General features: G+C 42.9%; 4 protein-coding genes and 1 non-coding gene across 8 annotated transcripts; 2 read left to right on the forward strand and 3 right to left on the reverse strand.

The window, feature by feature from the left end:
• Nucleotides 1–5391: 5391 nt before the first annotated feature.
• Nucleotides 5392–25783, reverse strand: brd1a (bromodomain containing 1a). Of its 3 annotated transcripts, none has more exons than XM_036148863.1 (13): nt 25671–25783; nt 19445–20867; nt 18576–18732; nt 16921–17052; nt 16709–16837; nt 15223–15535; nt 14398–14697; nt 11310–11876; nt 11050–11191; nt 10653–10786; nt 9312–9421; nt 8832–8986; nt 5392–6110 (listed from the first exon to the last, which is right to left on the reverse strand). In XM_036148863.1, exons 2-13 carry the CDS (start codon nt 20848–20850, stop codon nt 5927–5929), a joined length of 3729 nt encoding a protein of 1242 aa, XP_036004756.1. In that variant the 5' UTR covers nt 20851–20867; nt 25671–25783; the 3' UTR covers nt 5392–5926. The 3 variants fall into 3 exon arrangements, with proteins under 3 accessions (XP_036004756.1, XP_036004755.1, XP_036004757.1); XM_036148862.1 differs by lacking the exon at nt 25671–25783 and adding an exon at nt 23318–23960; XM_036148864.1 differs by lacking the exons at nt 9312–9421; nt 25671–25783 and adding an exon at nt 23318–23962 and having other exon boundaries at nt 5972–6110.
• On the reverse strand, nt 15636–15708 carry trnak-cuu. The gene has a single exon. It is a non-coding gene; the product is annotated as a tRNA-Lys (tRNA).
• Nucleotides 25764–36137, forward strand: zbed4 (zinc finger, BED-type containing 4). 2 transcript variants are annotated; one of them, XM_012873538.3, is made up of 2 exons: nt 25764–25885; nt 31314–36137. In XM_012873538.3, exon 2 carries the CDS (start codon nt 31509–31511, stop codon nt 35244–35246), a length of 3738 nt encoding a protein of 1245 aa, XP_012728992.2. In that variant the 5' UTR covers nt 25764–25885; nt 31314–31508; the 3' UTR covers nt 35247–36137. The 2 variants fall into 2 exon arrangements, with proteins under 2 accessions (XP_012728992.2, XP_036004754.1); XM_036148861.1 differs by lacking the exon at nt 25764–25885 and adding an exon at nt 25910–26020.
• Nucleotides 36138–38292: 2155 nt separating this feature from the next.
• On the reverse strand, nt 38293–42947 carry alg12 (ALG12 alpha-1,6-mannosyltransferase). Its single transcript, XM_012873553.3, has 9 exons — nt 42752–42947; nt 41045–41177; nt 40805–40978; nt 40520–40714; nt 40138–40241; nt 39785–40008; nt 39522–39691; nt 39299–39374; nt 38293–38604 (listed from the first exon to the last, which is right to left on the reverse strand). Exons 1-9 carry the CDS (start codon nt 42908–42910, stop codon nt 38358–38360), a joined length of 1482 nt encoding a protein of 493 aa, XP_012729007.2. The 5' UTR covers nt 42911–42947; the 3' UTR covers nt 38293–38357.
• A 248-nt stretch (nt 42948–43195) lies between these two features.
• On the forward strand, nt 43196–48466 carry creld2 (cysteine-rich with EGF-like domains 2). The gene is made up of 10 exons (XM_012873554.3): nt 43196–43580; nt 44173–44255; nt 44419–44529; nt 44715–44806; nt 44891–45067; nt 45171–45263; nt 47233–47316; nt 47480–47575; nt 47967–48101; nt 48181–48466. The coding sequence occupies exons 1-10, from the start codon at nt 43440–43442 to the stop codon at nt 48237–48239; spliced, it is 1071 nt and encodes a 356-aa protein (XP_012729008.2). The 5' UTR covers nt 43196–43439; the 3' UTR covers nt 48240–48466.
• The last annotated feature ends 22255 nt before the right edge of the window (nt 48467–70721 follow it).

Genomic DNA, 70721 nt, shown 5'->3' on the forward strand with positions numbered 1-70721 from the left:
AAGGGAGACTAAAATTGTCACATCTGACAGATAAAGTGTTTTTTCTGTGCTGTTGGGTGGCTTGTTTTCTCAAAACTTTACAAATGTAGGTACATCCACTATTTGTTGTTGCATGCCTGAGCTTGCAACAACAAACTTTAAAAATGTTTTTTTTCTTTTGAAAATGGACATGTATTTGTTACATCCCTCGTTTTGTACCGCCTCCATCTTCTTGAGGTTTCCCCCCTTTTTTTTCCCTTTACTGCCTTTCTATATGGTGAAGTTTCCTCCTATTTATTTTATTTTTATTTTTTATTTAGTTTTACCTGTCATAGCGTCTGATTTGACTCAGATAATAAACACGTCCCTTCTGTCAGGTGTTTTCCCCCAGTCCCTAAAAACAGCAATTATCAAACCACTGCTGAAAAAGAACAACTTAGACAAACTTCTACTCCAGAACTACAGGCCTATCTCAAACCTCCCCTTTATCAGTAAGATTATTGAAAAAGCTGTATTTCAACAATTAAACACCTTCTTAACTACGACCAGCCGCTTTGATGTTTTCCAGTCAGGTTTCCGTGCTCACCACAGTACAGAGACCGCCCTTATCAAGGTGTTTAATATCCATATAAAAGGTGTTTTATATCCATATAAATACAGACTGTGGAAGAACCACCGTGCTGGTACTATTGGACCTTAGTGCAGCATTTGATACTGTCGATCACTCCATTCTGTTAAAGCGCCTGGAGAACTGGGTCAACCTCTCTGGTACAGCTCTCAACTGGTATAAATCCTACTTAAAGGACAGGGAATTTTTTGTATCAGTAGGTAATTTTACATCAGAGATGACAAAAATCACTTGTGGGGTTCTCCAAGGGTCCATCCTGGGTTCCCTCCTATTCAATATCTACATGCTCCCTCTAGCCCAGATAATAAAAAATAACATCAGCTACCATAACTATGCAGACGACACACAGCTCTACATCACCATGTCACCAGGTGACTATAAACCAGTTCAAGCACTGAGTAAATGCCTAGAAGAAATCAATACGTGGATGTACCAAAATTTTCTTCAACTGAATAAAAACAAAACAGAAGTAATAACATTTGGACAAATAGAGGAGAGATCAAAAGTTAGCACACAGCTTCAGTCGCTTCAACTAAAAACCACTAATCAGGCCCGAAACCTGGGTGTAGTGATGGACTCAGACCTGAACCTCCAAAAGCATTTAAAGACAGTTACAAGGTTGGCTTTCTATCACCTGAGGAACATTTCCAGGATTAAAGGATTGATGTCTCAGCAGGATCTGGAAAAACTAATCCATGCGTTTATTTTTAGTGGAATACATTACTGCAACAGTGTTTTCACAGGTCTGCCTAAAAAGTGGATCAGACAGCTGCAGCTGATCCAGAACGCTGCTGCCTGCGTCCTCACTTAGACCAAGAAAGTAGAGCACATAACCCCAGTTCTAAAGTCCTTCCACTGGCTCCCAGTATCTCAGAAAATAGACTTTAAAATACTTCTGTTAGTCTATAAATCCTTAAATGGCTTAGCACCTAAATACATCACAGACTTGTTATCAGTGTATCAACTACCCAGACCACTAAGGTCTTCTGGCTCCAGCCTACTCTGCATACCTAGAACCAGAACCAAACATGGAGAAGCAGCATTTAGTTCCTATGGTCCACTGATCTGGAACAAACTTCCAAAAAACTGTAAAAGTGCTGAAAGCCTGAGTTCTTTTAAATCAAGATTAAAAAGACATCTGTTTAAAATTGCCTTTGACTGTTCTAGTTAACTGTTTTACCGTTTTTAATGCTCTTTTTTGTTACTACATTCTATCCCTACTTGCTTTTATTCTATTTTCTATCTACATTTTATTATTTTGCTATATCTTAATCATGTAAAGCACTTTGTATTGTCTTGTACTGAATTGTGCTATATAAATAAATTTGCCTTGCCTTATTCATCTCCAGCTGCTGACTGGCAGCTTCCTTCTCCTGGTGGCCTTTAAGGTCATCTGTCTGAGATTTGGCTTTTGAATTGCTAGTACCAGCTAGCATTTGCACTATAAACATACTTTCCTCTCACAATAATCATGTAGTCTATTCATTCCTTTTTCATGTCAAACTTTACACTTAAGTGTAATTGCATTATGTGCATACATTTATTTAACTTTTTTTGTGGCTTGTTTTGTCAAGGTTGGCTTGATAGTCCTTGTTAACAGTTGCGCTCCAAAAACAGAAGTGGTCTTCAGAGCATAAATATATTTTTACTAAGCTCTAACACCTTTATCGGTGACAGATGTATTTAATTTGTCATAGAAGGAGACAGAATATAAGCTTTTAAGACGGAGATTGGAATTAACACCACTGATCTTGCTCATTAAAAAAAGTAAACAAATGTTTGTTTTAGCAAAACTAAACTACAGCCTAATTAAAACATGTGCTGGAATGCACATAAAAAACACACAGATTTTCTTTTGCATTTTTATTTTGCTACAAAAAACAGTCCCAACAATATTTTGTCCCGCCAATCCCACCCCCCCTCTTAAAAATAACACTACAGTAAAGTACAAAATGAAGTATATCAAAACTACCCAGTGATACCCAGAAAAAGATAGGCCATCATATTAAAAAAAAAAAAATGAAATGTCTTCCAAGTCTACAACTACAAAAGTTAGAAAAAGGTTTACGTACAAAAGAAAAGGCAAATATTCACCACAGAATGTGTCACTTCACAATCACTCTGTATGTTAATCCTCACATATAAAGGAATGTGAATACTTTACAATAAATTAACGGAGGCACATTTGTTTACAGCAAAAGCAAAGTAACAGTCAAATCTTTTACTTAAAAAAAAGGAACAGGGTGGAAAGAAAAATTATTCCTTCTTTTTTGGCAACAAATTCTAAATATTGAAAAAAAAAAAAATCAAACGGCAACAAACATCTGGGCAGCAACATTTTTGGTTTCTTTAGAACAAAACGTTCCGTGTTTGCAACATTAGACTGTTTATGAGCTTTAGAGACGTATTGAGGGCCAAAAGTGGTGCAATCCAATACATAATTTGTTACATACATATTCGTCTGCAGATACTGACGCAATTGGATTTAATGTTAAAATGAATACAGATCAGGTCAAAATAAAATTACTTATCTGTCACTATGCCCTATTAAATTGACCACACCTGACTTTAATGAGCAAGACTGAAAGAAAATCAGAATGTGCTGCAGCACAGGAAATGAAATGCATTAAATGAATCCAAATGTTAATAAATAATTTTCACATTTTCTTTTAGATATTAAATAAGTGAAATGTTAACAGCAAAAAAAATGTATCGAATATTAAAGAATTTATAAATTTCTGTATTGAAATTAGATTTGAAATAGTGACCATTGTGGATCAGGAGGCCAGCAAAAGGCAGATAATCCTGATGAAATACCTGTGGAGGTCTGGAAGTGTCTAGGACAAGGCTGTTCAATGAGATCTTAGAGAGTGAGAAAATGCTCGAGGAATGGAAAAGTGTGCTTGTACCAATTTTTTTTTTTTTTTGTACACACAAGCGAGATGTGCAGAGTTGCAGCAACTACAGAGGAATAAAGTTGACGAGTCATGCAATGAAGTCATGGGAAAGAAAAGAGTAGTGGAATCTAGACTGAGGTCAGAAGTCAGCATCTGTTAGCAGCGGTATGGTTTCATGCCAAGAAAAAGTACTGCATATGCAGTATTTGCTTTGAGGATGATGGAGGAGCACAGAGAGGGGCCAGAGGACGCTGCATTGTGTTTTTGTACGTCTAGAGAAAGCATACGACATGACGCTGAGAGAGGCGCGGTGGTATTGCACCAGGAAGTCTGGAGTAGCAGAAAAGTAAGTCAAGAGTGGCACAGGGCATATATATATATATATATATGCAGATGACATATATATATATATATATATATATATATATATATATATATATATATATATATATATATATATATATATATATATATATATATATATATATATATATATGTAGTTTTAAGTAGACACAGTGATGCACGGCGTTTGAATGTCCTGCATTTTGTCACATTGTAACCACAGCTTTCGTGAGGCCATCTGAAGCTGGACTAAAACCCAATGTTGCAAATATGGGGGTTTACTTAGTTTTTCAGAAAAATATCCTATTTTGGCTTATCAGTACTTGGAAAATGTTGTAGATGATTTTTACCCTAACTGTATGCTTTTTTTTCTCAATTCCTGCAGCTCCTGAAACTGTATTCTTTGCAGATGACACTGTCATTTTCATGCAAAAAAAAATTAAAGTACACAATATAAGTTCATATATATATATATATATATATATATATATATATATATATATATATATATATATATATATATATATATATATATCACCAGGGCATATATATATGCCCTGGTGAGGTGTGCTGTTGTTGTGACAGAGGAGTTCAAGGTGGGAGTGGGACTGCATCATGGACCTTTTAGTCTGACAGATGAGGTTAGACAGGAATCTTTAGGGTCTATGACGTTTGCAGATGACATTGTGATCTGTGGTGAGAGCAGGGGACAGGTGGAGGAAAATCCTAGCGACGGAGGTTTGCCCTGGAAAGAAGAGGAATGAAGGTTAGCCGTAGCCGGAGAGAACACGTGTGTGAATGAGAGGGACCTAAGTGGAGCTGCGAGGTTACATGGAGCAGAGATGAAGAAGGTGGAGGATTTTAAGTAGTAAGGGTCAACAGATAGTTAAGGCCCCCCCACATACAGGTATGTGCACAGCTCAATTTTTATGACCACGTATGCAGTGTCACACTATAAACTGCTCGGCGGCAAGAAGTCTTTACATCAAACTGTTCTATATGTGACACCGAGCTTGACACACGGAGCTGCAGCCTGCTGGGAAAGAAACGGCTTTAGGTGCTCAGCTAGCTAATCACAGAGTTTACCATCCGTTCCGCCGCTTTGTCCCTATGGCAGAAAGTGTGGGAATAGTAGGAATTTGCCACAAGAAATGAAGGCAAGAGTACGCTCGACTATGAAGGGTAAAACGTCCGCAGAGAGTCAGCGCGGAGTCCCCGCAGTTCACAGTATGCGCACCGTACGCCCGAGTATGTGGGAGCCTTGAGAGAAGAAAACGCAGAGGACAGTTGCTGTGGCGACCCCTGAAGAGGAAAAGCCTAAAGAGGACAAGACGTAATAAAGATGTATCCAATTGAACTTTTGGCCCCCAATAGAGACAGACATACAGCATACAATGTATTTAGATATAAATACTGTATTTATATGAACAAAAAAAATATACCATAATGATTTCCATACAAAAAATGTTTTTAAAGAAAGGTTTATAATATAATAACTTAAAACAAAAAGGGCTTTCAGGGCTTTGTTCTTTTTTTTTTTTTTTAAATGACATTTGAACCCCAATTTTTCATTGTTTTTGATCATTCAAGCAAAACAGATCTTACTAAATACTAAAAAAAAAAAAAAAAAAAAACTGTACAGTATTAACAGTATGTATGTTCAAATACAAAATAAGTTAGTGTCAGGCAACTGTACAGATCATTTACACTTTTAATACAAAGAAAGTGAACAGACTTAAAGATGTGGGAGTGGCATGAGCTCAATTAATGTTTATTCAAATTAACGGGATTTGGTAAGGCGACCCAAAACACACCGAATCAGCTGTTCCTGACAAAAAATGTGTTTGGATTGAGGGTGGAGGAGGCCAAAAAAAAAAAAAAAAAATGGAGCCTCTGCCTCGCTGTCTTGGCACAGTCACAAGCCTGAAGGGGGAGAGGAAATACAGACACATTCATTTCTGACACCACCTGTTACAGCAGGTGCCCAGTAAACATCCGATTCTCCTGCAGAGACAGAAGGAGGGGAATGAGGGTGGGGATGAGGAGTGTTGAGGAAACTTTTTTTTGGTTAGTGGTCTTATCAGTCTACGTCGCTGAGGTCGCTGACTTGCTCATCCTGCACCAGGCTCAGGTGGTTCATGGCGCGGCTGAAGGCGATCTGGACCGCCTTGCGGATGCTGGACGTGCGGCCTTCCATCAGTTTGATCTTGTCGATGGTTTTGTCTATTCCAAGAGGAACCATCTTGGATCTAGGCAGCCATTGCCTGAAGAGAGAAAAAAAAAACAGCATCACAGCAGAAGAATAGCAGCTAAATGCTGATGTTAACTCTACATTATTGTCCAAATAATACTTTTTTTTTTTTTTAGGAAAGGAACAAAGCACCAGACCCTTGTTATTTTCTAAGCTTTAGCTTATGTTATGCATTTGAGGTTTCCTGGATATAAATTAAGCATTCAGCAAATTAAGCTGAATGAATCGGTTGATTATTTTTTTAATTAAATCAATGAATTGAACATAAACAGTTTTATTTCCAATTCTTTTTTCCTAAGTAGAAGATTTGGACTGACAGAGCAAATAAGTGCACAAAAAACAAGTTGCTACTTAGGTGTTCTGTTACAATAATATTAGGTAGTAAATCATTTTGCTTCAAATAAAGAAGTTTATGTTGACTAGATTGTTAGTCAATCATTTTATAGTGAGTGTTGTCTGTATGAACAGAGATCTAACACAACAAAAGTGAAGATGCAAAGCTGGTATCAATGCACTTTGGTTGAACCTCACCCTTGAACTAGAGCATCTAGGGAAATAACTGGACAGAACAATGCAACCAGAGCAAAAACACAATTTCTGACAATCAAATAAACCAGCAGCCCATTTCATAGATTGTTTCAGCACAAGCTGCATTTTATGTAAATGCTTCATGCTACATTTTTCTATAAGTATTTTAATTTGGGTCTACCTCTTATCATTCTGAGTGTCTCACCAAAATTGAATTACGGTTACATAACAATAAAAACTAGAAAAGTTCGTTTAGATACCTGCTTCTCTCTCCCATACAGCACTTCCACTCAAATAAAAAACTTAACGCTTAATCAACAAATTATCAGAATGAAATTGTATTCCGATTGAGAGGGCTGGTTTATGATCCATAACCCGATCAGCGTCCATCTTGCTCCGATTAACTCATGAACTCACAGCGCCTGCATGTGGAGGATGGGGCTGCAGCGTTGTGCAGCAGAGAACATTTTGGATGATCATCATTTCCTCCCACTTCCTCAACAGCAACAGAAGGAGTTCTCAACCATCTCAGAACCTGCTGCGGGTTCGTTCTGTGCGCTCACAACAGTCAGGTCCAAAACACCTCTACATTTTTTTTTTCCCCCCACCATGAAGAAGAATAAAATGCAAACTGTGCATTAAGAATACTGTCTTTCCTTTTAATCCGAACACATTTCCATCCGATCAGGGAACGTTGTGCATGTAAACGAGCTCCTATCATTAACCAGCTAACAGCCACATTAGACGAGCTATCAGGCAGACTGACATTCAGGCGTCACTCCTCTCAGAGTCCACGAGCCAAGCGCTGTCGGCTTTTCCATACTTTGAAATTAAACAAATGTTGGGTATTGTAACGATTTACCCTGCTGTTCAACTCCCATTGCGCCCATCAATGACTCAATGTTGTCTCAGCTCCTGTTTCATCACTGTGGCGCTCTCGTGCCATGCCACGTCTCACGTTACTTATTTTTTGGTTTTGTGAAAGCGACGTGCTCCCTATCTTTTGGAGGACTTGGTTTAGGCCGTGTTCTCTGTGTTGTCACTTATAGAATTTACTACAAAAAAGCAGTCAGCATTGGTGTCCGCCCGCAGGTGAGGTAAACGGCTCCGCGACGTGGCGGGTGACGCATTAATTACAAGACACAACAGAATTTTGTTTCAAGTTAAAAAGTTCCTTTTTAACAAGGTATTTAAAGAAAGAAGCCTTTTGTGATACCACTGCTCTAAACCACTGTTAAAAATGGGAAAAACAGGAGAACATGCTATTTAAAGGAGCAATAAGCCGGGTGAAAGGGCGGGGGTACAGGTTGCAGCTGGAATGGAAGTAAAGTAGTAGCACATCTTGTTTTGGTCTACACAGCGCTCAACAGCACAACCTAGTGGTGAAATTTTGCTTTTTGCACCTGAAATGCGTTGCCGAGAACCCTGTACATCCCAACAGGTTGTTTGGGAGGCATGCCAGAAAAATCTATTTTCCTCTGACCCTCACAAGTGTACACATTTGGAGGTAGATAGATAAACTGTACAAGGCATTCACCTGGAACTATGTCCTTTGGTCAGATGAGATTCTTGTATTTTCCAACAAACACTCCACAACAGAGCGTGGGTCATTGCTGAGTTTTTGCCCACAGGATAATGATCTAAAACATAACTCCCAAACCAACACAGATCTGCTTCCCGGACCTAAATCACAGAGCAACGGTAAGCTGACGGGAAGAGGATATAAGAGAGGAGGTTGATCTAAAAAGATATGGCAACATGTTTTAGAAGGAGACTTAAACCTGTCCTACTGGCAAAAGGAGATTTTAAAAAGTAGCGATTGAATGTGCAATTTATTTCCTTTCATTCAACAAATTTACTCAAATTAAAAAAGGTGATATTTATTTCAATTTTTCAGCAAGAGATTAAAGCCGCTGCAACGGAAGGCGGATTTATTCGAAGGCCTTTTATGCACCTCCACCAGGGCTGCCAGTAATTGTGGAGCGTGCTGTATGTATGAAATCGCTTGGCACCCTTTCACAATATTTTAATGGGAGCCGAGGTGAAAATATCAAGTGCCTCTCGAGGCGAAGCCATTCGTTCTCTCCTGACAACTGATGCTCCGCAGCCAGAGGAGAATAATGATCAGCTGACGGGGAGGTTGACAGGTTTACCCTTGTAGAGGCCCGTGTCAGCCTAAATCACTCAGACGAACAGCGGCACTCACCAGCTGCGCTTGTTGTCGAAGAAGAGGACGAGGTGGAGCTTCTCCTCGGCCTTGTACTGCATCTGCTCTCCGATTCGGAGCACGTCCATGGGGGGGATGGGGATGGACACCCCGTTGTGCTGGCAGCCGACGCGTGGCATGTGGGGGTCTATGATCTGCTCACAGCAGGGAGGGGGGAGAGAGAGAGACGCGGCGGGTTGGGTTCTTGTGTTCGGATGAGGTCACAGTCAAAACTGTTAACGCAAACAATCCTATGCACACAGGCAGAGGGATTCTATAGCTGTCTTTTAAGGCAAACATTAAATAGTTGATCTGCAGTGCCATCTAGTGGACAAACAGAACACAGTCACTGCCAGTGAATTTCTCCAGCCTCAGGAGGAAGGATATTTACAATATGGCTTCAGTAAGTCCTGAACAAAGTGACATTTAAATAAAGTTAAATAAAGAAGAAAATGATCAGTTTCTGCATCGCACACTCACCAAAGCAGGGTAGGAAGGGTATCCACTACATTTGGCCCAGACTAGCTTTAGGGGTTCCAGCGCAACTGTTGCAGCACTAGCAGGCATCCAAATGTTGCTGTTGCCAACCTCTATGGGGAAGCGGGAACGACACCAGACAAGTTAAACTCAACATCACTTTTCTCAACGCTGAGCTGTTGGTGGCGCGGCGCAAAATTAATCAGGATGGGAGAGTCGCTCGAGAGGGGTGCGGAGAGGGGCAAATCCTTAAATTTGCCAGGACTTTCAGCGCTTAATTAGCCAAAAATGAGTTTGAGATGAGGCCGAAGCATCCAGATGCAGACTGGGTTCCTGCCACGGCGGCAGGCGGAAAATAATAATTTGCCGGCCACTGCCAAAACTGGAGAGCCCCTGGCCTGGAGCTCAGGTTCATTTCCAGCCTTGCTTTTTATGCATGAATTAAAACCAGATGTCTGCAGGTTTTATCGCATTAAGTGCCCAGAATTGTATTAAACACTAAGATAATTTAGTGACATCTGCAGTTATTAGGGATGCTGCACATGTATTTGGTCCATTATGCACCTGATACACTCCCTTACAAAACTATTTCTTCCCCATGAACTTTTCTAGCTATTGTCACATTAAATGACAAACTGTGTATTTGTATCAGGATTTTACACAATAGACCAAATGATCTAAAAGTGTTTCCTTGGTTGTCCGCTCATAAAAACGCTCTTATTAGTTCAACATCTAACAAAAGAAAAACACACCAACAGTACTGGATGGTTTTGAAGTGCAAAGAAAAGCGTACAAGACAATGACTCCAGCGAGGACTACAATGAACTGGGTTAGATCAAAGCACATTTGTGTATAAGGATGGCCTAGTCAAAGCCCAGAGCTAAAGCAAGTCCTAAAAAGTGATGATTACGGATGCTCTCCATCCGGTCCAAATGACCTGTCTTTCTGCAAAGAACACCGGCCAAAAGGTCCAGCAGGATAGAAATGCACACTATTCTTAGAAAAAAGAAAAAAAAGTTTTATAAAAGACATTTTTAAAACCACTTGACAAAAATCCTAAACATTTTTCAAGCCAAATAATATCCCGCAGTTTGTGCTTGTTGGTGGTTGTAACGTGACAAAAAAAATACCCTGTGGAAAAGTTCCAGGCAATCAATAAAAGGTGATTAATCTGCTTTTTATGACCAACACATGATTTGAGACAAGCTGATGAAACATCTCAGATGGAATAACATCATCATAATTTCATCATAACCTAATGATCATTTATCTCGGCTTATGAGGGGGAAAGAAAGCAAGCACGCATAAAGATAGGATTCATAAACCTTTCAATGAGGTATTTACCTGCAGCAATCCGTGCAGCTTTTGCAAAGTTCCCCGACTCAATGCAGGCGATGAGCTCGCTCTTGTCATCCACCGTGTTTCTTCGGACCAAAGCTGGTTTCCCCTTGCCGCATTTGGGAAGGCTGAGGATGGTGCTGTGAGCAGAACAAACATATTAATTCAATTCAATTCAATTTTATTTATATAGCGCCAATTCATGAAACATGTCATCTTGAGGCACTTTACAAAGTCAAATTCAAGCATATTATACAGATTGGTCAAAATCTTCCTATATAAAGGGAACCAGTTGATTGCTTCGAAGTCCTTAGCTCAGATGGACGGAGCCATTGGACCAGCAACGGTAACTGAACACAAAGGGCTCAGAGCTGTTAGTTTCACCAGCACCGGCTCGGATTACCTGGCGTTTGCCTGCAGACTGCTGCATGAAGATATGGAGGACTCTGAGGCACAGCGCCTCCGTGGCTCCACTGGCCTGCTGGTCCGCCGCGGTCTTTCTAGCTCCTTCTCCCCGTCCATCTCCAGAAAACCTCTCGACCGGCCTGGGAGGAACCAAGGCGAGATTTCAAAGGCAATCTCCAAAAGCTGGATACTTGATTCTGCTGATTCCTTCCTGAATTCCTCAACCGATAAACATAAAGCGTTTTCTGCACGCGTTACCGGTGTCGAGTCTTTTCCCAGGAGCCGCTTCCTCCTCTTTGTGCTCGGCCTCCTCTCCTTCCACCTCCTTGCCCCTGCCGTCGCCGCGCTTCCTCTTCTTGCCGTGAAGCAGCGTCTCCAGCCGCGGTATGACCACAGACAGGAACGACTTGGACACCAGCTGGTCTCTGCTCTCCTCTTCCTCCTCTTCCTCCTGCTCGCTGGCTCGACCGCCGCCGTCGTCGTCCCCGTTGCACTCCTCGTCTTCGGCGGCCTTCGACTTGCGAAAGACGACGGCCGCCTGGGGGCCGGCGGCGCCCGCGGGCTCTGCGAGGGCGGACGCGGCCAGCACGCTCACGCCGCCGTCCAGCAGGGCGCTCTGGAGGGAGTGGCCGTTGAGGCGGGGGGCCGGGGGGAGCGGGTCCGCCGCCTCGCCGTCCGGCTTCAGGCGCTTGCTGCGGATCTTGTCCTCGCGCTCCGGGCCGTCGTCGATGGGCTTGAGGGTGGGGGGTTCGGAGTCCGTGTCCGAGCGGAGGAGGGGGGGTATGGCGTCCGGCGGCTCCAGTTTAGGAGGAAGAGACTTGTCTCCTGAGGAAGGGAACATTATGAAAGCACAGTTTAGCGTTATTATCTGGATCCTACATCCAGCTTTACTTAATCTCCATCCGTTTGAGTTTTAAAAATCAGCTCTGACCGGCTTTTCCTTCCTGGGTACCATTAGTGCAAGATGACATGAAACATTAAATGTGCCTTTAACCCATCAGTAAACTATCAAATTCCAAGATTCCTCTCGACAGCAAAGGGATCCTGATGAAAGTCAGTTTGTGCCAGAATAAAAAAAAGGAACACACACACAGAGAGTAAAAGATCAGTTTCAGAAAAATAAGGAAGAGGGAGTTTTCATGTCACCAGTCACTTTTTCTCTGCTCCTGCAGCTTCAGCACCACCGTTGGCTTTAAAAAACAAAACAAAAAATGAAAACTCTGATTTCTGTGCGGCTCACTGATTTGGAAGAACGACTTCACAGAAGGTGTTGTTTATCAGTGAGCCTTTGAACAACTCGGCTTTAAAAGGGAAGCCACCCCTTACAACATGCAGATCAAAGCCACCGGCTTTGGTTTTTATCACAGCCGCAGCGTTTTTTCAAAATCTGCCGACGGCTTTTTATGAATACAAATGAAAGCGTATGGTTTTTTTGCACAACTGCTCTCCTGTAATATATTTCCCCCTTTTCCGTCTTTATTTATTTATTTTTTTACCGCCTGCTGAACAAAATACACATTTATCACTGTACTCTCGAACGTACAACAAAGTCTGCTCCGTTTTTAAGGACAGCTTCCTGAAGGATTATGCTAAAAATTCCTATATTTTGATTTCTGGGAGGCCTGAGTAAAGTGCTAAGTCTAATTCTACGTTATAAACCACGATGTGACTAATACTTTGCGGAGCTAGCTCAAGGGCAGGGTCTGATCTATAAAACCTGTAGGAACATTTAGCTCATTCCAAAACATTCACATTTATCTGGTTACAGCCACAAACGTTAATATATTTTATTGAGATATGATGTGAGAGACCCAGGAAATGTGGAGCATAATTGTTAAGTGTGTATAAAAAGGTATAGACAGTTTTATTCTTTTTATAAAAGGAAAAATCCTAACAAAGTGCGCCATTTATTTGTATTCAGTCCACTTTGCTCTGATACCCCTAAATAAAACCCGGTCCAGTCAACCTTCTTCAAGAGTCTAATTAGTCAACAGGGTTCTCCTGTGTGGGACTCAAGCTCACTATAAATACAGCCGTTCTGTGGAGGTTTATTCAGAGAACATTGGTGAAAAAAAACAACACCACTGTATATGACCCCAAACAGAGGGCAATCTAAGAAAATGAACCCGTTAGAGGCGGCAAAGGGCTTTGTACCTGCTGGTCAGCGACCCTGATGATGCAACAAGGAAACAAGGACTATCGTGGAGCGGTTTAGATCGGAGCATGTTGATGCATCACAATGGCCCAGGCAAACACCTAACAGAATCTGCTGCAAGTAGGGCCGGACCATAATTCAATAACAAAATATATCGATAGATAGGCGTATATCGATGATAGAAAAAAAACGTTCAATAGAATAACAGTCTTCCTTCCTTTTGCATTCTAGCCCACCATGTAGGTTAATATTACATGCTCCCAACCAATCATAAACGCAGACTCAGGAAAGCTCCGCCCCCTTCAAAGAATTCAGCGAGCACGCGTTCTTTGTCATATTTTTTAAAAAGCTTGCAGTTTTGGTAAAAAGCTGGTTGAATAAATGGTTGAGTTTGAATTGAGTGTTCATGTGTTCTGTATCTAAAGATAGGTCGCTAAAGCAACAGCATAAAATGGCCAGGGCTGCACTTAAAATATATGTTTTGAATTTGTTGATAATTATCGATATTGATCAATATGATTTATATTTTATCAATGTGCTTTTTTTCCCCCTATATCGTCCAGCCCTAGCTGCAAGTCATGAAAGATTCATGGATGCCATCCAGTCTGACTTAAGGCTGCTTTATGCTTGACGCAGGTACGCTCCATCCTGAAACATCTGCAGCATTTACCCGCCGCTCACACTGACTATGGCGCGGGTTACGGTCCTGATCCAGTTCCGGTTACCAACAAACAAAAAAAAAAAAAAAAAAAAAAAAAAGACAACCTCTCACACCTCTTCTAGGGAAACAGCGGCCAGCTGCGAAAAACGGCAGAAGTTCAGGTAGTTCTTTCTGCTGCTATCCTCCATGATTAAAAACAGTTATGGTTTCCGTTGTCTTGGGCAAAGCTCGTTATGCATGTGCATTAATAACCTACTTCCCCCTCCAAAAGTACAGTCCTTCAGCCACACCTTCAGCCCCCACACGGACAGATTTCTCCTTCTGAGTGACTTTAGGTGCTTTAAAGAGACATCCATCACTGTGGAATCTAATCAATAAAGCTGTCACATATCAATAACAACCTCAGCCTGTCAAGAACAGGCAGGAATAAGAACCCCGTCGTCCCACTCACCCTGAATGTTTCTTAATATTGTAAAAAGCGTCCATGTTTGTCTCTAATAAACAAAAACGGACTTCAAATGCATACATACCCTCGTCGTCTTGAAAATGCCCGTTGGGCTTCAGTCTCTCCTCTGAGGATTTCTCCAGCTCCGGAGGGGACGAAGCTGGCGCCGAGGCGCAGGCGGAGCTGTGATGGTAAGAGGGCAGAAGCTTCTTCAGGCTTATTTCGTTTCGCACGTCGTTGATGGTCTTCTTAAGCAGCTTCAGGCGTTTGCTGCGCGAGGGACTGGACTTCATGGCGCACGTCAGGTCGAACTTCTCCAGGAGCAGCTGCAGCTGCTTGTCCAGAGGCAGATGCTCTCGGTTGGCCGGCACCAGCAGACGGTCCACTGAGGGGGGGGACAATGAAACACGAGCTCCGTTAAAAAGGCTGATAAACAGCTTTGAGAAACATTAAAAAAAAGCCTTTCTGTGAAATTAATCTGATACAGTTTGCCTCCTATCCTTCACTGCAAAAACGGATGTAAAAGTAAGTAAAATGTTCTTAAAGTTAGTGTATTTATCCTTGATTTGAGGAGGTAAATAAGATTATTTGCCAATGGAATGAGTAATTTGACCCCTAAAATAAGATAATTAGACATCCTGCACTTGAAATAAGATGATTTTAAGTGCAAAAGTTTATTTACATGCTCAAATCGAGGACAAATGCACTCATTTTAAGAACATTTTACTTATTTTTAGTTCCGTTTTTGCAGTGTTCCTATTTTTCATCAAATTCCTACTTTCTGTACCTGATCTTTACCAATACCAACTCCTGAGCTTTAGTGGTCACTGTTCACCCTTTCAAACCGGATGAGGGCTTTAGATTGTCGGCACTACACACGAGAGGCGAGTTTTAGCGACCGCATGCTCACCGTCTTCCCAAGAGAACGACGGCGGCGCTTTGGCTTCGGGGGCCTCCGACAAATGCACGCCGCTCTCCGAGTCGAAGCCGATCTTCTCCACGTCCCGCCGAGCCTTCCTGAGCAGGACCCCGCCGTGGTCCCGGAGGCGGACGGCGGCCCGGTAGAAGTAGGTGTCCTTCGAGTTGTACTTCATGCAGTTGTCGACGATCAGGTTGAAGTCGGCCTCAAACTGGTCCAGGTTGGTGTAGGCCTGGGCGTCGACGCGCTGCCGCATGGTGGAGAAGTCCATCGGGCGCTTGATGTGGTCGAGGTAGTCCGGCACCTGCGGGGGGGGGGGGAGGCAACCCGACGATTTGACGTTAGAAAAGGGAAACACGTTTTAAAGAGCTTTAAAAGATTTTCTCGGTTTGGGTTAAAAGCAGCGCCCAACGTGGGGCTCGAACCCACGACCCTGAGATTAAGAGTCTCATGCTCTACCGACTGAGCTAGCCGGGCTCAGTGTGAGTCAGACTCTCAGGTGTCAGATTGCACTGTGCAGGAAACCACAACGTGGAAGCTCGTCAACACACGCCTTACCGCCCGGGTCACAGAGATCAGAGCGAGACTGAAACCGGCAGCTGGCTGCCGGCTGCACGCTGTGGGCTTCCACAAACTTTAAGGTGGAAGTCAAGTCAAAGACAATAAAAAAAAGAAAGAAAAAGAAGGATTGTACGAAATTCATTTACTTTCACTAATCCTGACAGACAATCTAAAATTGATCCCACTACTGTGGCGCAGTTTGAATCTTTATTAGGCGGCGAGTGGCTGCGTCGCAGTTTAATGCGTGAAAACCTTTTTACAATGACTTAAAGTTGTCGGTTAAAACGTGGCATACGTGACATTTAAGGAGCAATGTGGAATTTGTCTGTTTCGGTACGTTTTCATCGTAGAAATGCTCAACAGAGAACAAGAGTAACAGAGACGGTTTCCCTTTTAATGGAAGAATGTGAAAAATAGTTACACAGCCACAGTAAAATGGTTACACGGATGCTTAAGTTTTTCCTCAAGATTGGTTGGAGTAATTTACAGAACAACGAAGCAATGCGGCGCTTTCAAGTCAAAATGCAACTTTTTGAAGTCAGAAATCCATTTACTGTCCAGCTTTAAAGATACAAATGCAAACAAGGAATTTCAGGCAAATATATTTACAGCAGTCCCACTTTAAAAGGTGGAACCTGAAAAAACCCAGACAGGATGAAGATATGGGTGGATAGACGGACAAGGGGACAGACAGCAGGATGGATGGACAAACTCTCGGATAAAAGAATGGTAGGAAGGTGTATGGATGGACTCATACAGTTGGATTTACAAAAATCTGAACAATAATTTTCTCTTCTCCAATGATCCAAACTTGGAAAGTGCATTAATCCCAACGCAGACTCTTCCAGACTGAGCAGAAACCCTAAAAAAAAAAAAAAACACAGCAGAACACGTTCAAGTGTCTCTGGTAGATCACCTCATTGACATCCACAGGCTGGGTGAAGATCTTCGCCTGGTCTTTTGCCTGCAGCTGGTCCAAGAGAGCTCGGAGCAAAATGCTGAACGGCGTTAGCTGCATCTCTAGAATGCTCTCATGTAGTTTAATCTAGGACAAAAACCCAAATATGAGTAGGTAGTTGATAGCAAGGCAGTCAAGAATGCACCCCCGTTTATCAATGGGTCTCCTACCTCTTCCCTCTTTAGCTTCTCCCTTTTGCGGATCAGCTCCAGCAGCAGTCGCGCTCTCTCCAGGTCGTGTCGGAGGCGGTGCCATTCCTTCAGCTGTTCCTTCAGCGCTCTGCTCTCCTCCTCGTTCTGCCTCTGAGGACAAAAAGATAAAGAAAGTCAACAAATGCACAAACAAATATGAGCAGAATAAAAGTGTTTTTTACTGTCCATGTAGAAACACAGTGATCCAGAGTCCTACGGCTCCGATTAAGAGTTAACATGCGCTCATCATCTAATTCATGTAAGCTATAAAAACAAGAACTGGGTGCACATGTGGTTTGGTTGTGGATGTCCTCAAATTCAAACTAAATTATACATCCGGGTTTAAATATATATAAATATCCAGCACTGGGAGTTGCTCCTCCCTGTTTGTGGTTTGTTCACTGGAACGACAGGGAGTCCAACTTTGAACCATCTGAAGCCGGGGGTTTGCAAACTTTCCAGCCAGCGACCCCCCCAACCCCAAATTACAGAGTCAGAGATTGGCGACTCCGTTTTGTCAGGTAGGTTTTTTTTTCTTTTTTGGAAATGACAAAAATAAAGTCTTAATGTTAAATAAAAGTCATAAAATTATGAGAATGAAGCCTTAAATTCATAAGAAGTTTTCCAACAAAAAGTGCAGCCAACCCCCTGCGTTAAAACGAGGAATGTGGAGCATCTTGTAAAGTTATCGATTTCACAATCAAAGCTCATCAGCATCTAGTTACCGATTCAGAGCTTGGTTTAGGAAGAATTAGGAATTTATCTACCATATTCATTGGTCTACTCACTCTGAGCAATGCACCACTACCAGCCTTATTACTGTAGGCATGCGGCTCCATATAGGTCTCATCCCACCATGATGGTAGCTGCTCACGTCAGTTAAGCTTAAAGGTGTTGATGCTGAAACAGGTGCTTCCTCGGTCCATGGAAACGTAAAACAAATGATGGGCAGTTTAGGCTCAAGCCTTAAATGTTTCTTGGTTGTGTCTGATTACCCTAAGCAGATGTCTTCAACCTGAGGTTAACGGTTTGGGTCAAATGGCAGAAACGCAGGACTGGGTGTTCCAAAGTGAGCCAATCAAAACGGGATATTTTTTAGAATAAACCAATCTAGAATGCGATGGTCTATAATAAACCTTGACCTTAACCCTATTGATTTTTTTTTTAAAAGCTGAGCATGTAGCAGGACATTTAAATGAACTCAAGAAACTGGGCAGAAACATGTCGATGTCTACTAAAGGCACCATGCAACTTGCTAAAGGACATTTATCCAAACATTATTAGTGGTCTAGATCTACGTTGATCCTACGTGGATTTAAGAAAACGGACAAACAAAATTAAACCTGTGCAGCTGATTCCTGTATTTAAAAACACAAGTTGTCATCTTAAAGGGAATTCAGATCCATGGGCATTCATGCATATGAAATTTTACCTGTAAACCATGTGCACACATGTGCATCTTTAGCAAAGACTGTGAACACAAAATATGAGAGAAAAACAAACAAAAAAAAGCGCACAAATCGTTTTACAAAGCTTAAACATATGAAAACAGGTGAGAAGGCAAAAGTGTACGCCGTGTATTTCAACGCCGTGGCAAAGGTGACCCCAAAGTGAGTAAGCTGGGGATCGCGTACCGGCTGAGCGTTCTTCTGAGACTGGAGGCAGGTTTGAAGGCGTCTGATCAGGGGCATCCCGTTCCTGGACCGCCTTTTCAGAGTCCAGTAATTTAGGACCAGTTCCACAAAGGCTCTCTTCTTCTGTATGGACACCTGGTTCAGGATGGTTTGTAGCCTTGACGAGGCAAAAGGAAATTAGAACCAGTGAGATACAGTAAATGTAACTTACTATGTGAAAGGACTCAGAAATAGGCTTCTTTGTCTTCCCTTGACATTTTTACACAAGAAATGACATACTTTTAAATTCCTCGCTTTTCTGTAAACTTCAGTCTTTCACATTCATTTTAAGCGAGGAAGGAAACAAAGGAGGAAAAATAGATGGACACAAGGGTGGGAAGGACTGAAATAGGCCAACAGGGAAGGACAAAAATGGAAGGAAAGAAGAAAAAAACATCAAAGGAGGGCAGAAAGAAAGGAAAAGGAATGTGGGTATAGCACAAGGAAGGAAGGCTGGAAGAAATAAGAGGAGGGAGGAAAAAGGGCAAAATAAAGAAAGGGAAGAAGAAAATGAAGGGCGCGAGGAAGAAAGGACAAGGAAGAAAGTAGGAAATAAGGTAGGACATAACAGAGGGAGGATCTGAAATACAAAAAGGAATGAAGGATGCAACCTTTGACAGTAGGAATGGGAATAAAGTGTGAAAACTAAATTTTTTTTCCATTCTCTCATCCCATTTTTCTAGATTCACCCAGTCAGGGAAAATACTAAAACTCAAACACCAAACTTTTCCAGACTATCCGTGTCTTCATGGAAACCTCGGAAAAACTAAATAAACACATAAAAAGGGTTAAGATGCTTTCCAAATCATCCACATTCCAGTTCCATATACCTGTGAGCAGGAAAACTGGGCACGGTAGCAGGAGCTGCAGCCTCGCTTTCAGCTCCGTCGGGTTCAGGCCTCCTGCTCCTGCTCTTCTTTTTCTGCTTTCGCTTGCAGCGCTCTTTGTCGTCTCCCCTCCCTTCACCCGCTCGCTTACAGAGGCCGTTTTTTCTTTTGCCGTCCTCGTAGATGCACAGAGGCCTCCTAACGCACCCGTTGGGCGTGTGAGCGCCGCAGTAGGCGGTCTTCTTCACCGACAGGATGGGCTCGCCCGTGTCCGTCACCTCGTTGATGGGCTCCATCTTCATGAACAGGCCGGCCTTCTGGGCGCAGGTGACGTGGAACGCCGTGTAGCAGTTGGCCTTGTGGCACTGGATGCACGCGCCCACGCTCCTCTCCTTGCAGATGTAGCAGGTGAGCTTCCAGCGGGCCGGCGGAATCTGGCCCACGCCGTCGATGGGTTCGATGAAGGTGGCGTTGGAGAAGCCGACCTCCGGCACCCACAGGGCGCACACCACGTGGCCCCAGCGCTCGTCGTCCGTCCTCTTCACGGCTCCGCCCTTGTTGGGACAGAGGATGCAGCTGGCCGGCTGCGTCGGCGACTGCAGGCAGTGCCTGCAGTGCCACTGGCCCTCGGGGACGTAGGGGACGCCGTAACATTCCTGGTGCACGGACACGCCGCACATGTCGCAGAACAGGACGGTGTTGCTCTGGTGAGACTCGCCGGCCGCGCAGATAGAGCAGACGGCGTCCTCGTCGGCGGCGGGCTGCCTCTCGCTCGCCTGGTCCAGGCTCTCCAGGTGCAGCTCCTTCTCGAAGCGGTCGACGAGGAACTCGAAGACGTTGTGAGACACCTGGCTCATCCCTTCGCTTTTGCGCTTTTCGTTGACCAGATCCAGCCACGCGTAATCTTCCTCGTCCATGTCGTATTCCGTTTCCTCGTCCAGCTCCTCCTCGGTCTTCTCTACGTATTTATAAAACGCGGCCGGGCGCTTGGGAACCGCGGGGAGGTTATATTCAACGACTCGAAACTTGGGCTCGGGAAGCTTCGGGGCAGCGTGGCTGCCGGCGTGATGCCCGCCTCCCTCCGCGTTGCCGGTGACGCCCAGGGCCGCGTTCCTCCTCTCCTGGTTGCTTTTTAGCCGGGCCGACCTCTGGCGGACCTGCTGCTGGGGTTTGTCGGCGTTCTCCTTGTTGCTGGTGCACTCCATCATCTCCTGGACGATGGAGTCGTCATCCGAGATCACGTCCAGGCTGTCGTATATGCTGAGCCGGTGGATGCGGCCGTCCAGCTCAAACTCCACCATGCGCTGCGCCTGCGCGTAGGTCAGGATCTGCTTGTTCGGCGAGGGCTTGATCGGAGACTGCGACCTCTGCGGCACCGCGGGCCGGTGCTGCCGAGCTTTCTTCTTCATCCTGACTCTCCGTGATGCTGCGGAGGGATAGAGCGGAGGTCATTTTTGGGGGTATGAGAGGTTACTAAAGTATTTTGCACATTTTCCACACATAAGAATTTCAATAGAAGGACTGATTCTGAAGTGCAAGGAAAACTTTGCATGATTTTCAAAATTCTGTTGGTTGCACTACATTTTATATAGGGGTATTATGGAAACGGGAGCCAACTACAAAAGCACTCCACACTAAGCAGATTTTTTTTTTATTTCTAGACACCTTAAACCACAAATTCGTTTGCCTTTTGCTTCCCACTTCATCCACCAGTGTGGGTCAGTATAATATCAGCAAAAAGTCAGTAAAATTCCACAAAAATGCATTGATTTTGTACCATTTTAACCACAAATTTCAATAATAATCATATTTATTGCCATGGCTACATACATTCCAATGAAATTTGTTCTCTGCATTAAACCCATCCTCTTGGGGAGCAGTGGGCTGCCACTGTGCAAAGGCATGGGGAGCAATCAGGTTAAGGGTCTTGCTCAGGTACGGCAGGTACTTGCTCAGAATGGCACTCTGCAGGGGGTGAACCCAAAACCCCCGGGACACAAGTGCAATGATCTAACCACTAGGGCACCCACTCCCGCAAGAATTTTATTCAGCTGGTTTTGAAATATTTTTTAAAAAGCATGTTGAATTAAGAGCAGTGGATATGAGGTCCTGTGCAAAAGCTCCCTTTAAAGGGATCAGAGCAGCAACACATTTTTAGAAATGAACTGGGGCTGCAGCTATCAATATTTTAGTAATGGATTATTCTATAAATTATTTTTCAGATAGTCTAAAAAACAGCTACTCTTAATACATTAACATACCTTAATAAACATGTATTGAACTAAAAAACATTTATTGTACATTTTAAATGCACTGTAAATGTCAGAAACAGTCAATTTAATGACAACATGGCAATTTAATAAATGAGGTCTATATCTATCTATCCATCCCTGCTTGGCAAAACAGTAAACTATAACTAAGACTGCAACTATTATTTTGCTAATTGTTTAATCTGTGTACTATGTTTTTACAGAGCATATTTACAGCCAAAGAAGGCTTTTCATCTAAAATGTAAAACAGTTTTTTGCACAGTCTTGCCTTAATTACTGCTCTGAGTGGGTTGTTCCTTCAGCAAATTACATATTTTAGACTAGAGTATGCAGACTCCAGTGAATGATCCGATTGCTAAATTAGTTGAACCCCAAATAAACATTAAAATATCGCCATCTAATTTAGGGTGGACATATGCTCCAAACTCCATTTAAAACCTAAACAAGAAGGATTAAGTTTGTGTTTAATCCAAGTTGCATTTTGATAAGATATGATCACGTTCAAATCATTGTGTGTGATGTTGATATCAGTGACTAGGGAACAGTATTCGTTGTTTTAGGGTTTGATGGAGTCTCGCTGCCGCTGCGACATTCTCAAAATTGACACTTCCTACGGTGCAAAAGCTCACAGAAAGAGTTGGAAGCACAGTGATGGCAGGTGGGAAACAATAAAGTCACCACTGCAGGACGATCTAATATCTGCAGACCTAACCGGGTTCCAGAGCATCATTTGTGTCACTTTTACAAACTCTAAATTCTTGTTCAGCAAGGGTGGTTTTTTTTATATGAGGGAACTTCACTGTGGTACTATGGTAGATACCTCTACGGCATCTAATCTTCATATGTTATAACTGTTAAATTTAAATACTGAAGGAATGCAGATGAACGAATGAATGAATGAATGGATGGATGAATGAATGCAACAGAGATTAGATCAACTGATGGATATCGGATAGATGCAAGTTTTAGAAAATGGGATAGAGAATGATGACTGGACAAACTTTTTTTTTTTCCTATGCACCGATTTCCTTTTTTCCAAACTTAAGTCAGAGCAAGGAAGAACTTAAATAAACTTCCATACTTTTCCCACAGAGGAGGAACCCTGCCATTCACCAAGGAGCTCTGCTAACTTCAAACTAAGAGAAGGGAAACTATCTTCCCATGGTGCTTTCTAACCTATAATCTGAATAATAGCGCTAAATAAACGATCCAATACCAATTTAAACAACAACACTTCGTGGCTCTGTGTTTAGCCTTATTGTAAACAGCATCTCTGGAGCCCATTTTTTTAATCAGCTGGAGGCATTTACCTTCAACGAGGGTTGGCTTTCGCAATATGAATGCACAAAGAGTCAATAACCTTTCACTCACGAACTGGAATCAATGTGCATTTGCTAAGTTGCTAACAATAACGCGAGCTAGCTAGCAAGCTAGCCGAGCTAACCGCCCACCGAAGATAAACAAATGGCGTCAAAACAAAAGCCGTTCGAGACAATGTTAGTTAATTCGAGCCAAATGTCGAGCTAAAGTGAACCGCGTAGAGTACACGGTGTGATTCCACGTCAATTGAAGGCGTAAAAAGGGGGGAGAAACCCAAAGCACATACCTCGGCGAAACGAACAGTAATAGCTAGTAGCTAGCTAGCTAGCCAGCCTTACAAAGCAGCGGCCCGAGATGCGCTTCTCATTCCCTGCACAACGCTTTCATCCAGCGGGAGACACTTGGGTCTTTTCACCTCCTAAAAAAACGGAAAGGGGTCTGCTTGGTGCCCCAGGGAGGTATCTGTGCTAATTCCTATGCAGAAGACACAGTTCCTCCCTTTGTAGGCCATTCAAAAGGCTGCAGAGGCAAACATCAGCGTTACAGGATGGAACATCCCCCCCAGCATAACAATGCTGCAGCAGCAGACAACTCCCACCCGTACGCGCAACTCTACGCGTGACGCCGGAGGTCATATCGGTGAGGATTTTACACAAAAGAGCCCCCCCATCTGTCACACAATCAATGCACCCTTTTTTTTGTTGTTGTTGTCAATCGAGGCTAGCCAACACACAGACAAAGCTCCGCAACACAATGCATGGGGTTCGGAGAGGAGAGGAGCGCAGCTGGGAGTAAAGCTGTGACGTGTTTTGTTTTGACTTGACCGCGGTCAGAAGAAACGGATATGACTTTTAAACCAACAAGTCATTGTGTGTGTCGGACGTTAAACCCACACCGACGGGTTAGTCCGAACTCCGAACAGGGCAGGAAAAACGGGTTTTGAAGCCCCACCCAGGCGACGCGGGCGTAACACCAACGACCGCGAGCCGTCACAACGTTTCATCTCGGGGACGATTTCCTGCATTCCCACGTTTTTTTTTTTTTTTTGTCGTTTCAAGCCAGAGTTCACGTGAAAAGTGCGCTTTGTTGCATTAGAATACTAAGTTAAAATGTTGACTGTAACGTTTTTATATTTCGTGCAGTATATTTCAAAGATAATCTGCTAAATGCCGTCATATTTCATTTTCCCAATTTGAACGCAGGGACTTGAACGCAACACACGAGAATCTCATGGAAATTACTCTTATTACAGCTGTACTGGTAATTGTGCACATTCATCAACAGCTCCGACAAGCCTCGACCCTGCTGATTAAAGGCACCCACACAGGATGATGCTGCCTTCACCATACATGGTTGGGATGGTATGTTCATGGTGGTATCCAGTGTAGGATTTTACATGATTACCAGCAAGTTCAATTTTGCCCTCTCATCTGAGCAGAGCACGGTCTCTGCCCCACATGCCTCTACACAGATATCACTACGTTGTTTCTTTCAACAATGGCCTCTGTCTTTCTCATTCATCCATACACGGCTGATTTATCGCGTGCACATATGTCCTTTCAAAAGATCTCATCAGCTCCTCCAGAGTTACCACAAGCTTCCTGACTGCTGCCAAGAACAGTGCTTTCCTTTTCTTGTTTTACCAGTTAAAGTTACATTTCAGGTTTAGTACTGGCTTAAATGTGTGCTCCAGTTCCCAATAAAACATTTTATTGAGAAAGTTGAAGCTCGGGTTTTTATATATATATATATATATATATATATATATATATATATATATATATATATATATATATATATATATATATATATATATATATATATAAAGTTTTTTATTTTTTTTTCTTAAAAGCCAAACTTACAGATGAATAAGGTACAATAGGACTTTTCTGTGAACAGCATGGAGCTGTTGCCAGCAGGAGTTCTATTTATTTATTTTATTTATTAATTCATGTCCACCAAAGGGGACTCCACTTCTCTCCAGATGATACACATCACAGAAGTAAAATTGTAACCGTGCGAGTGGAATATATAAAAAAAAATATTAGCGGGGACAAACTCGGTACATGGTCAGGAAAAAAATTGCCCCCGTGTGGACTGCACCATTTTATACCTTAAATGGCCGAAACTTGAAAAGGACGCAATGGTAAACTGCACTTAAACGCACCATCAGCCCTACCAACATATTTGTTTATAAAAAAAATGAATGAACAATGTCCCATAACTCAGTACAATAAATACTGAAATAGTTATGATTTTTACACATATTACTCTCTATTATGTGTTAATTATACATCTTTATTTATTCATCTATGAAATCGTTGAGTGATAAATAAATGTTGACTTATTTGTGCCTCCTAGTCTATCTAAATGATTACATATAAAATCTCTTATTTTTTGTGGAACCCGCTGCCGTGTTTGGTTGCAGTTTAATATGACATGTTTTTGGATGAATTTGGTTAATGTGAAGTTATTAATTACATAATTGGGAAGAGAGGACAATTGATTAAGACAATAAGCCAAACTCTACACTGCTACAGATAATACACTTAAGCTAATTTGTTATTTTTGAACATAAAAAAACGGATTTAAAAAAAAAAAAACGACGCGTGACGTCATATTAGAGTTGAAACCATCACCCGTTCGGCCACAATGAAGACTCGGAGGCCGGTGACATCACTGAGCGCGTTCCTTCCGTCCGACGCTGCGTGGAGCTGCTCCTCCGGCCGAACGCGTACTGCTAGCAAACCAGGAGACAAAAGCAACAAAGTGAACCCCCCTCCGGATCAATCAAATGTGTCACATTTAACCGTTTCCAAGCCGAGACCCTCTGATTGCACCGTCAGAGCGAACCGTAAGTAGCCTGGCTTTGATGTAAGGGTCGGGAAAAGGGGGCTTAATGCTGGCGGGGACGTCGTGGCGAGAGCTTCCCCGATTCGGATCCCGTGCGGTTCGTGTGTGCTGCCTCGGCTGGGTTCTGCCTCGCCAGGTTAGCTTGAATGTCCTGTTGTGTGTGTGTGGCCTAGCTGGCAGCTAACCAGCTAGCAGACGTGGTCTGGTGCGACCTTTTACGGGGCGCATATGTCGAGGGTGCAGCAATAATGCCACGTTCGGGTAAATGCGTCGCAGCTGCGGGCATTAGCGCTGGATTTCACGTGACCGAGCGGCCGTACCTGTGCGCCGCTTTTGTGTGTTTATTAGCGTCGCGGCTAACCATTAGCTCCACTATAGCCACCGTCGTGTTTACTGGCGGTGTAGCCTCACGGCCGGCAACGTTTTTAAGTGCAGTGCGGGCTGTGTGGTAGTGGGAGCCGTGTCGTGGCCGTGGGCGCACGGGTTCATTGTGGCTCGGGCGAAAAGCCGGGTAGGAAAGGCAGTGATTTAAAGCGAGTCGGTACAGGCGGATGAACGCTAGCCAGCCGTGGCTATTTTCCGCTGTCCGCTCACATCTTCCTGACTATAGCACGTAAAGCCAAACCCGGAAAACCCAACCGCCGGTGATCAATAAAGAAACTATCATTTTAAAGATTTCTTTTTAGAATCGGTGCATTGAATAAAAAAAATAAAACTTCAATGTGTTTGCGGTACCTGCTTTTCTGTAACTAGAAGCAGTGATTTATATATATATATATATATATATATATATATATATATATATATATATATATATATATATATATATATATATATATATATAATCCTTTCATTTGAACAAACAATATCCGATAATTTATGAAGAGACTTGATCTTTCGACTACTGCCTTCAACCATATCAGCCTTCCAGGCTGGCAGACCTTAACGCGATGGTTATGGTTTTATTATGTATGGGAGCGAAAGTCTAAAGGAGCTCTCTGTCGAAGCTTTGTGTAGGCTAGACATAAAGAAGCACGTTTTAAAAAGCAGATATTCTGGGTTAATTGTTCTTTATGAACACTGAAACAACCATAACCCAAAAATAATAATAAAAATGATGTTAACCGGTTAATAAATCACTTTAGTTAAATCCTAAAAATTTGAAATATCCACTATTCCCAATTTTCTAATGGACGTTGACCTTGTGTGGACTAATTGAGAATGATCTCAAATGTAATATGAGTTGATTATTATTTATTCTTTTTATTTTTTCAAATAAAGGACCTTAATCTTACAGACTCCTGTAGTTTAAAACCACCACAGCATAATCTTTTGGTATATCAAACAGCTTTTTGTTAATATCAAAACGTCAACAATAAGCCCTGGCAACATATTTTTTATTAGAAATAAAGAAAACACAACAAATTGTTGTACCTGTACGTTTTTGAGAGGGCGGTTCAGACGTTCGTCTACTCAAGCGGTCATTGGGGACATCCCAACCTTACACAGACTAAACATGGGGATCATAATGTGAATTTCTCTAATGTGAGATCAATAAAGCCTATCTTATCTTATCTTGTAACGAGGCACTGGTCGTTCTTTCTTTCCGCGGCTTTTGTGCGCGATCAATGAAGCTCGCTTTAATACCACCTGTCACCTATAAAACATGTCATTGTTGGTTTTTCTGTTTGTCCTGCTATTGTGTTGGAAATTGTTGTTTATTCAAGATTCAAAATCCGTCGCACATGCCTCTGATGACATCTTTTGAGTATTTACCGCTTAGTTTTTTTTTTCTTTTCTCCTTGAATTTTGAAGTAAATGACTACTTCAACCATGTTTACTTGTATTCTTGCACTGTTCACTATTACCAGCTGATCGGCTTGATTCATGGGCCTCTTGTGACGTCATTGGCCCAAATATAAACGGAGCAGACTTACACAAAATATATTACACAGGTTTTATGTCAGTGTAGTTTTTTTTTATTCATATCTTTAAATTAGCTAGATGTCGGACGTAGACATATAGATTATTGTCCGGGTACGTTTTTATTGTTTAAATCGGCATTGAACAATGTTTTGTGAATTTGAGGATCTATTCCACACAGTACTCTATGTGATTTTTTTTTTTTTTTTCTTGCCCTAGTTTTGCTTCTGTAGTGTAGAATACTGCTTCCTGATTTGCTTGTTTACCTCAAAAGCCTAACCACAGTCAAAGCTGAGAAAAGTTGATTTTGCCGATTTGCTTTCCTTATCAATGTAATTTCAAGTGTTTGCCGTTTTCTTGTGGTTTCACTGTTCTAACGTCTGTAATGCACGAGGGAACGGTGAGCCTCGCTTGATATAGAGCGTCACAGTGTTGGTGCGTATTCTCTGATTGATAAGGAAGTGTAGGCTGGGCTCAATCTGAACAAAGTTGGTTTATTTATGGATAAAATGGAGATCTTTTTTAGACGGGTGACCCACAGCAGCTGACTCTTTGAGCCGGGCAGTCCACTATATCAATTGGGACTTGAATAAATCATATATCTAAAACATTCTAATGCTTTTATCCAATAAAAACACTTTTTTTTTTTTAGTTTAGAATGATTAAAATGCAGCGTTGTAACCAGGCATAGCCCAATATGAAATTCTCACATTATGAAATCCTTGAGTGAAACCTCTCTGTTGTTTAGGCAAACGTTTAACACAAACTGCACATGATCTGATCGACTTTACTTCAGTCAGAGCTACAGCTACGCCTACTGTTGCTAAAAAGAACTCATTCTTTCAAAGTTAACTTTTACATTTATTTATTATATGTTGATTCTGAGACACAGACTTGCAGCATCAGTCCCATCTTCTCATGGCCAAGCAGCGCCCTCCTGCTTTCTGTACCAGTTTTAGCTGGGCGATGCTCCACAAATCCATGATCTAGGTCCACAAGCTGATGTCTGTCCACCTTAATGTCCTCAGAAAGAACATCGGGTAGAAAGCGATAAAGTGTTGATCCACATCAGCAGGGAGAAGCGGTGCTCTGTCTCTTTTCTTGAAGGTGAAACTTGCTAACGGCGGTATTGTCCAGGTGATCTGTTTGTAATCACCTTTATTCGGTTTTATTATTCAGCTCATGAACTTCTACGCACTAATCATTTTCAGTCCATTCCTATTAAGTTAAGGTAGAGGTGACGGGTTAAAGGACAGAGTTTAGGAGCAGGGACGATCAAATGAATAATCAAAAATATTAATGGTTGCAACATAAAGATACCACAGAAAACAAATTTCTCTGCTCCATAAAACACTCACCTAATCTCGTTCAATATCCTAAAATTACAGACAACTCATAACGTGCCAGTCTTGGCTTTCCAAGCAGACAGGTTGTCAAACATTTTGCTTCCTCCCATGTCTTAGAAATCCTTTTATTCTGAATAACTGCAGCTGTAATACAGACAGAAGTACTCAATAGTCGAAAGCAGTGCATAGTGGTGAGAACAGGTCTTAAGCTAAAATCTAGAATAATCAGTTGCTATAGTTAAACGTTGATTTATGTGGAGTATAACATCTTCTTGGCTTCTTGCTCTTTTCAGAATAACACAAGTATAACAAGCCTGTATTGGGTGGTTAATTAGTCAGACCATTTGCTCAGTTAGCTAGCCTGCAGTTGGCTGCTCCATGTAGCGTGCCAGCTGTAGCTTTAAGAGGATTACCTCAGTGAGAGTGCTGGTGATGTTCATTAAAGCCGCAGTGTGTAAGATTTTCACATGGTGCGCTAAATGAACAAACAAACAACCCTGTCATTAAGAGCATAACTGCTACGGAAGCCGTGGAGTACCAAAAATGTGACGATGTCAATATATCCTCCATATACTAGCTACTGCTAATAGCTACGTTCATCGTGTGAAATGGTTTTCTGGCACAGTTGCCAAGTCTGCTTGTTTTTGTTTTCTTTTTTTCTAAAGGCTTGTTTCTGAACATGCAGTCGCTTATTTGCTCTCTAATATAAGCGGCTATAAACACGAGCAAAGAGACCAGGTCGCGCTGCTCCTCTATAGACAAGAGTGAACCGGCTGATATCCCATAGCGTACACACATACTCCCTGAGACAGAGAGACACGATGAACAAACTAGCCATCTGTGCCGGGTGGACAGAGTAGCTGCTGGACCACGCTATGTTTCTAACATAAAGCCACAATAAACCTCACTGTTGTATTGAATTAACTTACCTGTCTGGCAGAAAGCCGGCAACCTCCACATCCATTTTGAATCCACGCTCCCTCACGAATTATCTCCACTCCACCTGGTAGTAATAGCCAATATAGACACTGGTTTTCTCCCGGTTATTACTTCTTTTTCTTTTCTTGGTTACTTTCTCTTCCCTTTTGCTGGGCAAAGAGTATGGGTGGTCCTCCATTTCAGCAGAAAATGGCAAATAAAATGATCTACGGTCGTCTTTGCTTGTTTATACTCCTCCTCCGACAGCGTGTCTTCGTATAGCAGACAGAAAAGGGAAACCCGTATGGCCTTGTTTATGTATTTATAAACAACTAATTATAAGTTATGAGAACACTTTCATTTTTGATGTGGTGTTATTAGACTTGCCAGAATACGCATTTATAAAAGCAATACTTGACTTTTTCTAAATAAAAGCCAAATTAGTTCCACACAGTCCCTTTTTAAGTCTCCATGCCATGATTGCTGGCGTCTTCAGTGCAATTAGAAACCTTTCCTATCGGATCAATTTGTCTTTCTAGCAAACGAGCAAAAGTCCCAGGAGCTTTCTTTTCAGGCCGTGCACAGAAAGAGATGGGATGGGAGTGGCTTCATACAGCCAGGTGAAACAGCCATTCTGGAAAAGCAGAGCAGAGGTGTCGTGTGAAAATCAAACCAACTCCCACCATGCCTAAAAATGTATTAGTAGATCTGATCAATAAAAACATAATAAAAATGATCTTTTTAACAGTATTTCTTGGTTGAGCGTTACTCCTCTAGATAACAGATTTGTATACATCTGTTGTTAAATGAATGTGTGGGAGCACAGGATGTTGCAGTTGAGCAACTCTTCATGGGAAAAGGCTTTGGAGTTGAAAGAACGATTTTCACCACAGGTTTCTCTACAGATGAACGCCGTGACGGTTTATGAGCCTAAAACCTACAAAACCTGGAGCTGAGACTGAACTTAATTCCGAAGCATTTATCAGTTTATTTCTATAAACTAGTGCTATTTGGATCAATTATCTAAATTGAATAACTTTACTTTTATAAGCTAATTAAGGCTGGTTTTAATCACTCAAACCAGCTTCGTTTATTAAGCCCAACAGGAACCAGTTAGTTAAAAAAAAAAAAGGAGAGCCTGCGGGTTTGATTATGTCATCATGTCACACTTGTCTTACCTGCTCTTGGAATCCTGTTTTGTGCCTTTTGCAGAGATCTTATCTTTTGTTTCCTCCTCCGTAGGTCGTGTGGAGAGAAGCGGAAGCACTTCAAGCTCTAAATGGCGACGGACAAGCAGACGCCCAGGGTCAACGAAAGCGGCGCGGCTAATACCACACCTGCATGAGAAGCAGCTCATCAATGACTACACCTGAAACCAAGTGACTACACCCGACAACGCAAGCCCGACTGATTCACAGAAACCCCTGGGCTGCCGCCATGGATGGAGAGGAGGATATTCCTCACCTGAGTGAGGATCTGTTCGGTGAATCTGACGGGTCTGCGGAAAGTAAGAAAAGAGAGGCGAAGGGGACCTGCTTGAAGATTGAGGGGCAGGACGGTTACGTGTTGAAATCCTACAGCTTTCATCCCCACGACCTCGCGGACGAAAAGTCGCCAAGTTGCTCCTCAACCCTGGATAAGGATTCCCTCCCTACTTTCCATTTATCTTCTCAGGTAGACAAACAGCTGGAGTTGGAGAAAGTATGTGACATCGATTCGTCGTCCCCCAGCGCTGAGGGACATATAGAGCAGGAGAAGTATGCAAACGGCGGCGGGCTGGGTGAAAACGTCAAGGATCATATTGGGGAGGCGAACGGAATGGACGAGGAGATGCAAGATGACGAAAGGCTAGCGTTCGGTAGCTCCATTGGCCCCTTCCTAACCCGAGACTGTGATGACTATAGTAATTTATTAAGTGGCTACACGAGCACCCTTTACGATGTCGCCATGGACGCCGTCACTCAGAGTCTTCTGTCGTCCATGAGGGGTCACGGCAACCCGAGGAAGAAATCCCCCGCATGGAATCATTTCTGCATATCGCCACGGGACAATACCAAAGCAATCTGTTTATACTGCATGAAAGAGTTCAGTCGGGGCAAGAACGAAAAAGACCTCAGCACGAGTTGTTTGATGAGGCACGTACGAAGGGCTCACCCCACTGTGCTTTTACAAGACGGAGCGGACGCATCCTTAGCCAGCCTGCCGCTGTCTTTCCCCTCGCTGTTGATACCTCCCTCGCCGAGCTCGCCAAAAAACGGAGACCTAACCAATAGCATGCTTACTCCTGCCTCAAAGAGCACGTCGCCGTCCACATCCTCAGCCGAAAACTCAAGCCCGTCATCCAAAGAAGTGCTGCCCAAAGTCGAACCAAAATTCGAACAGTTTACCAATGTCGACGCCCTCGGTGGCCCCTTTCCCCCCTCACATTCCAGCGAAAACAGCGTCGAAGACTTATTAGACGGCGGGCCCGAGCGCCTTCTGGGGGGCCTCAAAGTCTCCAGCTCCCGTCGCAGGTCGGCCGTGTGGAAGCATTTCTACCTGTCGCCCGTGGACAATTCCAAAGCCGTGTGCATCCACTGCATGAACGAGTTCAGCCGGGGCAAGAACGGGAAGGATCTAGGAACGAGCTGTCTCATCCGCCACATGTGGCGAGCCCACAAGGAGGTTGTGATCGAGGAGAACGGACTGGGCAACCACATTCCGCCCCCCTACACAAACCCCCCCTCGCTGCTGCCCCGCACACATCTGCAGGATGCACTGGAAATTAAAAAAGAGTCTCCCTTTTTCATCTCCTCACCGGAGACCATATCAGACGACCTACCCCAAAGCATAGAGGACGGCATGTACATTAAGGAGGAGAGCGAAGAGGGTATGCATTTCTCAGGGCATGATTCCTCTTTTCTCTCCTTTAAATCTCAGGGGGACGACACACCGCTGACTTCCTCACCATGTGACCTCGCCGAAGGCCCCAGCTTCAGTAGGGATCATTTAGTTTTCCAACAGAATAAGAAGATCATGAAACGGGTGAAATCTGAAGTGTGGCGCCATTTCATAGTGTCGCCAGTTGACCAGTTGAAAGCACTGTGCCGTTACTGTCCTTGTGTCATTAGTCGGGGCAAGCGGGGCGACTTTGGCACAAGCTGCCTCATGAGGCATCTCATGAGGCGCCACCCGGATGTGCTGAAAACCCCAAAAGATGAGAAGGAATCGCCCCCTCATCCCTACGCCCTCCTCGCCTCAACGGATCCAGTTTCAGCCAAAGAAACTGACGGCGCCGAGAAGAAGCCCCTCGCCGTGCCCGTGTTCAGCAAAAAGACGTCAAAACTGTGGAATCATTTCTCCATTTCCAACGCCGACCCCACCAAGGTGGTCTGTTTGCACTGTAGCCGCACAATTAGCAGGGGCAAAAAGACTACGAACCTCGGCACGAGCTGCCTCTTCAGGCACATGCAACGGTTCCACGGACATTTTCTCGAAAGCAACAGAACTATCTCAGGTGATGTGCCGTCTGCTGAAGTCCGCGTCAAACAAGAGGCCGTGGAAGCCGCCGTTTATCAGCCGGAGCAGAGCTGTCAGAGGTTTGACGAACACCACCCGGTTGCCAAAAAAATCACCCGGCTCGTTGCGGAAATGCTCGCCCTGGATCTTCAGCCATCGGCTATGGTAGAGAACGCCGGACTCAACCGGCTGCTGGAGTTCCTCCAGCCGCAGTATTCTCTGCCCCCTTCCTCCTATTTCACCAGCACTGCCATACCGGAAATGTATGAAAAGGTGAAGGACGTTGTGCTGACCCACCTCAAAGAGGCTGAAGGCGGCGTCGTCCACTTCACAACAAGCATTTGGGTCAGCAGCCAGACGAGGGAATACTTGACTCTCACCGCCCACTGGGCGACGTACGAGTCAAGTGTCCGGCCCCAAGGTCAAGACTTCCACTGTTCCGCTCTCCTAAGTGTCTCACAAATAGATTGCGATCAAGATATGCACGACATCCCAAAGCAGCTCGAGTACCTGTGGGACTCTTGGATCACCTCGTCGGGGCTGAAGCGGGGCTTCACCGTAACGGACAACACCACCATCAAAAACGCCCTGGACGAGCAGGGCCACGTTACCGTGCAGTGTTTCGGACACACCATAGACCTCATCGTAAGCGAAGCCATAAAAAGCCAGAGACTGGTCCAGCACCTGCTGAGCATCGCGCGGAAGATCTGCGAGCGCGTGCACCGCTCGGCGAAGGCGAAAGAAAAGCTGGCCGAGCTGCAGAAGGTCCACCAGCTGCCGGAGAACCAGCTGATCCAGGACGTGCCATCCAAGTGGGTGACGTCCTTCTTCATGCTGGAACGGCTGGTGGAGCAGAAGATAGCCATCGACGAGATGTCGATAGAGTGCAATTTCAGGGAAATAATCAGCTCAGACCAGTGGGAGGTGATGCTGTCGGTCTGCAACGCACTGAAACCCTTCGAGGTGGCCTGCAAGGAGCTGAGCAACCGCACTGCCACTCTGGGACAAGTCATACCGCTCATTCACATCCTCAACAGGAAGATCGATCTTCTGTTCGACGAGACCGTGGGCATAGACAACATGCTGATGTCTCTAAAGGAAGCGATGGTCAGCAGGATGTCGGCGACCCTGCACGACCCGCGTTACGCCTGGGCCACCATGCTGGACCCCCGGTACAAAACCTCGTTGTTCACAGAGGAAGAAGCCGAGCGTTGCAAGCAAGACCTGATCCAGGAGCTGGACTTGGCCCTCTCTACCTCAGTTCCGGCTAACTCTCTCCTGTCCAACGGCTGCGACGAGGACCCCGCTTCGTCCAGCGCACCGCACTCAACCAGGGACACCCCGTGGTCCATGATGCCCGACATGAGGCAGAACCCGAAACAGGAGGAGAAGACCAAGTCCTCCGAGCTGGCAGTGCTGGAGTACTTGGAGGAAGACATTTTGGATCAAAGCTGTGACCCCCTCGACTATTGGAATCTGAAAAAGTTCCTGTGGCCCGACCTCGCCAAAGTAGCCGCCCGTTACGTGGGCTGCCCGCCGACCATCGTGCCGGCGGAGACGCTGTTCAGCACCGCCAGCATCAGCTGCGCCCTAAACCAGCCCAGGCCCGGGCCGGACCACATAGAGAGGCTGCTGTTCCTTAAGGTCAACCTCCCCTTGATCTATTTTAAGTACTGAACATTGTTGAGCATTAACTTGAAAAAAACGTTTCTATCAAGGACCAAGTTGCATAGCTGTGAAATGGGTGGGGTTGTGTGGAGCTAGTTGTAAGATAGGGATTTATACACTGATTCTTAATGCAAAGGCCAGATTGAGGGTTTCTTGTATTGTGTACTACTGTTAAACACTTGGAGCTGTTGTGATGAAATGTCTCAGTGAGAAGTGTATCAGGGAGGGAGGGGATTTTTCTTTTTTTTTTTTCTTTTTGCTGTAGGGGGTTGGTGATGTTTGCGTGTAACTTTTTTTTTTTTTTTTTTTTTTTTGTGTTCGTCTACTCTCTCCTTGTGCCTTAACCAAAACTACTTCAGGTCAAAATGCTGTAAATATTATAGAAATTGTGCAGATTGCATCAGGATCCGTTTTGATTTCCTTTTTATGAATTTAAGATGGATACAAAGATCCTCTTCTTTTTTTTTTCTTTTTCTTTTTTTTTTCCAGAATGAAAACGGCCCAAAAAATAAATGCTGTGACTGAAAGATGTTTTAAGTTAATGCTATTTAATTCTTCTTTGTACATTGGAGGCTCATGGTACTGTCGTTTTAGAAATAGTCCTTTTTATTTTTACTCGCTGAAATGTTTTTAAAAAGATAATGATGTATAATATTACTGTATTTTCAGAATAAGGTGGGTTCTTTGGAATATACCAGTTGTCTCTTAAGCACAATTTAAGTTTATTTCCAGGGGATTAAATTAAGGGTTTATTATTGATTAACAGTGTACTGTACATTTTTATATTAAATGGCTTCCGAACCTAATTTGATAAAAAAGAAAAAAAAAAAACATTTTAGCATTCAGACTGGAAACATCCAAATTTTGTGGTCATTTGTAAATAAAGGTTTTCCTTGAACAGTATTTGTTTTTTATTCTAGCTTTTGTAGAATAAAAAGCATAACTTCAGGATATATGTTTGTTTTCTTTAATAAGTAGTTTAGATTTTAACAGCAGTAGATAATTCCCATCTTCATTCAGCAGAGGTCCGGTTTAGTTGGTCCTGGAACCTTTAATCCAAGACGAGCTGAGACCAAAGTAGATTACCGTCTTACAACACCAGTCTTAATATATACAGGACTGTCTCAGAAAATTAGAATATTGTGATAACGTTCTTTATTTTCTGTAATGCAATTAAAAACATGAAATGTCATTTATTCTGGATTCATTACAAATCAACTGAAATATCGCAAGCCTTTTATTGTTTTAATATCGCTGATTATGGCGTACAGCTGAAGAAAACTCAAAAATCCTATCTCAAAATATTAGAATATTTCCTCAGACCAAGTAAAAAAAAAATATATATAACAGCAAAACAAAATCAAACATTTAAAAATGTCCATTAATGCACTCAGTACTTGGTTGGGAATCCTTTTGCACAGATTACTGCATCAATGCGGCGTGGCATGGAGGCAATCAGCCTGTGGCATTGCTGAGGTGTTATGGATGCCCAGGATGCTTCAATAGCGGCCTTTAGCTCATTTGCATTGTTGGCTCTGGTGTCTTTCAGCTTCTTCTTTACAATACCCCACAAATTCTCTATGGGGTTCAGGTCAGGGGAATTGGCAGGCCAATCAAGGACAGTAATGCCATGGTCAGTACACCAGTTACTGTGAGAATCTTATGTCGTCTCTTAACCACTACCATACTTGTGATTTAGTTTACTGAACCAAGCTGAGTGTTTTTCAAGGCTCAGGAAGCCCTGCAGTGTTTCCAGTTAATTAGACGATTCAAGTGATTAGTTGAATAGCCTACTAGTATACTTTTTCACGATATTCTAATATTTTGAGATAGGATATTTGGGTTTCTTAAGCTGTACGCCATAATCAGCGATATTAAAACAATAAAAGGCCTGCGGTATTTCAGTTTTGTAATGAATCCAGAATGTATGACATTTCATGTTTAATTGCATTACAGAAAATAAAGAACTTTATCACAATATTCAAATTTTCTGAGACAGTCCTGTAGATGTTTATGCAAGTGCTATTTTATTTTATTCTTTAAACTGTTAAGTGTGCATTGAGCACTGATTTTTTTTTTCCCCCTCATACAAGTAGCTGGTATAAAAAGTGCAAAATGGGAAAAAAATACAAGTGCTATGATGCTGTTAATGCTGCATTAGGGCAGACCATATCCATTTAGAAGGAAAATAATTTTGTACTTTGTTGTCAGCATCTTTTCAACACCTTTTATACGGTCTTGCAGATGTCTTGTCTGCTGGTAAACTGAGGTGGATGTACTCAGAAATGTCAGCTTAATTAAGAGCTGTGTGCTCAGTTTGTAGAAAAATTTAGTCACACTTGTACTTGGGACTTACAATTTAAACCGTCACAATAACAAAAATGCTCAATTTTGATACGTTTTCCAAAAAAAATTTTTAGTTTGGTAAACCTTTAGAATTGGCCTGTGGGTGCATCATGGTTTACTATTTAGTTTCAATTCCTGCTGCGCCAAAAGATTCAGTTTATCAAAACATATACACTGAAAATTGTGCTGAGGCGATGGCTTGGCCCTGCAGTAACTTATGTGAACCGTTGGTAAGATGAAGAAAAAAAGTCAGCCAGCCCTGCATCATGCAGTGCATCTTCCATGTGTTCTCAGAAAGTGTGGCAAACAGGAAGATGGCACACCATCTCCCACTTATGTGTTAACAATCCAATGCAAACCTGACAACAGTTTAATAAAAAATAAATAAATAGCATTAATGTTTCGGCTTGCCTTCTCAGACGAGCTGCTGGCTTAAATCAGGACCCACCACTGGATTTGTATTAAAGTGATCAGGCTGCAGGTAAGATAATAACCAACTCTTATAGAGACCTCAGCCTAAATCCTGAATTATCACTTTAAGGTCAACAACCATGCTTAAACTTGCATTCTTTGGTTTTATTTATTTACAAGTGCTTGAAAAATATGTAAAATATTCAGTGCGGTTAACAGGCGGATGCCATCAGCTGGGGTAGAAGATCTGTGCTGGAAAGTGACGCCCAGACCCCCCCAAAAAAACAACTCGTCTTTCATAACTGAGCAGCATCACATTTATTCTTTGGTCACCTGAAAAATTCTGAACAGTCATAATCCAGTTCACGTTTTTCTTAGCGTGGCTACCCAGGTCTTGCGCTCCATCAGCACAGCCTTCCTCCCTAAAAGCACTCTGATGGGTGGGAAGTGAGCCGCGCTGAAGGCGATGTTGTTGTAGCCCTCGATGAAGACCAGCGGCCTGTGAGTGTCCCGGAGCTGCTGGATCTTTGTGACGTTGGCCTCCATCAACAAGTGCGAGTACACGTGGGTTTCTGGGCTTGTGGTGGTTATGTCTTCTCTTTTGTCATATCTATGGAGTTGAAAAATGATTTATTACAAAAATAATCAATACAAGTTGCGGTTTATGTAATGATATGAAAACGGCATCCTCCAGATTCACTGGTATCCCAGATCAAGGTTTGTAAAAAGCCTCGAATGATCTTGCAGGAAAATTTTACACTGAAAAACAAAATTGAAAGGAAAAAAAAATCCAACGTTTATCTTGAGTGCTTTTACTCGGAGCGTGGACAGCTTAGAAATGATTGCTTATTTTTGATCAAATAAATAAATCTAAAGCCTTTTAATGAAGTTTATTTTTTTAAAAGCTCTTTTGGTTTCTAAACCAAATCTTAAAAATAGGAAAGATAAAACATGGCAATCACGTGGTGTACTTACAAGAAAAAAAAAAAAGCTATTTGCCCTTTACTTTGGGATATATTTTTCTGAATACGTCATGTATTGACTACTTACAGGATGCAAATACCCAGTATTACAAAAGTGTTTCTGAACAGGATTACCAACTATAGCTTTAACAACCAAACGCGAAAGACGAGTCAAGTTCCCCTTTTTATTTTAACCTGCAAAGCTCACTGTTAGGAGAGCGGCAATAAAGTTTTTCAGTGTTAAATTTCCCTGCTGCAACGAAAGCTGCCTCTAGTTGCTTTTTACACATCTCTAGCTGCGGCGCCAGTAATTGTGCAGGACGCTGTTTATACAACACTTGCCTCCAGTTTGTGTTTTGCTGTAGGAAGCGTGACACTCCTGTTTCGGCAGCAAAGGTGTCGATGTGAACAAAGACATCTGGGGGGGGGGAAATGCACACGTCTTTAATCTGTGTTCACTACGTTAGAAAACAGAAACGTCAGGAAATACTCTTAACTGCCTCAAACTTGAGACATTTTACAAATTGCTAATGATAATGATATGGTAATCAGCAAAGTTCCTGACCTGAGGTGGCTGGCAACAGCCGGTGTAGTTCCTGGATTCCTTTGCCCCCTGGGTAGTTGTGGTGAGAAACGTACAGGCAAACGCTGGTGTACATTGAGTTGATCAGCAGCTGGCCAACCACAACTGCAGCGCCCAGTCTGTACAGCCACGATTTCTGATAGTTGCACAATCTGAAGCAAAAGTGTGCGTTTTAGTAAAAAATAACGTTTGCCATTCGTAGGAAACGAAAAGCCAATTTTCTTTGAACAATAAGTTCAACTTGCATGAAAGAACAGCCCCGTGCGGCTGCCAAGTTGAGCACGGGGAAGGTGTAAACGATGAAGCGCAGCTCCTTGTGAGGCAGGAGCGAATAGATGAGGATGAAGCCAACTGTGGGCAGCAGCAGCAGCCGTATCCGCCTGTCGAGGAGGCCGAGAGGCACGAAGAACAGCGTGCAGCCCAGAGCCCGAGGCACGGCGGAGTAGAAATACCACAGAAAGGGCGAGGTCTAATGGAGCAAGCAGTTAAGGACAATTTGGGAGAACATAGACAAAAAAAAAAAAAGATGAAGAAAAACTACATTTTTTCATTTCAAAAGAGGATTTCAAAATAAAGATTTTTTTTCTTAAAAGGATATTCCCCAGCTGGAGCTTTTATTAAGAACAGTGTTGAACCACAACACCTGCCCCTCAGGCCACAGGAGCTTCCTCCAGAAGAAGGTGTCGACAGCTACTGTCAGAGCTGCAGCAAAGGAAAACAAAATATTTCAGGTTCAGCTTTATGTAGTTTAAACAACAGAACAAAAAAGTACAAATCGGTTGGCACTCCTGATGTGAAAAAAAGATGAACATCTGAAAAAAAGCACCCCGTGTCCACTACGAAGCACAGTAGAGGACGTATGATGCTGTGGGCGGATTCTCTACCAAAGAAGCTGCAATAAATGAGGAATTTACTGTAAATCTATCAGGGGTGCCAACAGATTTCTCCACCTCGGTAAGGACTATAGATTCTGCACTCACCCAGGGACAGGAGTCCAGCAGGAACGGCGTAGTAAATCAGCTGCAGCAGCCCCAGCCTGCGGCTCAGCAGCGAAATCAGCAACATCAGGCCCAGCAGGATGCAGAGCTCGGAGCGGATCACGATGATGACCAGGGCGGAGAGGCTGATGAACCAGCCGTGTTTGTGAGCCATCCAAGACGTGAATGCTACGAGGACTGGGAAAGCAAAATCCTACTCATCATGTAAGGAAAAAAAAAACAGTGACAAGACTCGTGCCGTAAACACGCGTTGTTAGCGCAGCTTACCTATTGGTAGTGCAAACACGTTGGGGAGTGTCCTGGTGCTGTAAAACATGAGGTGAAACTGGGACGCACAAGTCAGACAGAAAAGACCCGCAACCGTGGAGCCAAACTGCCTCCTCACTTCCCTCTGCATGTGCCACAGAGCGCTGATCACGCAGAGCCCCAGCGACGCTCGGGCTGCACGGAACACGCATTAATAATCTTTACAGAGCAAAAACATTACAGGTAGTTCAAAACGCTCACCTATAAGCTGAGAGTAGAATTTGGGTGCCTCCAGCAGAGACGACAGAAACACAACCGGGGAGCAGAGCACGGAGAGGAAGAGGGGGCCGAGAAAAGTCCGCGGCACAACTCCAGGGAATTCATGATGGTCATACTGAAAGACACAGCCAATATTTTCAAGTTTCTGGCACACTCAAAAGATCCTTAAAATACTAAACCTAAATAAAAATTTAAATTCTTTACATTTTCCTCTTTAGAAAGCATAAAATAGATCAAACCCCTGAGAGCAATTTAAAAAATCTAAGCAGGTGAGCATTTCATGTCCTTCTAAAATCAGTACCGACAAACTTTAACAATATAACGTTCAAATTCGCACAAAGTAAGATTTGCTAATCCTTGCTAAGGCTTTTTAGTTTGCTAGTGTTCATATTTAGAGACGCACTGATCAGAAATTAGTGGTCAATTTCTCCACGTGACCACATTTATTCAGCTGGCATAACAGCTAGGATAATAGATGTGTAATATAAAAACACCGCTACCTTAATTAACAGATAGGTGGCGGTGTTTTCACTTCAACGCTTGAATATCTGCGTTTTTCACAGCTGGATACAATACCGAGTCAGGTTTATCTATCTCTGCTGTGTGAGAGGGAAATGTCGCCTTCTTTCACCGACCTGACCGGTGTTACGCAGTATTTTATGAGGTTCTGTTGCGTTTTCATAGCATGAATTTGCCCTGATGTAGAATATGTTACACCAAACGTTACGCCAGCAGTGTGAAAAGTAAAAATGTTTATTAATGTCCGGTCCCAGGTTTTTGTTCCTTTGCCATTATGATTATTTATTATAGAAATATAGACGTCACAGAATATGACAGCTGCTACCATATGTTGTGACCACACTGCAATGCAATATAAAAGAATAAATATTTTAACCAAACTGTTTCTTGTGGCTTTTTACTTCGTAAATTAAATTAAAAAGTAATATTTAAGTTGTGACGTAATGATTATTATTAGTAGTTTAGGAGGTCAGGGAAGATTTTGACAAAAACCTGGCACAGGATATTAATGGACATTTTTATGTTCACATTGCTGCGCCTCACAGAATAAAACACAGTCACAAAATACGGTGGTCACAGAATATGGTGTAACACCGGAAAAGAGCAGCAACAGATGGGGGAGGGGGGGACCAAACTCTACATGCATTGGCGCTTTCCATGGCTTCTCAGTTTAAAAAAAAAATCATTCGTCAAAATAGTTTTATGACACTTTTACAGTTTTTAAAATATAGCTTTCTTCAAATCTCAGTATATCTTGATGCTGGAAAGGGGTCAGTGCTGTAGATTTTCACACTTTGTATAAACCTGACACATTTCTCTTTCAAAACTTTGATGTTTATTGCTGAAAAGTAGTACAATGCAAAGATGATGAAATAAAAAAAAAAAAAAAAAATCGCGACAACATTCTAAATAAAACATACATATATTGCACATGCAAATAAGTAAATAATTAGCTATTTAAGAAAAAAATACTTATTTTACTTCAATTAAAACTAAAAAAAGCGATGTAGACTATATGCACTAGCTAACACTTTTAGTTAATCTAAGCAATTATTTTCTTGAACTAAGAATTACAAATGACTTCACATACCAACTTAAAATCGGGTTTGATCTGTCTCCTTAGTGCGCATGCGTGTGATTTACCTTCTACATCACTGAACGGCTGCTTACCTTGTCAAAATCAAGCCTGTGGTACAGAATGTCGTGCGTCGCTTGTAAATTAAAGCTTTCTTCGACTTTAGTGAACGGACAAACGAATAAATGAAAGAAGCACATAGAAATTAAAAGAAGCAGCAGAGGCAGCGCTAAAGCACTCTTTTTTTCCGCCATGACAGCGACAGCTTAACTTCCGGTCAACACGGGAAGTGAATGACAACAGGGTTAACGTCGCTAAATTATTATCGGTGTTGGTACAAAATTGTGTTAAAACTTGTTTAGGAGCGGAAGTACTTGTTTGGTCTAAAATAAAAAATGTGTTATTTAAAAAAACAACATAGCTCCCGGATTTATCCACGCGTGGTCGGGGTTTTATGTCCCGCTCGTGGCGGCTTGTGATTGGTTGCGTTAATGACTGATGAGCCTTCTAACCAATCAGTGTAAGCCACAATCAGACTTTAGAGGCTGACGCGGAAAACTAGAGAGGCATCTCTTTTTTTTCCTACTCCCGGCATGTAAATACTACTTAGCTGCGCTTTGCATAGATGCCTCTACTTTTGATTTGGTGATAGGATTAGCCAATTTAAATGTGTCCGACCGTTGCAGCTCTCCGTAGCGCGGCGTAAACCAGCTTCTGAAGAGGGGAAAAGCGTGCCCCGGTCATGAAAGCGTGACATAAAAGTGTGTGTTGTCTGGGTGAGAGATGCTGTCCTCCTGCGGTCTCCAGCTGCAGCTCCTCGCCTGCTCCGTTCTCCTTCTGTTACTTTTCCAAGCCAGCGACGCCAAGAAGGATTTGAAAAGCGCCTGCAGCACCTGCCAGCAAATCACCGAGAACTTCAACAAGGTAAGAGGTCTTCTCAAAAAAACACCCCATCTGCCTGCATTGCCTTGCAAAACGACTCGTGGGTTTGTATTCAGCCCCTTTTGGCCTGATGTCCCTAAATAAAAATAAAACGCAAACCTGCCAGAATGCAGCTTTTTCTGCATTCTGGCAGGTTTGCGTTGTCTCGGGAAGTTTTGTTTGAGAAGATGTGTAACAAACAGCATACAGGTCAGAGGATGAAGCTTGGGGGAAAGGAGAAAAGGAGGGAGAAGAATCCAGATTAGGTTATTTAACCAAACCCACAACCATGTGGAGGAAGGTGCTCTGATCAAAAGACCCAAAAATTGACACACAGAACCCTATGTGTGGATTAAAACTATATATATATATAATATAAAAACTGAAAACCACGCATCATTTTTCCTCTTAATGCCATACTTTGTGGCGGTTTGCCACAGAGAACCCCAATAAAACACACACACACAAAGGCAGATGAGGGAATCATTCATATTGTTTGCTGCATGATCTCAGTGACATCACTGCACACGTTTGTCACCTCCTTTCTCACTGCAGATTGTAGGATTGACTTGATTTAATTTTTTTTCTTCCTTAGGGCTTTGACAGAACCGCAAAGCAGAACTTTGGAGGGGGCAACACAGCCTGGGAGGAGAGAAAACTGTCCAAGTATGAGACCAGGTGAGCCGATCCGGCCGCAGCAGCAGGTCAACCTGCCACAGGGCTGTTTGACCCTGCAGCGGCGCCTTATCGCGTTTTAGATAACAGTGAACGCATCATTAAACAACAAGGCTGCGCAGAATAAAGAACCTTTTATTTGCTCCGTCTATGTCTCTTCCCGCAGCGAGATTCGTCTAGTGGAGATCCTGGAGGATGTGTGCGAGAGCAGCAGCTTCGAGTGCAACCGCATGGTGGAGGAACACGAGGAGCACTTTGAGACCTGGTGGTTTAAAAAGTGGGTGTCTTCTGGACGAGCCTGAAAGGCCGTTTAGTCATGAGTTATTACCAGATCGGGGTTAAAAGGCTTAAAGTACCGAAGGTTCAGTTTAAAGACTGCGGCCGTGGTCGAAAGCCTGAAAAGTAAAACCTTCAGGAAGGTGAAGTTCCTCTCTTCCTGTTTCATTCCCTTCTGCCGCGCAGGAAAACCAAACATCCCGATCTCCACAAATGGTTCTGCATAGACACCATCAAGGTTTGCTGTCCAAAGGGAACATTTGGGCCCGACTGCAATTGTAAGGAACCGCCAGGAGAAGTAGATCTGCTTTATTATTTGCCCTCCCGTAGTAGTAATAGTTTTCTTTTCTTTGTACCTGCAGCTTGTATCGGGGGTTCGGAGAGGCCGTGTCACGGCAACGGAGCGTGTGACGGCGACGGGACCCGGGGAGGCAGCGGGAAGTGCAGTTGCGACCCCGCCTATAAGGGGGAGTTCTGCTTAGACTGCGTCGACGGCTATTTCAGCGAAGTCAGGAACGACACTTTCTCTTTGTGCACAGGTAAACTTTAAGGCCACTTGGAGCGAGAAGAGACGGGGTTTTTTTTTTTTTTTTTTTTTTTTGTGGATTCGTAAATGACCCGGGGTTCGCATCCTCCCCGCAGAGTGCCACGCGTCTTGTAAGACCTGCACCGGAGCGACCAATGAGGACTGCGACGAGTGCAAGGAGGGCTGGGAGGACAACGAGGCCTGTGTCGGTAGGAGGAACGCACCCACTCCTCAGATTATTTTTTATTTAGTAAGCCTAAACAAAGTGGTGCATAATGTCTCTTTGATTCCGTTGACTTATATATGAGTGTGATCCAACACAAATGTCAGATTTATTGCGTGTCATGGTATAATTGTGATATGGAAAGAAAAGGATGCACGTGTTTTTAACGCTGCTTGTCAGAAAGCGAAGCAGCACTGTGTTGCAGCACAGCCAGAGCAGACCGAGATGCTCTCTGAACATCAGTGTTGATGTTCAGAGAGCTCTGGTTGTATGATTAGAGTAACAGTCACTCTAGAGGGCGATTCTCTGCCTCCATCTCGGAGTACGTTCACATTGAATCTTTCTCGTTGATCGCCCAGCTTGCTTCACTGCACCAAAATAGGAGCGTCTATCCGCATCCCGGTTCCTCTTGTCTGTTCGAGTCACTGTGGCGGAGATGGATTTTTTACGGAACAGTGCTGCATGTAATGCTGAAAGCTGAATAATGGCGTTGGCGATCCTGGGTCCACCAGAGACGCACGCTGGTTCAGCGAGTGCCACCGCCTGGAGCTGTGCACTTCCGTCTGTCCAGGACCCAACATGAGGAGCATGCTGCCCTGCGTCACCACTACAGGACACAAACTACAGGCGTCTTCAGTAGTAAATCCATCATTGCGCAATATAAAAATAGCCTAATTGTCTAAATATGTAGCATATTAACAACAATAACATGACATGAATTGACAGGAAAGATCAGATTGTCGATCTGAAGCAAAATTTTGCTTCGCTCTATTATCCCAGTTCATGGATTTCGCATCTCGGGCTGTTATTTTGCGCCTTTACATAGGGATAACCTCTAAATCACTCAATCTATTCGCCTCGTTCGCTGTGAAATGTTTTATTTTTTTCCAGGGTAGCGCTGCATTTAATTCCACCCATCATCCCGTCACCTCAGACCAGCTTTCTTGTTCTTGCTCCAGAACTGAAGAGAACTTTTCCCACAGCGTGATGCTAAATTACTCTAAACATCAGCTGTTGCATTTACACCAAGATGGGAATTTTTGTCTCATATGACCAGAGCACCTTCTTCCACATAATCCTCCATGTGACTTGTGGCAAACAGGACTCCTTTTGATTTAGGTTTTCCTTCAGCAGAGGCTTCGTTCTTGCCACGCCCCTTTAATGGCTAACAGTCATGTCTTGGTAGCTCTGTTGTGCGATTTTTCTCTTTTTTTCCCCAGTTCACATAGTATAGCAGTGTTCAAAGCCTGGGATATTGTTTTTAGAATATAATCATGCTTTAAACTTCTCCACAGCCTTCTTTCAACAGGACACTTATTAGTTGTGCGCTCCAAAAATCTGACCTTTTTATGGAAGGGTGGAAAGGAGAAATCTGTTGTTGGTGGTGGGGGAAAAAACCTGAGAAGTACTGGTTGCAGTTTGTCACAAGGCATTTAAGGGTAACTGCATGCATATAGAAGAAGGTGATCTTGTCAGACGAGGACAAACTTGAACTTTTAGGCTGACGCTGAAAACTAACTCCGCGTATCTGAGCCCAGCATCTGCACGGCGAAACATAGCAGTGGAAGCATCATGCTGTGGAGATGCTGCTCTTCAGTAGGGAGACTTTCAGCTGAACTCTCTGGGAAGGGTTGTTCTACAAAGTACTGAGCATGCTAAACACAAATGCACACCACACTTTTCAGATTTCTACTTGTATAAATATGTTCAGATGTCATTGTTCCTCCTTTAAAGAAATGATGCTCTTCTTTGTAGTTCATGAAATGTTACAAATTCTTTTACAGCTGCGGAAAAGACTGTTAGATACTGATGTTTGAAGAGTCCTCACCGTACGATGGCTTTTATCCTGTTCCTCAAACTTAACTGTGCAAGTTCCTTCTAAGGAAAGACTAATATGGTAAGTTTTAAACGTTTTGAAACTAATTTGTGTTTTTGTTTGGTTGAACGGTCTGCAGATGTGAACGAGTGTGCCAAAGAGCCTTCGCCGTGCAAAGAGGATCAATACTGCCTTAATAGCGAAGGCTCCTACTCCTGCATTGGTAAGGAGACTTTCAGGTTACTAGAAGGTTCTACAGATTAAAGAGAAAATATTGAGAATTAAGAAGTGAATCACAATATTTTTCCAGTTTTACAGCAGCTGAATTGGTTTTGGATTGTACTTTTAATTCTAATGATTTATTTTCTATTTTTACTCTGCCAAAGCTTGTGACGACGCCTGCAGCGGTTGCACCGGCGCTGGTTCTGATCAGTGCCAGGCTTGTGCTGAAGGGTACCAGGATGTAGAGGGAACCTGCACAGGTAGGAAGTAAAGATTTCTCAATTTGTTGCTGTTTTAGTGCTTGGTTGGTTCCTTTTTGTTCATACTGCTCCGTAGTAAAAGGAAGTAATCAATATGTTGCAATGGCCTAGTCAAAGTCCAGAGGGCCACGACTTCATCGCTGTCAGTTATGGAAACCGTCTGTTACATATTGGTGTAAGAAATCATGTTTATTTGTGTCATGGACTGTAAAGAACTGTTTTAGAGTATTTTTGTTCCATGTTTTCATATCTTTGAAGAACCAAACTTTGCAAAGCCTCTTTCTTTGCCACCTCTGAAGCTGCAAAAGCGTTTTGACCGATGCTCACTAATGTGTTTTTTAGACTGGTGCAGTAGACATCTATAGCCTACCGGTGTACTTTTTTTTTCTAGATATCAATGAATGTTCTCAGTCTGAGCCTGCGTGTCTGAAGGAGCACCAGGAGTGTATCAACAATAAAGGCAGCTTCATCTGCATCTGCTCCAGTGGGTTTGAGGAGAAAGACGGCGAGTGCGTCCAGCAGAACGGTGAGGATCGCCGCATTAAACACCCAGTTAAATAAAGCGCTGATGTCAGCATGTTATCGAATGTTTCCTTTGACTTTAGATGCAACAGAGGAGTCTGAAGCATCGCAGACGATTTCAGATCCACACAGGGAGCTCTGATGTCAAAACTGGGACCAGTATGGTTGAACTGAACCTCTTCTTTTTTTTTTTTTCTTGTTCCGTTTTACTTTGACCACATGCACTTAAGATACCACCTGTTTTCAAAACCCATCATGATGTTTTCTAGCAGTGGATTAAGAAAGAACCAGGACATTTTACGTTGTCTGTGTGGTGCCATTTGTCTGTTTTAATAAAGTTATTTGAATAAAAGTGAATTATGTTCAATTCGCAATGATTCTATATTAAGTAATAATTACTGAATTCGCTTTTCTTTTTTTTCTTTTTTTTTTCGTTTTTTATTGCAGCGATTTGAAATGACCACATGATGGCAATGTTGTACCATGAAACGTGTCTTCTGAGCGCTCATGCTAAATGTAGGTTTGAAAAGGGTTGCAGTGACTAGAGATGGCCTCACGATGGCAGTGTTGGCTGACAAAAAAAATTTATCTTTAGCGCTCATATGACTGGAAATGATCCAGAAAGGGCAGGATGGTGTGTTGGTGTTTTAAATCATCTCATGCACTCAGTATCCTTAATAACACAGTATTTCCACTTGTATTGATCCTCAGTTTCTTTTATGCCGTGACGATCAAAGCACATTTCCCCACTCTTAGAGGTTAATGATTTGAAAGATTAGGCTTCCTCTAAATTGCTTTCATTAATCAGATAAATGGGCAAACAAAAGAAGAGACGGTTAAGAATGTTTCTTGTGCCAATGTCAGAGTTTCTTCAGTCTCTCCCCCCCATTAGCCCTCTCCTCTTCATTTGGAGTGATGTAAGTTGTTTTGATTCGCTGGGTCTTGCTGAAGGTGGAGGGGGGCAGCCAGTTGAGACCTGTCTGAGCTGGCAGGGAAGCAGCCGAGTTGCCCCACACCCACCCTTGCACTCAGGGTGCTGGGTCCATCATTGTGAAAGTATTGATTACATCGTTTAACTATTATGATATTAAATATTGTATCCGTAACTCAAAGGAGAGTGTTTTCCGTAGGAGACGGGTGATGTGAGGTACTTGGCAAGAAGAGGGCATCAGCGTGAGTCAGCATCCTGACTAATGCATGAGTCAGCGTACCTAATACTGATGCCGCCCTTTTAGGTGAATTTAGCCTTCATCGGATCCATATTTGATACGATCCTTTATGTCCTGGAGATGAGACGTGTTTCACTTGGACTACCTCACTGACAGCTCTGGTGGGAAAGTTTGGAGATCCTGGAACCTGATTCTGAGTGACAGGGTGCCATGAGTTAGTCACAGCAGATTCACTTTTGTCTCACCCAGGGGGCTCACCTTAGGGTCTGTTCAAGGAACAACGTGAGATGAGTGAAGCGGGGGGGTGTGTGTGTGGGGGGTTGAGGTTCCTTCCCCCTTTTATGGCTCCTGAGTTGCTAAGAGGGTTGTGTGCAGCGCCAAGGTGGTGAGTAGCTGTGAAGGGCACAGCATGCAACAGCAGTTCTGTGAGAAAATATTAACCCCCTTCCAGATTTCCTCTGTTTTTTGCTTTTTCCCCCCCCCCTCACACTTGAGTTTATCAAATTAATAAGACTACTAGACAGAGATGTGTGTAAATACTAGTGACGGTGAGAATGTGAGATGGTGCTTCTAGATGTTCTGAGGCTTTCTGTCCATCCAACAGCTCGACTCTTGTGCCTGTGCGTCAGGATGATGGCTTAATTTGCTCCATTGCGCCATCAAGTGGACAACAAATGGATAATAGGCAGTGACTATTTGACCTGAAATGCGGTGTGACGCTGTAAACTGAATAAACCAACGGTGTGTGATGGTAATGAACAACGTCTAACCCTTAAGCAGGTTTTATGATACAGTACCTGAATTGAAAGTGGAAAGAAATAAGTGGTTGAGGTTTGTGATATGAATCTGCTTGCATTACCTAGTAACTGGGCCATGTTTGAGCTGGCAAGGCCTCATTGATTTAAAGAAATCACTATTGCAAGCTAAAACCAAAAACTGTGGATCGATGCCATGACTCGGCAGTGACACTTGCATCTGGTTGATCAAAGGCTTCAAGTGTCACCATCTACCCGCCTGGATTACTCAACACATGGTCCGAAGCGTCGGCTCGCTGGACAGGTCAATGAATGCTTCAAATGATCTCACTTTTCAGGGAATAAAGCTTTCCAAACCAGCCTGCTTTTCACTTCACGTTAGAGAATTTGGGACCGACTCAGGTTGGTAGGCCACTGCTTGCTGCCACACACCTTATCAGCTCTGCCCACAGATTTTCTATGGGACCGCCATCACCAACTTTGTAGCTGAACTTGGCAGTCTGATAGGCCGAACTGTGCGCAAGCTTTAGCGTACTGGTTGACGTTTTTAGATGTTGCTTCAGTATATCTTCATACTGTTCAGAATGTTGTGCCGAATTCAGAAACTCTTTAACTCCACCATCATTAAGTGATGGAAACACAGTCATGGATGATGTGAATCAAATCTGGGCCTACAGCCTTCTAATAGACTACAAAGTGCACGTTCTCTTCTCTGTGCACATTTTCGTTGATTTCCGTGAGGGGACTGAGCTGATACGTCATGTTACGCAAAGGATTGTGGAATACTTTAAGGTCCGCACCAAGAAAACTCCAATGAAAAAATGTTTTCTTTGCATTTTTCATTCCTTTGGAACATCAATGTCAAGGTACAAAAAAAAAAAACATTTTCAAACATCTTCATAGTTTTTAAATCACAGGCCTCTACCAAACGGTTGAGAATTCCATTTATGGTAAAACTTCGCATAAAATTACTAATAACAAATAGTTATTAAAAAACTCTTATAATCTTCTTTATTCTAGTAACAGAGTAGGAAGAACAGACAAAAAAAGAGTTGTAATGCATCATAACCAAATATAACTGCAGTTTTGAGGTATTGGATCACCCTTATTTAGTATCAATTATTATTATTATTTCTGGTGATATGCAATAAAGCTATGGTTGAATTTGCATGTTGTCTAAGCCATTACAAGGCCTTTGTTTGGCAGCAGTATAAAGCTTGGTACTGCACATTACTCCAGGCTTTTTGAATTGAGAAAGCTTCCTGGAGAGGAAGCGAAACGTCTTCAACTACGGAAAACAAGTCCAGTTGCTTTGTTTTTTACTTTTTTTTTGGAATGACCATGACCTGGATGACTGAGAATCTTCACCAGCATGCAATAAAGCTCTGCAGGTGGGCATTCAGGCACAAGAAACGTTGCACTTTTGACACTTCCACCTTGACCGTCCTGTTGGACAGAGGCTACACTGGCCTCGTTTGTCCCAGTGGAGTGGCAATTGTCAAACATTATCATAATGCACATCTGGCTGGAGCTGAGTAGGTCTTGGAGTGTAATGTTTCTTCGGATGGAACATTTGTGGTGGAGAAGAAGATGGTGGCTTGTTGCTGAGTTAGATATAAAGCTTCAAAATATGCTCTACCAATTTGTTGAGCAGAACGCTAAAGGGTTTAGGCTTCTTAGCGTCGGTAAGGGACGTCTTGGGATTGCTAGGCAAAACTAGCCACGGGAGGGAACATGCAGACTCCTTTTCCTACCTCCTTCCTCACTGACTGCACTATTCGGACAGCACTTATCATGGCGACCGCTGACGCACTTCCGCTTTGACTAAAGAGTCCTTACCTTATAAAGGTATTCAGACGCCTGGAGCTGAACAATTGTCCTTCTGATACCTTGGCTGATTTTATTTATTCTTCCATGATGTCACACAAGGAAACTATGTGCTCAAATAGTGAGTTGAAATATATCCACCGGTGTGCCTTCTGTTAATTCAAAGGTTGTGAATTAACCTATCAGAAGCTTACAAAGCCATGATATCATCCAGTGGGCTTTCCAAAGTAAGTTGACGGCAGAGAACTCTTAGTGTATGTGAACTTCTGACTTTGAAGAAAGTGAAAAATATCCGATTTGAGCTGTATCTCCTCAGGTCTGCGAGTGTTTTGGGATTCCCTGTTGAAGACCTGGCGAAAGGTTTCCTCCTTGACGTCTTACCTTTGTGACCTCATGTGAAATGAGCAGAAGACCAGTGCACATTCACGATAGGCAAACTAGAGTTGGACCACATCTTAAATTCATTTTGCTCATGAATAACTGGAAAACGACTCAAACGAATGTCTCATCCTTTGGCAAAAGGGGGGGAAAAAAATAGTCCTTTGTGACTTTCTGATTTTCAGTGCATTGAACTTGTGACCCCTTTGAAGACCGCTCCTTTAACCACCGGGCTTTCCTTTTGTTGGGAATTGTTTATTCCAAATGCTGGCCTTCCCTCTTCGTGCAGCAACGCGATCAAGCTCCAGCTCTGCACATGCACGCACACACACTCTCGGCCTGTGGTTGGAGGGGGCACCCCGATCCTTTCTTTTAACCATGGTGGTTTTCCGCTGCCAGTAAACCTCAGCTGGGAAGCACATGGTCCAGCGGGTTGACTATGGGGACACCGATTACCCAGTCGGCCTTGGAACAGGAGAAACACAGGGACACAGGGCTTATAGCACCAGGATCTGTGTTCAGAGATGTTTTTCACCTCTATCTTTGTTCAGTAGCATTGGACCTCTAATTCTACTGCTCGTCTTCCTCAGTCATCAGTGGTTGAATCTAAAAACAACCCCCCCCCCCCCCCCAAAAAAAAACCTATCCTTAGGCGACAGTCTTCATTGTTCCATTATAGGCTGGTGGGACGGAGATAATCACAGTGCAAGAGATGCTCTAAGGGAAACTGCATGTTAAACTAGAAGCCAGATGTGGCACCGTGTGCTTTTGTTGTCTGTCAGCGGTCTGCGCCGCCTCTGATGTCGGGCACTCCTTAAACTTGCTGCCCTCTCTGATGCGGTCAGTTTCGCCCCTCTTTCAGCCAACTGGCCTCCCAACCACCGACGATTAGGCCGGACAAATTGGACGCCGAGGGCTGGAGCTCAGACACATGACTTCCTTGAGGGATCCTTCCTCCAAGGTGCAAGGAGGTGACACTAACCCTTGTGATCTTGGCTTCTTTTCTTATAAAATGCAGACTTGGGCAGGAAGTGAAAGTATGAGGAGAGATTGGAACAGCTGGAGCCATTTGCCTCAGGTTGAGGAGGGGAAATTGGAAATCTGTTTTGTTTGTGAAAAAGATCTCTAACCCACTGACTCGCAGCTTGTGTGACCCTTGGAGCTCAAATTACGCCCCCGAGAACTGCATTTCAGGAAAGCCGTGGTTCATTTATCACCAAGTTTGCATCAGAGAAGCCAAGAAGTAGCTTTTTATTGCTGTTATACAGCGACATGTCCTGTTCAACTCAACTAACAAATCAGTGACGAAGTTGCTAAAATAGTTTGAAAATTGCAATGATTTGTTCTGCACAGCATTAAACCTAAGATTTTACTGAAGCACCTTTTGATTTAATTCAATTTAGTTGTATTTAAATAGTTCCAGTTCACAACACGCGTCATCTGAAGGCACTTTACAAAGACAATTCAACCAAATCAGCAGACAAATCCTTTTGTCGTCAGAGTCGTGCACACGTTTGTTCTTGTTCATTACATTAAATCACAGTGAATGCAGTGAAGCCTGTGGTTGTGTCTTCATTGCTCTTGAGCAGAAAGCAGCAGGATGACCAGCACCTGGTAAACGATACCCATTTCTTTTCTCCTTAAATAGACAGCCATGGTTGAACAGATTGTGGTTCCCAGAGTAAAGTCAGTTCACCTTTTGATGGGAAGAAACTGGGAAACATAATCTAAACCTGAATTATTTAGGTCACAAGAGTGTTTTTCTGCCAGAGAAAACACGCCGAGGCCCTTAAGCAGCTGAGAATTCAATAACCCCCGTGTTTTTATAGCATGTGCAGAAATGAGGTTCTACCTGAGACCATTTCAGCTCAATAACAGCACGGAACCAATCCCAGCATTTTTAATTATTCATTGTGCTTAGTTGCCTTGTTTCACTGAGCTGAGCATGAAAGCAATGTTTCTGTTGTTGGACTCCTTCCTTAGACTGAAAAAGGTTTTGTTTCAGAGCACTCCCCTCCGCTCTACCTTCTATTTTAAAAACTAATGGGACATTTTTGTATTTTTTTTTTTTCAAAAGGGAATTCCTCATAGGGTTAACAAAAAACAAAACAAAACAAGAAGAAGGCAGCAAGAGACAGGGGGCAGTCTGGTGTAAGCTGGCATCGTAAGTGCTGAACAGAGACTACCATCACCCTCCTCTGTTTGATCTTAAAGCCAGTGCCCAGGTCTCCATGTGTCTGTCTGCATGTGCAGGTGTGCACATGTGTTGTGTAGAACACAGTGATGAGATTAAGCCAGCGTGCTTTGTGAGTGCAGCAATACACCACGACTGAATCATTTGGCCTCTGATCTCTTGCAGCCATCCGGAACTAGCAGAGACAGATAGGAGACTTTGATCTCAGGGTTTTTTTTAAGTGCTGAAGGCTTAAGTCATTTGTCTGTTGAGATACAAAAACAACAAAAACATTTAAAGACATATTTGGCTGCCTTTGTTGTGGCCATTGCTACATTAGTTAAATAGTAGTTGATGCAAAAGTTGTTTTTGATTTTGATAAAAAGTTAGTCTCCACAACATGACTACCTGATCGTTAAACCTCACTTTTAGGGGAAACAACTTGGTTTTGTCCTGATTGTTGAAAAGTAAAGATCAGTACCATTACTGCTGCTCTTAAAGTGGTAAATGACATCATAGATGCCCTACGGAGATGGTCAGATATATCGTGCAGCAATTCATTTGACACTGTTGATCTCGTCATTCTGATGAATAGACTTCCCAAGATTTGGGTATCTGACCAGGCTGTAAGCCGGTTCTCAAACTATTTATCAGACAGCACACATGTCCGGTCACAATACTCACACTATGCACTTTGCCCCCCTTTGAAGTGTATACCTGGTGGGAGTGCACATAAGGGTTAGAGTGCACTGGTTACAAGTATGCAAAATAGGAGAATGGGGAAAGTATGGGTTATGTCATCGACTTGGGTCTCTGTGTTGAGACTGCAGCCTTATAGATGACAGGATGGTCACTGTTTTTACAATCTTTACTGCTAAAAATGATTAAAATAAGCAATCGTTTTGAGGGGGATAACGTGTAGGAACCGAAATTTGAGAGGATTAGACACAGCAGAGTGGGTACTGCCACAAATGAAAAATGAATGGAAAATAATATTGTTAAAACATTCCCAAAATAAATCTAAAATAACTAAAAAATAAATGTTCTGAGCCTTTCATTAACGATAGTGCTTTGTTGTGAGATTGTTTTCTATTGTTACAGAAGAGAAGTGAAAAATAATAAGGAAGACGTTTGATCTTTTATTTGTTTATTGTATTTTTTTACAACTTCATCAATTGCTGCTGTGAGGTGAAAAAAAAATCCACAGAGCTGACAGGAAGCATAACTGGTTACTTACTTTTTTGGAAACAGCCACTTTCACATAAAACAAACAATATGCAGAACATCACTTGCTGCTTTCAGACATTTTAAATTGCAAGACATTTTAAAGCAGTCTGAGCTCCCCTGAAACATGAGAGCTAACCTTACATGCTTCTACTTTTCTCATCCTCGAGTCAAAGTGGTTCATGGCCATGGTTATTATTACACAATACAGTAAAAATAGTTCAAAAACCTACATGTCAGCTCTTCTCCTCTGTTGAAGTTCCTGCAGCCTGTCATAATCAGATGATTGAGCCTGTTGTCTCCCTTGTCCTTCTCTCTCACGACTCCCCCTCCCTCTTCCCCTCCCCCTGGTTTTGCCTCGTCCTCTCCCTCTCCGTTTCAATGGCAGACTCTGTGGGCTTGTCTTTACAAGCATAACTCGATGACTTCTCAGTCTGCTGATCCAAAGTGGTCCGCTATGGGATTCCACTGTTTAGGTTTGTGACACTGCAGTGTTGCCACTCACCTTCAGTGGCACTAAACCTGAAAGTTACAGATCTGGTTCCCCTTGTGGCTAAAAAGTTACATGATACTTGTCAGGGTTCTCTGTTTTCCATGCTCTAACTCTGCTTCACAGGTGGCTGCAGTTGGCGGGTGGGCGTGGCCCACACCTGCGACTCATCAAAGAACCTTCGTATCGGGCTTTAAAAGGAGTACACAGACAGCTGGAAGATGCCAGAGTGTTACCCTGTTGTGGTATGCCTAGGCCACTGATCTGTCTCCCGTGCTTCGTACCTGTGAGTTTTTAAAAACCCTGTTTTTGGACTAATCCTGTATCCTGTTATTCTCCAGTTTGTCGTGTTTGGATTTATTCACCTGTCTTGGCGTCGTGCTCAGTGAACCAGTCATCCGAATTCCCGCCACTCAGATTTTGCTCTGGCATCTCCACTCATACCCCTTTGGTGGTACCAAGGGGGTATGAGTGAGAACCTCCTTCCTGGATTCACCTGGTTCATCAGCTACACTCCGGTTCTTCCAGCTGCTCCTCCTGATTGCCGTCACAGTGGTGCTGTCCGGGCCACTCGCCTGCATTCCATCTGCCAGCCCTCCTGTCACTCAGCCACCAGTTACCATCAGCGAGTTACGGTCACAGAGTACCTTTTTCACTCATACCCCCCGGACAGGTCTCCCCAACCAAACGGTGAGTGGCGCAGCCTCTGGAACATTTCCCCCTGGTTTGATCCTTAGTAAACATATCCTCTTTCTTCCCGCAGTCATTCCAGCTCTGACGTTCAGACCTCCCCTGTCGCACACAGCATGTGCTTTCCCTTTGTTAAGGCTTAAAATAAACATCTTAAAACTGTTCCTGTTTCCGTCTGTGTCTGCATGTGGGCCAAACACTTAAAAAACCATGACAGTACTGCTTTAAAGTGCAAATATATCAAACAAATTCAGCAAAGCAGATAGAATAAAACCAAACCGATTGTTATTATTTAGGGAACACCTTTGACTTGGTAAGGTGGTCAGCATGTCTCAGCTTACTTAAAATATATTTATTGTTTACACCTGTAACACTCTGATAGCCTTGTTGGAGCCATGCTGTGCCCAATGAACAGATGGTAATTTTCAGCTCTGAATTGGGTAACGTAAAGACAATTTATCCCAATAAAAGAAAAAATGTTAAATTGTTATAAGTGAAAATAACTACGATATTTGTTTTAAGAAAAGATAATTATTGATCAGTCATTTATTTAAGGTGGCAGTGTGATTTTATATGTAGAGTATAGGTCCTTTTACACTTAAAACCTCGCATATTTTCTCTGTTTCGCTCAAAAGTTCACCTGTAGCAATGCATTGTATGTAATATACTTCGACAACATCCGGATCAATGTGGGCTTTGTCAACGTTTGGATCTACGGCGCAAAGAGGTCAGGTGATAGTCCACTCTGTTGAATCGGGGCACTCAAACCCTTAGCAGGAACACCCATTTGAGGGACACAAGAGTAGAAGTATGAGTAATGGGACCATTACTGTGTGTGTGTGTGTATGTACGCCCATGTCAGTATGGACCAATGACTCTCCAGCCCCCCCCCCTCCCCCTCCTGCCATTAGATATACATCTAAGATAATGTATACAGGTATATGTATAGGTATAGTATCAGCAGTTCAAGAAGGGCTGTTCAAGTTCACAGGTGTCATGATTGTTGTTGGGCAGGCTGATTTTGGAATTTGTGTCAGCCTTCATGTCTCTGCTGGTCCGTCTTCATGGCAAGTCCCGAACAGCCGAATTTGTTGGACTTTCTGCTGTAAATCGAGCAAGAAACTTTCCTGAGGTCTTACCATTCCACCATACAGTTCAACCCCAGCCGGCATGCGATACTGTATGACATCCAGCTTACGGTGTTGTTCGCTAAGCATCTGAGCCTGGGTGATCACAGCCCGGTTCAACCCCTCACAAAGTCCCGGCAGCCTTACCATGGCCAGAACTGTCGCCGAGATCTTCCATACTTCTCGATATATCAGGTAACCACCAGCTCCAATAAGCATAAATCCTGTTATCATAAATCCAATTATGTACGCATCTTCCACGTCCTCGATGGACAAAATAGACAGACACATCGTCTTCCAAACTTCCCAGGAATGCATGATGTATCCGGCAGCAAGTGTCCCCGGTGGACAGCTCAGCTCCCCTACGCCTGGTCTTCTCTTTGAGAAAATTGTATGAACTCCATTCAGCGACCAGCTAATCAGACCCATAATTTTCGATTCATCCATAATTTTTGATTCAAGGGGTTGAAAATAAAATTGTCAGATGCAAAAAAGACTGATTAGATAAGAACGTCATCTTTTAAATTTCATATAAGTGGATTTCTAATCTGCTACTTAATTTGGCATTCTTTTTTCAGAAACAAAAAGTGCTTCCCTCGTCACGTCAGGAAGTACTTGATCACTCTAACCTTTTTCCCCCTGATGGATTATCGAGATCTGTTATTCATAATAAGTCCAGTTTTTTTTCAAACACAGGGCTGATGATTGTCATATTGTGATAATATTGTTTTCTAAAAACTATAGTTTTTTGATTAATTGCTTAAACTGAGCAGGCACCACTGTTGCTGCTCTGTCCTATGGGCATGTGGGAATAAAAACATCTGGGGTTCTCCTGGAGTCTCTCGTATCAAGATGCTTAGGAGTAGATCCCTTGAGCCGTGCAGATTGGGCTTCATTCCCAAAAACCAACATGTGATCCCATAACTTTTTCATTGGGGAGCTTCAGAGTCCAGATGCATGCCTCAGCATCTGCGTTGTGTCCAAAGACTGCATTTTTGGTTAAAAAAAAATGTTTTGTGGAGGGCAGAAAAACATCAAATGTCTAGCCAACTACTGTTTTACCTGAACATATTTTCCACGTCATACCAAGATGGTTTCAATTATTTAGCACGCTGCTCCTGTATCAGATGGTTGAGAATGTGATGTAAGCTGCTTTTCATCAAGAAAGAAGAACAGTTTGGAATTTAACTTTAGCTCCCATGGAATACATCACCTTGTGATTTAAAAGCTTCACTGCATACTCAGAACTGCACACTCAGGAAAGTTTTTCTTCAAGGCATAGTGATGACATTTTAAAAGACTTGGAAGACAGAGGACGAGTCACTGAAAAGTTTAAACAGGCATCTAACATTGGCTTCTCTTCAAATGGGAATAAACTCCAAATACTTCAAAACAGATTGCACACGACTTAGGCTTTTCTCTTTAACTTACTTACTCAAGACTGGTTCTCACAATAGAAAAATTTGAATTTTCTAGTCTTGTTCAGACTCTAGAACATGATGACTTGGGCATTTTCTGCAGTAATGAGGGAGATGTTTGAGAATTTTTGTGGTATATGAACTGAGCCAACAGGCAAAAGTCTCATTTTATTGAGCAATGCATTCCAGCCTCCAGCTACGGCCTTGAGAATTGGCCGTTTGTGAGAATCATGCTTGACAAGCAAAATCCCAGATTCAAGTGATTGAAATCAGCTTTCTCCACGGGGTGGATACCCTCAGCGATGGGGTGAGAAAGTTGTATATCTAAGAGGATCTTGTATTAGAGCTGCTGGGCCTTAGTATTATCTGGCGTGCACTGAATTTGCATGGGTATCTGATCAGCATTGTTTGCTTTGGTGTTCCTAATGAGAGCAGAGCCTTGGACACACCAGGAACTATAAGGGGGGACAACCACCTTTTTCAGAATGGTGTTGTGGAAGATCACAGTGGCAGTAGTTTTTGGATTGCTGGGTTGTAATGCAGTAACTGAGTTCTATTTTTCTATGGAGACAAGCCAAACCTTCAATGATGTGTCTAAGACAACAAATGGCTTGTTGTGGAGACGAATCTGTATGGCTAACTGCTGAGGACGCAGTCCTGCAGGGTTGCTTCTCAATATGTGTACTTATCTGCACTTGTGTACTCACATACTTGTAAAAGATCATCAGCTGAAGCCAAGTGCTTGTTCCAATCCTTAGTACACATCAAGACAAGTAGGCTATGTTCACACTGCAGGTCTTGATGCTCCACCCATTTTATTGAGGCTGCACCGTTGCATCCTCCTACAGACCCACAATGCATTGCGCCCCCAGCAGTGGTAAATGGAGAATATCTCTAAATTCAATATACCAATATTAATTTGTCACAAAGTGCCATTTTAACGTGTTTTCAAGTGAGGAAGTAGAACTCAAAGCATCCTTGCAGTCAATTTATCCAGATTGAGGCGACTTTGAAATGTGGTCCAATGTTTTTGACCAGCACAGCTCCGCTGGCAACCCACTCGTCAGGGGACGGTTGGAGTTTGTTTTCCCCACTAACAGCAGCCTGATCTTGGCGAGTCGCTCTGTCATTTTCCGCTACCTATCTTGTGTTTTTAGCAGCTGAAAGTACAATGTAAAGTATTTTTGTAATGAATTTGGATGGACCCAAGAAATACCCGAAAACAAGTGAGTACAAAACTTTAACAGTCTTTATTTTGACGCTGGCGGCGCGGTCCCCTGGCACGGCTCGCACTCTGCGACTGGCAACTCCTGAAGGCAGAGTCGTAGGTTAGTGACCAGCAGATATTTACAGGTAGGCGAGAGAGAAGTAGGGTCACTAACCTGGCCGTGCTGAGGGCAGAGCTCTGACTCTTTATGTCGATGGGGTCCGGGAGGGGGTTATCCAGGGCTCTTTGTCCAGGTTCGGTCCGGGTCTTTGTCGAGGGGGAAATCCGTTTGATCCGGGCAGCGGTTTCCAAGGGAGAGTCCAACAGAGTGTCCAGATCCAGGTCCAAAATCCAAAAAGCACAGACAGACAGGGGGGCAGGCGAACTCGTTTACTCACAGACAGGCTGGGGTCAGAAACACGGAAAGGCAGTCCAAATCTCTGAGGCTGACAGGCAGAACCCAGGCAGGCAGACAAAAACAGAAAAACAAAAACAGAGGCAGAAACAGGTCGAGAGGCAGACAGGCAGACAGGAGTTCAAAGACAAGGCTGGAATCGCTCACCGTATGGCTAGAGACGTTCTGGCACTGGAGGCTGCGAGGAGCAGAGCTTATAAGCAGCTAGGGCGGAGAAAAACACAGGTGTGCTGATTGCAATCAGCAGCTCCAGTGCCAGAAACGTTACAATTTTAGTAACGTGGGGGATAGCTGCACATACCAGAACATAAAATATGTATAATATTTCTGTTTAGATTTATGACATTTTTAGTTTAAGGAGATTGATACAAGTTCTCCTCCTCCTCCTGACCAGTAGGTGGTGCACTCCCTCGGCCCTCTCTTGTTCCAAGTCGGCACCAACGTTCCTATGCTATTATGATCCTATGCTACTATGAGTTACTATGAGCTACTATGATCTGGCAACGCTTGATATTTGACTCACATGACTTCAACCACTATTCCTATTGGTGCAGAATCCTGGTATTGTTATCAATTCAATTCAATTCAATTCAATTTTATGTATATAGCGCCAAATCGTGAAACATGTCATCTCAAGGCACTTTACAAAGTCAAGTTCAATCATATTATACAGATTGGGTCAGATTATACAGATTGGTCAAAAATGTCCTATATAAGGAAACCAGTTGATTGCATCAAAGTCCCGACAAGCAGCATTCACTCCTGGGGAAGCGTAGAGCCACAGGAAGAGTCATCTGCATTGTACATGGCTTTGCTGCAATCCCTCATACTGAGCAAGCATGAAGCGACAGTGGGAAGAAAAACCACCCATTAGCGGGAAGGAAAAACCTCCGGCAGAACCGGGCTCAGTATGAACGGTCATCTGCCTCGACCGACTGGGGTTACAGAAGACAGAACAGAGACACAACAAGAGAAACAAAAAAGCACAGAAGCACACATTGATCTAGTAATCTGTTCTACATTAGATGGTAGTAGCGGGTGAGCCGTCTTCTCTGGATGATGTCACAGTTAACAGAACGCCAGACCAGGTGTACCTACTATGAAGAGAAAAGTGAGAGAACAGAAAGTTAAAGCAGAAATGACAACACATAATGCATAATTGAAGAACAGTAGAACTCAATAGAGTGAGAAAATTAGATCCTGATATACTCCAGTAGCCTAAGCCTATAGCAGTAAAACTATAAAGGTAGCTGAGAGTAACATGAGCCACTAGTTATAATTTTTGTCAAAAAGAAAAGTTTTAAGCCTAGTCTTAAAAGTAGACAGGGTGTCTGCCTCACGGACCAAAACTGGGAGTTGGTTCCACAGGAGAGGAGCCTGATAGCTAAAGGATCTGCCTCCCATTCTACTTTTAGAGACTCTAGGAACCACCAGCAGACCTGCAGTCTGAGAGCGAAGTGCTCTGTTAGGAACATACGGGGTAATCAGAGCTCTGATATATGATGGAGTTTGATTATTAAGGGCTTTATACGTTAGAAGAAGAATTTTAAATTCTATTCTTGATTTAACAGGAAGCCAATGAAGGGAAGGTAAAATTGGAGAAATATGATCCCTCTTGTTGATTTTTATCAGAACTAATTATTTATATATTTTGGACCAGTAAAAAGTTTTAAAACAATTATTTATATACTATATATTTTTCAGTTAAAATAATATTTCTGCACCACTCTAGACATGTGAATATATTATTTTTGAAAAATGAATTGGTTTGATAAAAAAGTTGTGTATGACCCATAATTTAGGTATTTAATAAACCGTGTTGCCAGTTTTTCCTCACAATACCTATTAATTTTATTGGTTTGACTGGCAACTTTTCAGCATGTTAATGTATAGTATGAAAAATTATTTTATACAGTTCTTTTTTATGTAAACCCTATTTAGTAGTGCATGAACTGCTATTATTTTCCTTATTAGCAGCTACTTTATAACCATTGCTTCTCTGAACAAACTAAATGTTTACATTTCTGCTGGTTTTGTTCAGTCTTTTTCATTCTTTTAAACAGTCTGTGTTTTTTATGCACAAAAATACACACTCCTTTTGGACATCTCATAAAATCACCCAATCAGTGTTTCATTTTTGACCGTGCTATTTTTAACAACTAACAACTGTACAGTATATTATTCTTATGTTACAAATTAGCCCTTACTGTATGTGTCTTATTCTTCTATCTATCTATCTATCTATCTATCTATCTATCTATCTATCTATCTATCTATCTATCTATCTATCTATCTATCTATCTATCTAGTTGCATGCTGCTGAGGCAGATGAATTTCCCTACTGAGGGGTTGTATCTAATCTATTATATCTATTTTCCACTTTTCATTGTTTCAGATCTTCAGATCTGCATTGTTTCAGATCTGCAGGAGGAAAACTGCAGTTTTAGGTTTGAATGCAGTTTGGATGCAGTTTCCCAACATCTCCAGTGATTCGATTCACCCGCCGGTGTCTCCTGATCGTTTTCATTTTTAAATTATACTAATACTTGCTTTTGATTCAATAGTCAAGTAAGGCAAGGCAAGGCAAGGCAAATTTATTCATATAGCACATTTCAGTACAGAGACAATGCAAAGTGCTTTACATGATTAAAATACAGGAAGAAAAAAAAGACAGAGAAAAGCAAGTAGGAATAAAATGTAGAAACTTCGGTACCCGGCAGTACATGCTTTCTGCTGTACTTCCTAAGAACATACTTGTCAAGTACGCATGAACGTACTTGCGTACTTGGATACTGAGAAACGGCAGCTGAACGAAATTGCTTTGTTTTGGAATACAGGATGGATTTATTTCCAAGTGCAAGTAAGACATTAAGGCCAAGGAAGAAACTGCTGAGTGTAGCTGCTGAGCAAGATCTATGAATGCAGCTGGATGCACACTAGCATCGTTGGCAGCTAACATCCAACCCATGCAGGTGGAAGATCGGCTACGTACACTTTGTGTCCTGAAGATCCATCCAATTTCTGTTACCCCCTAATCCTTGCACGGTCAGTGCCTATTGCTGACGGTGAGTTGGCCAATAAGTTTCTACTTCATCAATACTGTAAAAAAAAAAAGCAACACAATGTACTTTTACTGAATAATTTGAAAAGATTGATCGTCCCAATGTTTTGTGGGTATAGAAGATAAGCTCAGACATTTTCCGATCCCTTCACCCAGGGGTCCAAAGTTACCAGTGGGTACTGTATCCCATCAAGGTGAATGACAGATTACTTTTTACTGGTTGAGGATGCACCTTCTACCTCAGTATTCTCCAGGGGTACCTTGCAACAGTTGATGGATGGATGGATATGGTGTCTTGCATTTTTCAAATAAATAAATGGTTACCGATGAGCATTGATCTAGGTGTAGTTTACCTGGAACATCACACACATAATATTTTTGTTAAATATCATTCACATTGTGCATCTTTTTGCATTACGTTTTATTGCCCATTATCCTGCGATATACTGCTTAGCAGTTTAAAGCATACAGAGTCCCATAAAGCCATTTTTTAACATAAATATGTGATTTCCATGTTGCAGCACTGTTGCCAAACCAGTTGAATGTAACTAACTCTCAAATGTTGCATGTTTGCGACTACTAAAATGTTGGCCCTGCCCCCTTCAGATAAGTCATCCTCGGATGATTAGAGAACCTAACACAGAGCTCCCATAAGTACACCAATAAAGTCACAGACAGTTAGGACCAGATGTTCAGCATCTGGCTGAAATAGCAAAGTCAGACTTGTTCTTATCCTTGTCAAAAACGGGTTTTATAATATTTCTTCTGGAAATGCATTCTACTTTAAACTCTCCAAAACAAATCTCTAAATATGAAAGCAATCGACATCAAGGATTGTGCATCTAAAAGCGTGACCTATCCAACGTTGGGTTTGCCATGAATTAGCAGGATTTTGTATTGTTCACCTATTATTGTAACATCTGCAGCGTTTATAAGACACTTGCTGGTTTCAGACATCAAAGGCATTTTTCTCCCGCACTGCAGGACCCAACTTCAAAGTGATTTCCAGACCTTTTTTATTTTCATAAAACCAGCTGTAAAACGCCGGTGGAGGTGGAGACCTCTGTTCCTTTCTCCTTATAGCGGCGTTGTTGCCATGGTGTTCAGGTGGTGTTGACACTGGAGGGTGTAAACAGGAGGAAAATGGAACAAGAAGGTGAGGAGTAGGGGGGCATAGGAGTCACATATGACACAAGTCTTGGCACTAAATTGGATTACTGTGGGTGGAAGGGCATGAGATCAGGTTTAGTGTTACAAAATTGTTTTTTTAATGTACTTGTTCCCCCGTTCATTTGTCTAATTGATGTTTGTTTTTTTTCAGAAACTACAGATCCATCTCTCCAATAATAATGCAGAATAAGTTCTATTACTTCTTTTTACAAATATTTTCAAGTCTTACAAATTTCTTCTGCTTTTGCATTTTATCATACTTTATCGTTTCAGATTGTTAAACACATTTTTACATCAGACAAAGATAACCTGAATAAATACAAAAGCACATGATTTCACTCATTAAAGAAAAAAGAAAAGCTGTCCAAACCAAATGGCGTTATGTGAGTATATATTTTTTGGTCCCAACACTAACCCAATTCTGATTACGGCCAGACCTGCAGAATCAAGAAATCACTAAAAAAGAACCTTTTTGACAACACGAAGAAGGTCAAATGATCTTAAAAAGCAACACACAGCACCCCAATCTACATGAATTCAAAAGCAGTTGCTAAACAAGGTCTGTGACACTAGTCTGAAAGGGGGTTAAAATCTGACTGTTAAGACTCATGACTCCAGTGAACCATAGAGCCAATAATTTTTTTAACGTGTCCTGTCTGGCAGTGTAGCATTTTAATTTGCTGCCTTAATGCCAAAGAGAGTCTGCTTCTACACTTGCAAAGAGAGATATAAAAAGAAAAGCAAAACAAACCGATAAAGTATTACAGGTACAAACAACAAATGCCTTGATACCATCACTGAAAAATATACAGGCAGCTGGCAGCCAACTACGCCGGAGTGGATCTAGCAATGGGCCCCGAGGCCCAGGGGTGCCCCGCCCCCTGGTGGCACCCTGACATAGCCACGGGTCCCAGGCCCCGCGAAGCAGCTGCTAGAATTGAGCTGACACACACCCAGCCCACCAACGCACCAGCAGGTCAAGGCACCACCCAACAGAGGGGAGCATTACGGGTGATGGGCTCCCCACCAAGTGGAGATCTGAGATGTCACAGTTGAGGGGGCCATCCAAAGGACAAATAGAAAACCAGGTACACATGTGAATGTGACTGTGTACCTGGTGCCCCCACATGCATACCCTCTTACCCACCAAACAAAAGGGATAAAGTACACACACTCGCACTCATTACACACATTCTATACTTACAGGTCCAGGCACCGGCACATCAGATGGGTACCCAGCCCCGGGAGATGAACACCATCATCGGGATGGGGGGGAGAGGGGATCACTACAACCCGACCTAACCAGTCCATACTCCAGCCCTATACCCCCACCCCGATCCCAGCCCAGAGGATCCACAGGCCCATCCACCCGGAGATGGGGCCAACATGAACCAAACGGCCTGGCCAACCAGAGCCTCCCCCACACCTCTCCATAATCCAGGGGAGAGCAGAAGTGCCAGACCCTTATTTAGCCGACCCCCAGGAGCCATGCCCATCCCCAGCTCCGAACACGACCAGGCGGCCAGCTCCTCTGCCAGCACACCCCCCACCCCCAATGCAACCCACCCAGAACCCTTGATGTCTAAATACGAATGGGGGCAGAGGAAGCCACCAGGGGAGAAGCATCCACAATCAACCACTATAATTCTTTGAGCTCAGTGCTCAAAAAATTATAAGATGTCCTTAAAAACTGCTACGTTTGTTAAACGTTGGCTAGCAAATGTAATGATATGCTTAGAACTTTTCAACATTTCGTCATATTACATACAGAAACTGTAGTGTTTATTATTGAAGTTGTAATGGTTTTAAGGTGATAGACCAACACAGAGGAGAGCAAAACTGTACAAGGGAAGAAAAAAATGATACAATATTTTTTAAAGAACATTTTAGCATATAACCCATCCAAGAAAAGCATCCCCACAGCATGACGCTTCCACCACTATGTACCATGCTAGATTCTCTCCACACAGCATTTTGCATGTTGGCCAAAAAGTCCAGTTGTTTAAATGACTTGCTTGTTAATTCATGTTACACTCTTCAACTTCAATTTTTGATCATTTATTTTTGGGTGTATGTGTGTTAGATATGCCACATGTGATCAAAATCCAACGTCACGATAAAGTCAGCTGTACTCTCAGAATAAAGCATTCTACAGCCGGAGCTCCGAAACACTCTCTCATCCTTGTCCAGCTTCCTAAACGTGGCTCACTCTGATCCCCGTTTTATTGGGTTGTTTAATGGAAGTGTTCCATCGCAACATAAGAGGCGACGCGAGCCTCCTGTGAACCTTGAAAGCCACATGAAAGCGGACCGCAGCCTATCGCAAGCGGCAACAACAGGCCTGCATGGGCTTCTGTGTCACTCTGCATGGAACTCATTTCCTTGGCTGCCATCGGTTCATATGGCTTTGTTTTTTCTGGACTGAGACCCCAGAGAAGAGAGAGCAGCGATCACAGGAGGGCTCAGCAGCTTATCCTCGCTGACCACCACACTGATGGCAGTTATGCAACTTGGAGGGCTACTCTCGGTCAGAACAAAGGGTGATTCGCGTTCAGTTCAACAACCTCGGAGGGGAAAACAAAATCTGCTGTTTTTCAGCATTTAGAGCTCTTATGCTGCCTCATTTCGAAGTGAAACACTTTTTTCAGCAAGATACAGTGTGAGCACCAGTTAGACATCTTTCTGTTGTGAGAGTCTCCGACAGTTGGCTTTTAAGGGTAAAAGAGTGAATTCTTCATTGAAGTCTGTGCTGATGAGTCTGCAGTCAGAGTAAGCGCTGCTGGGTCAGCTAAGCCTTGCCTGTCACCCCTCTGTCAGCTCAGCACTTTTGGACATATATCTGCTATGTAGAGCTGCCGGTCCACTGGCATGCCACTCATTCCCCACAGGACCTCGCTGCACGAAAGCGTACCCCATGCATCCTGTTATTCACATCTCAGTTTTCAATGTAAGCGCTAAAGTACCTCCGAAATGTGCCAAAGTCCCTCTTCAGATTTGCTGGTGTACATGAAATGACCAAAAATAGATTCCAGACTGAATCCAAAAGCCCATAAATATCCCTTTTGATGGAATTTAGAGAGGCACTGAGAGACTAGCGGCCTGAATCAGTCCCTTTTACAGGTCTGACCTCTGGTCGGATGGTCAGAAACGTCTGATCTTTTTTCAGATCCCTGAATGCACAATAAAGCAAGCCTTTACAAGTTGTGCTACTTGACAACTCTTTAGTTCGGTTAATTTATATAGCGCCCATTGTGGAAGTTGTTACAGATGAAAGAAGCTAGCTATTTTTAGAATCTATAATGTGCTGGGTGGCATGTCTGCCATTTAAAATCTAGAGATAGAGACTTCTCTTAACTTTGAGAACTCAAAGTTCTTAAAGTTAAGGTAAGGCTCTGCGTTCTCCGGATATACACAATAGGTAATAATACCGTCACATTGTTGCCTTTTGCTTTAACAGTGTTGCAATACATGATGGCAAAAAAAAAGGCTTTTGCATCGCCTTCTCGTGCATTCAACATCAAATCATACCCATTGTTATGCACATAAACCAACCAGCATTGCTGTATTGGCCCAACAGTTCCATTGCATTGTCTCACACTATGCTATGCATGCTCTTTACTTCCATGGGGGCAAACTGGAAGGAAATATTAGGCCATCGCCTGCTTTCAAATAATTATTTATGGGCAATCAGAAGGCATTTAGATTTCAATGCCAAATAGGTAATCAATCCTTTCGCGTCGCAAAAATGATTGTAAATATAAAACAGTTGCTTATCTGGTCATTTCACAGACGAGTACTATAAATTCCACAACATTGATCACAACGTACACAAACCTTTCACAGTGGGAGCCCATCAAACGCAACACACATCACAAGGACACGACAGGACTTTGTGTTCCACAAAATCTCTTTAATTTACCCACAAGTAGACCACTGTATCTTGAAATCGGTAATAAATGCATAATAAAAGATGTTAAAGACAGTTTATTTTGTCACCTCGTTTTGTACAATATGAAAATGGTATAATCCTATTTTAAAAGGAACGTTTACCACTACTCCGCATGTGAAGAAATGATGTCCCCTCACAACAGGAGTGGCATAAAGAAATATTTTGTTCTTATATAGCCTTTTATTATAGTTTTTAAAATGAAGTCAAATCAACCAGAACTGCAATTGACAGGTCAAAGCTTGAGAAAGCAGGAGATCAGAAATTGGCCAATAGACTTTGATTGGTACATTTCTAATGGAAATGCAAGAATAGAAATAGAAAAATAGTCATCTTCATCTTATAATGTGGCTTCAACAAATAATGTATTTCACAAACCTGTTTGATAACTTCCTGCACAGAGCGCTCTGATATGTGGAGGACGGTCGGCATCTTTTAAAAAAGTGCAGCTAAATTGTGCTCTAACTGCATTTCTAAATCGTGAAGATATATCTCACAGCCTTCTTCACTGACATGATCTATCTCCCCCCTCATCCTCAATTGGCATTTGCTCATTTGCAACAGCACTCTCTTTGTTTTCAGCACTTGTGTCAAAATGAACCATTTCTTTCTTGAACACCTTCCAGTTGTCTTCCCTGTGTGTTTTACTTTTATGTGCATTGGAAGTTGAATACACACTGCTCTCAAATCTACAGCTAGCATATGGACACTGAACCTTTTTGTTAACTTTCAAGCGCCCGCTTCGGATGTGGCGCAAAAATTCAGTGTCAGAGCAGGGCTCCATGAAGTCACACGACTGACAGTAAAATGAATTTTCTCCTGGTCATTCCTCGTGGGTTTTAGACGTGAACACGAGATATGTGGGCTTCAAAGCTGTTTAAGGTGGTGGAGAATGACAGAGCTTAGATCCTGTGGGACTTCCAGATACAAACGAGAAATACCAAGGGATCAGGGAAGAACTGGAAAAAAAACCTGGAAGGTGAAGACAACAGTAGTGTCCGTGGCCATCGGAGCACTAGGGACAGTAACACCCACTCTGGAGAAGTGGCTCCAACAGATATCTGGAGAAACATCAGACATCTCAGTCCAGAAGAGCGCAACCTTAGGAACAGCAAAGATCCTAAGAAGAACCCTGAAGCTCTGGGACACATGTATATATGCAGACGTATATAGAGTGTGCATATGTATACAGTGGGCTTATAACATCATCCGGTGTTGGTCCTAGGGCAAGATAGCTATATACAGGTTTTGATTTGATAATGATATATATTGATTTGGATCTATGTATTTTCACCTTTGAAGAGGTGATCCGTCAGGTTTCGGACTGCTGCCACACATGGCGAGCTCCTGGCCAGAAACATGTGGACACACAAGCGGTTGAGAGGCCAGAGACAGCTGGTGAAGCTGGTAAAGAGGTGGCCTCTCTTGTTTTTACTGTGCTCTCAGGTGCACGGACCTCTTCTCCAGAGGACATGAGTCTTTTATAGGTGCTACATCGGGGATGCTCTTCAGTGAAACACTGCAAGCAACTTATATGCCTTTTGGGTAATGATCATTAGTCACATAAGCCTGTT

Source organism: Fundulus heteroclitus, chromosome 17 (genome assembly GCF_011125445.2).
Source record: "Fundulus heteroclitus isolate FHET01 chromosome 17, MU-UCD_Fhet_4.1, whole genome shotgun sequence".
NCBI classification, from domain to species: domain Eukaryota; kingdom Metazoa; phylum Chordata; class Actinopteri; order Cyprinodontiformes; family Fundulidae; genus Fundulus; species Fundulus heteroclitus.

Coding starts and splice junctions, on each gene's coding strand:
- brd1a (XM_036148863.1), bottom strand. CDS start 20,850: ATGAAGAAGAAAGCTCGGCAGCACCGGCCCGCGGTGCCGCAGAGGTCG. Junction 14,698..15,222: donor GTCGTTCTCTTGGGAAGACG/GTGAGCATGCGG, acceptor CCCCCCCCTCAG/TGGACCGTCTGCTGGTGCCG. Junction 11,192..11,309: donor TGGGAAAAGACTCGACACCG/GTAACGCGTGCA, acceptor GGTTCCTCCCAG/GCCGGTCGAGAGGTTTTCTG.
- zbed4 (XM_012873538.3), top strand. CDS start 31,509: ATGGATGGAGAGGAGGATATTCCTCACCTGAGTGAGGATCTGTTCGGT.
- alg12 (XM_012873553.3), bottom strand. CDS start 42,910: ATGGCGGAAAAAAAGAGTGCTTTAGCGCTGCCTCTGCTGCTTCTTTTA. Junction 39,692..39,784: donor GCACGGGGCTGTTCTTTCAT/GCAAGTTGAACT, acceptor CTTTTGCTTCAG/ATTGTGCAACTATCAGAAAT. Junction 39,375..39,521: donor GCTGTTGCCAGCCACCTCAG/GTCAGGAACTTT, acceptor CCCCCCCCCCAG/ATGTCTTTGTTCACATCGAC.
- creld2 (XM_012873554.3), top strand. CDS start 43,440: ATGCTGTCCTCCTGCGGTCTCCAGCTGCAGCTCCTCGCCTGCTCCGTT. Junction 43,581..44,172: donor TCACCGAGAACTTCAACAAG/GTAAGAGGTCTT, acceptor TTTCTTCCTTAG/GGCTTTGACAGAACCGCAAA. Junction 44,256..44,418: donor CTGTCCAAGTATGAGACCAG/GTGAGCCGATCC, acceptor CTCTTCCCGCAG/CGAGATTCGTCTAGTGGAGA.